Here is a 72089-nt window from a genome sequence, read left to right as displayed (position 1 = left end):
ACCTTTATCGATATTTGACATTTTGACAAATTTTTCATATAAGGCCTGCATTTTTTTTTCATAATCATATTCTTTATCGAGCTAAAGTATACAGCATATATAAAGTATTTCACTGCTATTTTAGTATAATACTTTTACTTTTGAAATTTATTTAAATTTATCTAGAAAGCTAGCTTCAGGCTTAATTGTTTTCCTTCATTCCTCAAAATAAAAACATATTTCCACCATCCTCTTGCATATTGGCATCAGCAAAAGGTAAAAGTGAAAAAGAGTGCAGGGCAAAAAACTAAAAGACGTAATTAAGTATTTCAAAAGGTGGAGGGATAATTTTCCATTGGACTCGCAAAAGCACGTTTAATAAAAGCTCTTCAATCACTTTGCATTAAAAATGTGAATGTTTTTCCACTACAAGAACATGGTGAAAAGACATCATGATGAGTGGATCACTCATGCATCTCAATAAAACCTAGTCATCGATGAGATTTTTTAAAAGGGGTTATATAAGATAAGATTGGACAATGTTAAATGTTGTTAACTGAAGAGTGAATATTTATGGTCTTATTTTATATATATAGAGCTAAATGCACTTCTAGTTTTCACTTATATACTATCCTTTTCCACACACAAAATCTGTTCTACACCCCTAATTTCTCTATTCACACCCTTTCTACTAGTCACAAAATCAAATTTAACCAAATGCTACCATGTGTTCATAATCTACCACTAACAAAACAAGCCAATGAGATGCAGACATGTGGCATGATCCTTGCACTCAAAAGCAAACCAACAAGATTGTGCCACATCATCATTTTCTCTATGAGAAACCCTAGTACCATCATCTCTCAAGTGACACTCACCACGAATCACCATGGTGCAACCTCCAATCTTGCACCGTTATTGTCATCTTTGCCATCTTTAGCCATCATCAACCACCACTCAATCGCGAACAATCACTACAACACCCAACCTACAAAGTGAAACTCAATTCACACCATCATAGGAACAAATTCAAACCTAATCTCATTAAAAGTTCAACTTTTTGGAAGAGTTCTTGGTCGCTCTTTTAACTCTTGGCAAACTTTATTACTTTCTTTAAATTTGACATAGCATAAACAGTGAGTGTCTTGTTAGCCAAAACTATAAATCTCACCATAAAAATAAAATTTATAACACTTTATTCTTTCTCTTTCCTTATTCATATTCATATAGCTCAACCTTTGACAAATATATATATATATATATATATATATATATATATATTTTGCTTCAGTTAGTTATTGAGACTTTGAATTAAAGCTTGTAATATGGAATGTTTTGATCAATTCTTTAACTTGATTCTTCAATTAAAATCCTCAACGTTATTTTTCAATACTTCAGTTTTGAACTAACTGATGCTTTTTCAAAATATTTCTTTTTTTTTATCGTGTTCTGACTTCGTTTTGAATTATACTCTTTTCAATGTTCACAAATTGTCATTCTAAAGAAACTACATATAACATGATTCTGCATTTAAATCATTAAAAGAGTAATATCTTTGATTTAATTAAACATATCATTCATCAAATATCTCTTAATATTAATTTCATTCGAACATTTTAGTCAAAAGCTTTCTTCTTCCAAAATGATAATTTGGTAACATTTTTGGACAGATATCCACTTTGTGTTGTACAACGCATCCTTTTAGTCCTCTCTTAAAGCTTGTTGCAGCGATATTTTTGTATTTCATACTTCAACATCTCAAGATTCTCATTTTATAATTTATTGTTACTGTTCATATAATGCACACCGCTATACCATGACCGTAAGGTTGAGTTTTATTTTCGGGCCACCTCTTGTATATCTTTTGCACCTAAAAGAAAAACTGCCACTATATATGCAAAATATAAAAAATTTTATTTTTCTGTGCTCTGTTGTTGTTTTCTTTTTCTCCTTTTAACTTGTGAAATCCTATAACCTTTTCTCCAATTTCCCAACTTTTCTTAGAATATCTCGTATATAATCATTGTAATCTTCTCAAAGTTATTCTTAGTTCGGTACACAAAAATTTACTTTAGTATATTCTGTTCTCCTTTCCATATTTAACTACCTTTCTTCTTCATTATTACATAAATTTTATTAGAAATAAATACCATTTTGAATATGAAATTTTCATCTTAAAATTTGTATTTAATTACTATAAATAATGTCTATTATTATAAATAATGTCTATTATTATCAAAATTTTTGACATTCACCTTATTCTCTTAATATATTTTATTTTGTGTATCATGGGTCTGCCTTGGAGATAAGGAACAATTAAACAACTTAAATATAATTTTGGACAGTTTTGAAAGATACGGAATAATTAAACAACTTAAAGACTAATAAATATTTGGATTTTGACAAACAAGACCGGACAACATCAGCTGCACCGGGCGACTCAACTCGATAATTAGTCTTCGAGAAGTTCTCCCTGCACCTCACCTCCTTCTCCCTGCACCTTCCATTTTACACTTTTGCCCTCGTTTACTTAATGATTTCTCAACCACCAACAATCTTTCTAACCTTCAACAACCCTAAATGGTATAAACCCTAAATATCATTGTTATTGTACATGCACCCCCTTCACTGTTATTTTTCTGACTTTCATTTTTCACTCCTTCAATTCTTCAGTGCACTGTTATATTGTTTTCTTCAGTTCTTCATTTAACATTAAAACCTAACAAAAATAAAATCAAATTTTACAAACAAAACAAAAAATTCTTAAAATAAAATATACTAACTTAATAACAAAATAACAGAATCCAGGACCCTGTAGAGACCCTAAATCGAAAAATACAGTTGCAAATCGAACTGTGGTTGGCCTTAGCCGCAATTCGAACTGCGGAAAACCCAAATCCGCACTTCCAAGTGCGCCGGCGGGCATGCACCTCCAAAAACTAACCGCAAATCCACTTGCGGTTATTGTCTCAGGCAGATCCAACTGTGGCGCAACCATATCCGCACTTCTAAGTTCGGCGGCCATTAACCGTAGTTCCATGTGCGGTTTGCCCTGCAAACTAACCTGGACGTTGATGTACAAGAAGAAGACACCCTACAACCACGGCACCAACAATTAAAGAAACAAAGGACAAGAGCTAAAGCACCAACACAAAAAATAGTGAGCAAAAAACTTAACAGAGGGGAAGGAAGAGCACTCACGTTTAAAAAATTGTGAAAAAGGAGGGAGGAGGGCGTAGAGAGGAGAAAGAAGAAAGACTCAAGGGTAGGGTTTCACATGAGATGCGGTAGAGAGGAGAAAGAAAGAAGCAGTGGTGGTTTAAAGTGAGATGGGGCTAAGGAAAAGTTTCAATTTTATGAGTGGATGAGTCAACATTTTTAGAAAATCAATGCTCACTGACATAACAGAAGTAGAGTTAGGAGTAGGGGTACAGTTGGAATTAAAACAAAATTAGGAGGTGGTGCAAGATGAAGTTGGTGAGGTGCAGAGAGAATTACTCTTAGTCTTCTCACCAAAGATTAAGGTAATTAGTGATTAAAAGTATGTAAGAAGTAGGACATCGCATTTATTATACATTTAATACTATTACTGATTATTTGTTGAATTGAAGAAAAGATAATATGAAGACTTAAATACCTAAACAGCTTCGAAAAGGAAATTGTAAAGGTGATAGAAATTATATCCAAAACATTTTGAATTAAGAAAAAGATTATAACAATTTAAATCCATCAAGAAAGAGAAGTTGTTACTTATTGTATTAAAAAGTTATTATGTTTTGATGAGAAGAAAGGTACGTGCTTGGCTATGCACGTTTTCATCCTTGTTTTCAACCTGGTTTGTGTATGTGATTGACGTGATCGAAGGTGGGGTTATGAAAATATATATTTAATAGAAGAAAGAGAAAATTAAGGATAATAACTTGTATTTGGACACGAGTGGAGGCACAAAGAGCGTAATAGTTAGGTAAGGTTGAAGAAGGAAAACCAATTTAGAAAAGCATTGGGAGTAGGAACATAAATTGATGTGACATTTGGCCACTCTCTAGACAACACTTAAGTTGCATCCCCTTCTAAATTGCGACCCCCTTATTAAATCATGGAGCTAATGTCTTCCAACTTTAACAAGGCCAAGTTTTTTTTTTTCATGTTCTTTTCAATAGAGACCATCTTATATTCAAATTAAAGTTATGATGACTTTAAAATATATATAAATCTTTCCTTTCCATATAGCTTTTGTAAAACTGAAAATATATCATTAAAACATAGGTAAAGAGCATCTATTTTGGATTTACTATATTTATGTATGGTATTTACATTGATTAAAATCATTTTTTATGTAGTTTGGTAAGAACCTATAGTAAGGAAAATTGTGTATGTTTTTTTCTTCTTTCTAAATATAGAATTTATATCGTTGTGTGGTCTTTTTGTTAATGATCTCTACAAGAATCAAAATTAATTGCAAACAAATAGTAGACTAAATTTTGTCCGAACTTTTTTTTATATTCATATAATATTGTGGATAGCTAATATGGAGAACAAAAATCTATGGTAAGAATTGTTGAGCTGAATGGAGACATTTCTCTTTATGACAAATTTATCATTTTTATATTTTTTGTGGTATATGAGTTGTCTCAATCCTGTTACCCCTTTTACAAAATTTGTAATAAAAAAATGTTAATTAATAGTTTATAATATAAAACTAGTTGAACTATTACAAATATCCAAATATTGTGCTATTAGCATAAACTTTGGTTGTTTTAAAAATAGTTAATATAATTGTTTATCTATTGATTTCAAAGTTAAAAAACAAATGAGTCATTTTATGTTTTATGTATTCTTTTTAAATTTTTCTCTTATTTTTTCTTTCATTGTTATGTTATTATAAAGTTGAAATTGTTATGTTATTATAAAGTTGTGAAAATAGTTGAAGAAGTATTTTAGGATTTGTACTCTTTAGATTTGGTTTTTCAATTTATGAAATATCATTATAGTCTTTTGTTTAATGTCATAAAGTGATTGTCATTACTATGATTATTTATATATAATTTGGAAGATGTGAAATCATAATAGATTTTAGGTTTCAATTGTTTTTTTTTTTGTTATTTTTCAAATTAAGGAGTTGGTGTGTATGACTAGAAATAAATCTAAAAACCATGAATAATACTACCTTTTATTTTCTAGTGTTGATGGTGCAATTAGGGGTTGTCTTGACATTTTAGAAGTTGAGTGAATATATGGGTAATTTTGTAGCTTTGTTTAGGAGTGCAAACTTAGAGTCGTTTTACTTTCAAATGAAGGACTTTATGATATTTTGGTTGGAGAGTGATTCTACTTTAGTCTGTCATCAATTTTTGGATTAATGAGTAGTTCATTAGACACTTAAAGAAAGATGACTGTGCTTCTTGTATTGTTTTAAGCATAATAGTTCAAGTTTCTTATATTTTTTAGGAGGAAAATATTGTACTAATAAATTAGTTAATTTAGCTTTATTTTATAGAAAACAATACAAGAGGTTTAAATTACCTTCATGTATTTATTTAATTTTTTTAATAAGATAGTTTATCTATGTTTCGTGAATTATACTTATCAAGAATTTGGTGTGATCTTTTATGGTTTTGTATTATTTTATTTTATGTTCTTTAATAAATTTTCATATAATAATAACAAATGATGGATAGACTTTTTATGTAAATATAATTGAGATATCAAAATTTAAGACCTAATATAATTTTAATTAATTGAAATAACCTTCTAACATAAATTTGAAGTTAGAATTCAAGAGAGGTTTTCAGTTTACAATTTGTTTTGATAAAAATTAAATATTGATACTAAAAAAATGGTGTTAGTGTTAGAAATTCAAGTAAAATAAGTGACATGGATGAGATTGAAAAAAAGAAAGGCAAAAGGAGATGTTAAATATATAAGAATGCTGTTTCTAGGTAACCAATTACAGCCTTTTACATATGGTGAAACTTGAAGATAGTCAGAAAAAATTATCCTTCAATATTGGGTTCCACCAATCTGAACATATATGCTACGAACCATGAGAATAGTCAAAGAGGCTTCTCTCCCTACATCTCCAAACTTTCTGTTAATGTTTAAACTATCTTTTCTGATAAAAGTAATTTTTTTTCTCTCGCATAAAAAAGTATCATTTTATTATACTTTTTTAAATTAGTTAATTGTTTTAAAATGTGAAACATCACAGTAAATTTTTATTTCTATTTTTTAAATTTCTTTGTTTTGAATTTTTCTAACGTGTTTTACTTGTCTTAATTTAATAAATAATATTTTAAAATATTAAAATAGTAACATATGTTAAATTATATTAAATATTAATTAAACTGAATATTTTTAAATTTTAAATTTACAAACAAATTTTTTAGAAAACATGTTAACCAATCTTAAAACCTATTAAATCTTATTTATCATTATTATTATTTTATTATAATAATAATAATAATAATAATAATAATAATAAAAAATCAATTTTGATATAAGATAACATATGCCAATATAAATATATATATATATATATATATATATATATATATATATATATATATATATATATATTATGTAACATCCCAGAAATATAGCACACAACTATATACAAGTGTCAACATTTAATAATATGATAGAACAATTACTACAATATTAAAGTCAAACTTACAGTTATTACAAAAATAACCATAAAATTTTTCTCAACTTTACAAGAGCTTCCTATACTACTATCGAACGTTCATTATATAATCGAACAATTATATTTACAGAACAAAATAGTGAACGGTCGTTTCACTAAAACTATCTATACTATATGACCGAACGGTCATCTCCTATTCAGCAAGAGTCTCACCGTCCAGCTCCTGTTCCAACGTAAACCCTTCCCCTTCTGCTTACATCCAACAAGGATGATCATTGCAATAGAAAACCGAACGGCAACATGGATAAAACATAAAATAAGGGTAAGCTACTATAATTCAATTAAGCATGCATTCGTACATGAAATAAAACTACAAATCATTACAGACCAAACGCTATAGCATACAAGAGCCAACGAAGATATCACACATAACTTGAATATCATAATTCACGTACGACTGACACTTAACTTGACCATCCGGATTGTATGAATATGTAGCTTGAGGCCGTTCGTGCACTCGGGTGGTGTAGTAATTGGAAAACCATCAGCTGCCACCCGAGGTTAGTCCGTTATAACTCACCCAAGAACCTATGGGCTAGGACCTCTCGCCATTCTCACACAATGACTTACCCATCTCTACTTGAGAACTGGTAATCATCAGAATATCAGGATGAACTCCGTGAATTTCACTATCCGTATTCATACTTTACTACAACATTATCCTTACACTGAGACATTCCTCCCCGGAATTCTCTTTCACATTACTTGAAACATAAACTTTTACTTGAATACCAATAATACTTCCCATACATAATAGATCATTGTTATAAATAAGCAACCAGCACCAATCCATAACATCAGCACTGAAAGATCAAACCACATTTCATATAAGAAGATCGAATGCTCAAATAACACCACCCTTAATTACAAACGAACGGAAAGGATCTAAGCAACAAACGAATATAACCTAACGTTTATTTAATAGATAAGACTTTAACATGAGCTGAACACAGCTTAAGAATAGAACACTCGAATTAAACCAAATACTTAATATAAGACCGAACCATATTTAACTATCCTCAATACTAGAACGAACAGTATTTCACTATCCTCAAAGTAATAACTAACGATATTCTACTATTCTCAAAACAAGAACGAACACTATTTCACTATCCTCAAATTAGTAACGAACGATATTCTACTATTCTCAAAACAAGAACGAACGCTATTTCACTATCCTCAAAGTAATAACGAACGATATTCTACTATTCTCAAAATAAGAACGAACGTTATTTCACTATCTGACAAAACCGAACGCTTAAAGCTTATACTGAACACTTATAATTACTCTTACAAACTATTCATCAAACCTAATACTTTTAAGGAAACCGAACGTTAATACCTTTTAGCTGAAATACACCTAAACTGGTATCCGATCATAAACGAACGTATTTTAAGCCTAGTCCTATTACGAAGTCTACTAATAATAATATATGAGCTATCACAAACTAAAATACCTAATCCAATAAGACTGATTATAAATATATATAACCATCAAAACTTAGTATATTTATCACTCCCTATAAACCGAACTATTATACCCTGGTAAGGCTAGACTACTAACTCTATTGATAACTTATTCCCCGACCATAACCGAACGATTGAGACTGAACACCCAACTATTTTACATAATTTTTGCAGAATCCTTATAGACTTATACAAAACCACCAAAAACCCAGAAACATGCATTTCATACACTCATATACAATTCATCAATCAACTCATTCCATATATACACAAAATCATCACATGCATAATTAAATTTAATAGCTTCCCTTACCTCTTAACAGACCGATCGCTCACAAGACATAATTTGTACCACGACCAAACACTCAACCTCCCAGATTCACTGTTTGAGGAAAACAAACCACCCAAAAGACCAGAAACATGATCAGAACCTTAGAAGAAGAAGAAGATAAACACATGCAACAGAAACTTGGTTTGCATGTGCCCCAAACTAGACTTTATTAGAATTAGGAAGACCTACCAATTCAAACCATTAAACGATCGGTTGAAAGGAGGATCCTTGCCACCAGCAACCTTACATACACTCTGATGGATGATCAGATGGAAGAAAACGTGAGATTTAATGGAGGAAAAGATGATAAATTTTAGAGAGAAGTTAGAGAGAAGGAGGAGAAACGAGTTTAAAAGGTTTGAAGGAGAAAATTGCATGCAGAAAGTGAAACCAACTTTTGAAATTTTAGCTTATATACTCCCTCAGAAAATTGATCGTCCACTCTCCTGCAGCCACTTGTCTTCCACTTCCTGAGTCTCGTTCCCCTCTTGCAGACACACGTTTCCCATTAAGATGGAGAATTTAATGGTTCTGACATATAATATGTTAACCGGATTTCCAAATTTTTAAATTTTTTTATTTAAGTTATAATTTAAAAATTAATTAGTTTAGAATAATATTATAATATAATTTAATATTAATATTTTAAAATATAATTTATTAAACTATAAAAAGTAAATAATAATAATAATTCAGATTTATTAGGTTTTAAAATACCCCAAAATTAACATATGGTAACTGGATTTCCAAATCCGATTACATATTGTTTTAAATTTTGTTTTTTGGTTAAAATCTAAATTTTTTTAGTTTAATCTAGTATTTTAATATAATTTAATATATTAATATTTTAATATTTTAAAATATTATTTGTCAAAACAAAAAAAAAAAATCAAGAAATATAAATAAAAAATTATTGTTATGTGTTTGATGTCAAAACAGAAAACGGATTTATAAAAAATATGATAACAAATTCAAAATCTATTAAATTTCTTAATTAAATTTCGAAATTTATTAAAGTTTTTTAATCGCATTTTGAAATCTGTTATGTTTTTTAATTGGATTGTGAAATTCAATAACTTATTTAATGAAATTTTGGAATCTTTAATTTTCTTAATTAAATTTTAAACTTTATGACTTTTTAATCAGATTTTAAAATTTAGTAACTATTTTAATAAGTTACAAAATTTAATGAATTTTTTGAACTAAATTTTGAGATTTAATAAATTTTTAAATCAGATTTCAAAAATAAATTTTGAAATTTGATGAATATTTAAATTGAACTGTGAAATTTAGTAATTTTCTAAATTGGATTAAATGTAGTTACAGAGGATAAGAAAAAGTGGGTGGTAGAAGATGGGATATTTATGGGAGAGAAATGAAGTTTTCAAATACTTTAAGCATTAACAACCTTGAAATACAGGAAAAAAGCTTGAAGGTATATGAAAAGGCTGTAGTTGAATATTATAAGGATGCCCTTTGCGTTAGATGCCGCACGGGTGGTACTATTCTTTAATTTTGACCATGTCCTGAACCACCAGGCCTACCCAATCCCACGTCACCAACAACAATGTAGTGTTTCGTGCTGTACTAAATTACGCCATATATTATCATTTTCGTTAAACAAATCCCTTCATTAAAATAATTTCAAATGGATGGATGCAGATAAGTATTTATATATATAAACAAATGAGATCAGAAGGTAGAATTGTCGCAAAACGATAAAATAAGGGTCTGCCTTTTCTTACAACCTCTTCAATTGTGGAAGACAAACCCAACCAAATATCACAAAAGTCACAATTTATATATTAAACACTCCAATGGAGGGAAGAATTCAACATTTTCAGGCCGTCTTCTTTTCAATATACACAAATATACAATTCTCTTGTTATTTGCGCCCATATCAATTTACAACTTGTACATTTTTAGTTATTCGTCATAATCATGTCTTTTATTACAAGGAAACATTTTCAATTTAATTATCTTTTTCAATAATGAAGTAAACAATAATTTCAATTCTTAGGTAACATACTAACATATCAATTATTTTTATTCAGCATATGTAACAATGTTAATGGTTAATTTTCTCCTCGACAAATGATTAAAACGATTTACTCTATGATCTAAAGATATATATAATTGATCATATAAGTCCAAAGATTTCTTAATAAGTAAATTTATCAATTAGTTATCTTTGATTTTGATCTCACATATAACTATTAGAGTCAAAGATGTTTAAATTGAACAATGACAAAACAAAATCTTATTTCTCAAGTCATGGATGAATGATAGGACAACTTAAGATATATAATGCACCGGCAATTGCATACAGTGTGCATGATGTGCATATATAAAAGACAAAAGGTGCACGTGTTGGTTGAAAATCAAAGCAAAAATGTCATATATGGAATGGCTATAGTATAGGGTCTAGTTATAGGAAGCTATATGTGTGTATCTATAGGAGTTGAACAAGATTACAAGATACTCATTGAGGTTATGAAAGTTGGTGTCTGGTTTGATTTGTACTCTGCGGGAAGAGAGGGAGAAGGAATGGACATGATTGTTGTTTTGGACAAGTAGTGCTGGAAATCATGCGAACAAGTGTCTTAGTAAGACCAGTCAAGCCAACATTTAGAGTTCATCATGGGGCCACTGCACGTGCATCTTATGAATGATTGCCAGATATCTAGGGTTTCTATGTTTCTTTTATTCTACTCAATCTACAAAATAGACTACAAGTAATTCCATTCCGTGTATTACTTGCTTTTCATCTATACCATTATGTGTAAATTATTGTTTTTTAAACACAAATCAATACTTTCATGTTCAATCTTAATGCAGTAGTGACATGTCCCGTGACACAATAAATGAGAGAAACTCTTGGACTGTTTGTTAAGAAACTCAGAAAAAACGAGTAATTTAATTCTGAAGCATGGGTAATGACACTTTGAGCTAGACAATCGTATCTAAAAGATAATCCATGATGATGCAGCTCAAAAGCGACAACCTCTGTGGATGTTCAACCTAAAGGGCATTGAGAAATAAATACCAATTAATAGTAACTGCAAAAGAACATGGTATTGCTTAATGATTGAGAAACATCTGAAGAAAGCTTCGTTTTCAAGAGGGTATATACAAACAAGTGTTGGAAATACAATATAGCTAGTGTCCGGTACTTTCCGCACACTAGTTTATTCAGAAGAGACTTTCGAATTTAAAATAAAATGTGATGTAGTTTGAACAGGGGGCAATCGTTCAAAGCATGAAATATGGACCTGCTTAATTAATCCTCACTAATTGGAATAAATTAGAAGAAGAAGGAGAGTTAGCTAGGTTGTCATTTCAAAAGGGTTAACAGTAATATATAGAGAAATCTGGTGAGAGAGATGGGAGTTTGTCATGGTTGATTATATTCTTTGTTCTTGCTTGTAAAGAATGCAATGAAGAAAAAGGTTTGTAGCTGATCACAGGTGGAGACAACCTGGAAAAAGCTTAAAGACATAGGAAACTAAGCATACATATATATTCTCAGTTCAACGCTAAAGTAGGTCAATTGACTGAAACAAATGACATTTTTAAGACTACATATATATGTGATGTTAATGAGAGGGCTGGTCCTACAAATTTTGTACTTGTATCCACAGAATAGAAAGTCTAGAAATTAATAAAACAATGCCTTTCCCTCGTTTAGGCTTTGTTTCAAACAAGTTACCTAAAATTTTGGTGCCTACCCACTTACAAATAAAATTATTACCGCACTGTTTGCCAACATATACAAAGCCATCTTCTATACCAACTATACCTATTGATGAATAATTTTGGGACACTAAAATAATATAGTCTTGATTAAGTGTAGTTTTAATGTTTGTAACCACTATGCAAAATCACTATTATCTATTCTTTACATGTCTAATATCTATTCTTTACATGTTGTAAGGTAGTGTGAGGGAGCATCATCCTCACATTACTTGCACGTAGAAATTTTTATGTTAGATGTACGGGACTATTTATGACAAATATTTTGGTATTATAGTTGAATTGATATAGAAAATGCATTTTTTTCTATGATATCGTGAAAGATTAACGTAATAAGTCCAACTTACTATGCCAAATCACCATAACTTTCTTTGACTTTTTCACTTCTAACTGAATGAAAGATTCTTCTAGAACCTTCGCTGGAATTCCCACCACTCTCTGTCTTTGTGTACACACCACATGTGGCTCTCACCAGCGAACCTACCCGCAATGACTCTGCCATCACAACTTCCATATGGTCAACCTTACCACCTCTTCCTCAATCTGACCTTCAACTCTTCTTTTCAATGATGTTTGTTTCGACAAAAACTTGTGGTGGCCATCGTATAAGCAATATTAACAACACACAACTGTGCAAGGAATTTAAATATAACATTCTAGGTTCAACAACTTACCTCTTTGCCATAATGCAATAACGGAGGAAGACAACCACAATGGAAGCTGCGAGAATGCAAGACGTGACAATGGAGTTGGTGAGAATTCAAGTTGAGAGAGGAGACTTGGTTTATGAACTGCTTGAGAGATAATGCGAAGAGAAGTGAAATGCTTGAGAGAAAATGTGACTAAAGAACCAAACATACTATGATGAGTGTAAAATTAATGAACATAGTAAACACATACTATGATAGGTCACTCATTATCATTATAACGTTTTCCTCTAAATACAATTGTGTCATCGTGCCCACTTATTATCATAAGTCCACATAAACCAATCATTATAAGTTTAACCTTTATTACAAAAATATTATTGATTAACTTATTATGATAGATAAACCTACACTCATCATAATAAGTTTAACATTTTATTACAAAATTACTATCGATTGATGCATTACCCCTGCCATAAGTTGTCATTGATTTATATTTTTCCATTAGTGTCATCTTATAAATAAATGAAAAAAGGATACACCCTCTTTAATTGCCAACATCTATTAAGAAATCGAGACTCCATTTGTCCCTATTAAGATTCAACATTGTTATATATATATATATATATATATATATATATATATATATATATATATATATATCACTTTAAGCTTCAATAACTAGTTTTTGGATGTATTAATGAAGTTGTATCAATTTAGTTAGCTCAATTATATAAAGTCTTTTTGTAACATAAAATTGTTGATCACTTATGTTATTTTCATCAAGATTAAATAATAGATAAAATATAGAACAATTGAGGTGATCCAACTCTTTTACAAAAAGAAGTTCCTATGTTCGGCTTAGAAGGATGAGAGAAAAAACAAAAAAAGAAGAGAACAACAAAAGAAACTAAAACATTAAGAAGACATAGTAGCCTTCAAACTGTAATGATTTTCTTTTCCTTCTTTTGGCATTCCATGCCTAAACCAAACTTTCAATAGAATGTAAAAGATTTCTCACAACTAGTTTCTCTGCACGCGAAATTAATCCTTGTTGTTGAAATATCTCGCGAGCTCTCTTTTTACTAGTAATATATAAATAAATTAAATTATATCTTGAAAGAATAAATTTTTCGCTTTAAAATTTATTAGCTTATGTCTTGACTAACCTTTTATGATGACATTAAAATTTATTTTATGATAGTTGAGTCAACCATTATCAACTTAATATCATATCTATTCATAATTCTTAATAATTTTAGTTTGAAATGGTCCAATTATGAACATGAAAACATTAGAGATTCTATACTAAGTAAAGATAAAATTAAAACAATAGTAGCTATGTGTAAGAAGAGGGAACATGAACAGGAAAAAAAAAAGAAAAATAACAGTTTATGTTTGAATATTGGTAGTATGTTTTTTTCCATCCAAAGAAGATACAAGAGGTGACACGATACTATAAAACTCAACCTTGTAGTCATGTTAATTATAACAGTATGTACTATATGAACAACAAGAAAATTATACAATAAAAATATTGTGATACTGAAAAATGAAATGCAAAAATGACTGCCACAACAAGCTATTCATATTAAATATTATTAATAAATTTTTTAATAAAAATTATTAAAAATATTATTAATAATAATTTTATTATTTTAAAAATAAAAATATTATTCATATTAAATTATTTATTACGATTAGTATAGCTAATATATAATTAATGTTTTAAAATAATATATTTGAAATTTTTAATATTTTTAATTTTAAAAGATACTAATAAATAAAGGGATTAACTATGTTTTTGTTTCTGAACACAAAATTAAGATTCATCCTTATCATAAATTTTAATATATTTTGGTTGTGAAACTCAAAAAAAATTAATAGATACAGTCCTTTTAATCTAATTAAGTTAATTTTTTGTGCATTAAACATATTTTTTAATAAATATTAAATCCAGGACATATTAAACAATAAACAACTTAAATATTATCATAAAATATATTTGATATATTAAAATAATTTAACATAATTAATTAAAAAAATTATATTAATTTAATTTTAAAAGTTTGAGAATAAAATATTAATATTTCAGAGGACAAATTCTAATTTTTTATCAAAATTTAAGGAAAAAAAAGACATATGTAAATAATAATAAAAAATTACTATAAAAGAGATAAAAGATTTAAAACAGATATAAAAAAAAAACAACGATAAAAAGTGCATATTAGACTGGTCGTATTATAAGGTGTATATTTATTGCTTCAAAAACCCACCAATAACTTAATCTAACGAATTAATTCAAATTCTGTTGTTCCGTTTTATTTGTGTATAAATTAATCCAAACCAAGTTTTCTTTATCTAAGAATTTTTCTTCTTCTTAAATGAGGTTCATTGCAATGTAAGCTAGCTAGTAGTGGGAGAAATTATATTTGTAGAGTGGCAAGGGAAGAAAGAGGGGACGAAGATAGACTATATTTAAAATTATAATATTATTTATTTTAAAACCATATTTTTTTTATGGTTAAGAGAGAGTATTTTGAAATAATAATATAAAACTATTTCCTTTTTGAAAAATAGTGGATAGATTACAGGTCCAAACAAAACATTCCTAATAGATGTCTGATTTTATTAAATAGACGACAGCCCAATTAACTTTCAATATAAATAATAAATTAGTAAATTATTTTTTATTTATTCACTATTATTTGATAAAAAATAAAATTTTCCAGTTCATCATCAATTAATTTACAACATATTATTAGTTCAAGATATTTTTCTCTTATTATCCCTTTAAAATATAGAATGTTTTATTCTAGTCCTCTTACATTTTATTTTAGTTTAGTCCTTGGTTTTGTTTACTACTCTTCTCCTTCCACCTTGGCCCTCTCTGTTCTGTTTTACTTTAGTGCCCTCTACTTGTAGTTTTTATAATTACAATTTTTTTATATATATTTGATTTTGTATATAAATACGTACAAATCTTATTTTATAAACCGGTTTTGTTGGATTGCATTAGGTTTGAAGTTTACTTCTTAACATGTTATCAGAGTTATGATTAGAGTCTATCTTACCGATATTTGTAATTTGTTAGATATATTATTCCACTCGTTATCGGACTATTATCATACTATTATCAGACCATCCATTAATGTCTAGTCTCGCTGAAGATGTATATACTTCAGCATGAGGAAATATGTTGGAAGTCCTACATTGACTAGAGACAAAATCAATTTAGAGTATATAAATGGATACAAACTTCACCTTTCAAACCGATTTTGTAAAGTTAAATTAGACTTAAAATTTACTTCTTAAGAAATACTTTCTCTGAACAAATACTTTCTCTGAACATGACCTAGTCATAAAGGAAATGCTGATCAGCCCGCCAATACCTTATTTTTAGCATTAACTGTTGTAGTTTTTACGATTCAGAATGCTGTTTGGTATAGTATTTGGCATCAAGCATCTAAAATAAAAGTAATATTAAGGTTTTGGCAAGACATTATTTTAAAGTTTGATTGTTATAAAAAAGGAGTAAACCAACATATGTTTTGTTCTTGAGAGATATGTACAGAAATTAAGAAGTATATTATCTTAAGGAGAGAAAGACAGGAAAAAGAAGAAAGAAGAAACAGAGGATGTGGATGCCTCTCTGGACACTAGAAAAGAGTTTGATCTTTTCCAATTATTATTCCAAGAACATTAAGTGAAGCACATTTTCACCTGTAAAGTGTATCCATTTTCTTCCTTTCCAGTATATGCTAACCCAAATAAACACAAACAGAATCCAGCTTTACTCATGTGCTCAAAATTATGCAGTTTTCCGTACCTTGTGTTTATTTATTTTTTATGGAAGTGAAGAGGGGAACATGCATTGCACTTTGTCTAAGTTTCGCATCCAAAGAAAAACATGCTGGTGGTGGGACACCTTCTATCGACTAAAAAACATACCAATACGTGTGCCATCATGTTTTATATCTTCGTAAATCCAAGAATAACTAAATTAATAATGTTTTCTTTCTTTTAAGCTTTTCTTTTCTCAAACAGTACCGACAAATTCGTACAGGAACAAGTAGATGATTGGATTCTGAAACCTGCTCGCCATTTTATATATTGCAATTGCATGTTAAGATGTTTCTCTGACAATTAGTTTCTCTTCAACTATAAACGCAATTATTAATTCTTGTTTTTTGAAAATAAATAAATAAATAAATATATATCCTTTTCTCTTTCTCCTTTCTGGGTGTTTCCCATTACTATAATGAAGTAATAGATTAAACCTACTTCCATGAACTTCGATAAGTGCTTTCCTGGATTCGTAAATGGTTCTTTGTTAATGTGATGTGGAGGTACAAGAAATAGAAATTAAAATTAAAATGAACTAAAAAGAATAGTACACTGAATCAATCATTTTGAATCCACGTGTGCCCTTAGATTAGGAATACCTGATCAATTCAGTTGCCTATTTTTTTTATTAGACATGTTAATTCTTAATATTTATTAATAAAGCAATTCAACTCCCACTCTCTCAATTATTATTGATTATTGATAACTATTATATCATAATTTCGTGACTATACAAAATTTCAATAATCGATAGGATAATTATCTATTAATGTTCTGATAGTAATATTAATATATTTTTTTGTGCTAGCTTTATTTTGGATAATGCCTCCTCTTATTAGTCGTTAATTAAATCACCATCAGTTGACCCATAATTTTAACGCATATTTTTTTTCGAACTTAAGCATGTCTTTTCTTAACCGATTAATAAAAGAGAGAAGCAAATTAAAGTTGATCATACCTATATAAAAGAGTTAAATCAAGTTTGGTCTTATATTTCAATTTTGTTACTATAAATTTTAATTATATATTTGATTCTTTATTTTTTTAAATTAAATAATTTATTTGCAATTATTAATATAACATCTACTTCCTAAAACAATTATACATATGTAATTGATAAGAATCTCAATTACTCATTTATGGAAAATATCATGTTTGATAAACTTTAATACATATTATTCTAATAGATATATTAATATTTTTTGTTAATAATTGAATGATATATTAATATTGAATGAAACATTTAATTTAGAAAAAAAAATTAAAGAAATAAATCAGCAATTAAAATTTAGGAACCAAAATTGCACATGACAAAATTATAAGAAATAAAAATGGACTTAAGTCTATATATAAAATGAAATATGTTATAAACCCTTCAATGAGAGGAAGAGACTCTTATTTTAAAATCATAGTGGAGAGGTTTAGAAAGTTCTGGCTTTCAAAAATGGAAAGCACTAATGCCATTTTCATGACAGAAATAATGTGTCCTTCATTTTCTTTTTCTTGCAATAAAAATTGCCAATTTGTTTGCTTGCATTCTCAAGTTGAAGAAACACATAACATTAGGACCGTTTAATTTGTCCAACTCCCACTCCCTCATATTCCAAAAAACAATTTTTTTTTTTGGAAATTTTTTTATTCTATTTGGTGGGTTTTTATTGGGGTGTTATAATTAGCTAGGGTTGAGTGTGGGGTCTGAATTTTTGATTTTGCATTTGAGTGAGGTCTACATGTTGGTGCCTATACTAGACAGAAGAAAGTGATTGAAAGTTACGAAGATTTGTTAAATGTCAATCATACGGTATTGCTAGACAAACCGTGACCTCCATGCTTAAACTATTCCATGTAAAGAAAAAAAATTTCTTCTCTCTTTTAATTACCTTCATTTCTGCTCTAAACTTGTGTCACTATCTTTTGTTTCACTCATTGTTGGAATCTTCTTCTCTTTTATGTCTTTTTTAAGCTGCTTTTGTGCTTAGATTACCTGTACTACAGGATAGTTTTTATTCTACTAACAACAACAATCCACCACCAAATATTCATCACTCGGTATATACTTGCTTTTAGGTTGAAAGTTTCACATCTCTAAAGATCATTTATAATATAATATATAAGTAAGTGTAAACTACACTTTATAATAACGTGTTTAATCTACTCAACAATCTCATTAATTGCAATTGACAACATCAACAATAATGGCTTATTTTGAAAAGTCAAATTGTTCGGGGTGCTTGGATAGTTATTAGTTTAAACTAGTAGCATTGAACTGAAATCTATGTGCCATTAATCATAGTTAACTCGTGTACTCTATTTAATGCCATCAAAACTAGTACTACATGCATAGTAATTTGTGTCATCATGGATGAATTAACCTAGCTAAGCGCCCATTTCAAAGTTGGAAACACGTATATCATGTTAGTTTCATCTTCTACCAATTGAGTCATATACAATAACTTGTGACTTTCATGAATTCTATAAACTGTTAAATTGAGTTTATTATGTATTAACTTTTCTCTACTGTAATCGAAACAAATATACATAAACCCTTTCTTCTTGGAATGAAATACTTATGACAATTAGGGTTTAAACATCAACTTATAAGCAATGATATGACATTTTGAAGTCTTCCAACAAAGGTAGAAAAAGTACATGATGCAGGGCGAAATAAGGAAGGAAAGATGCACCTGTACATCCAAGAATTAGTAATAAGGTAGCTCAAGTATATGGACTCAATAAGAAAGTTGAATAAAATATAAAAATTCATAGTTAAGCCTTATGGTTTTATGTTAAAAGTAATGTCAAATCTCTTATATAGATAATTTGTGATATCAGAGTTAATTTATCTTGATGTCTTATTCAAATAGAAAACATTTAGAGACCCATAAAAATTAAATATTAAAATGAGTCGCCCCCTATGAACATTGGTCTAATCAGAGGGATACAAAGAATGTATTTCTAATCTTTCTCTTTATTTTATAACATATAGATAAGCTTAACTAAAATGCCTTCCGGATTTCAATAAGAAGTTTTGAAGAAATCATAAACTGCAGGAATTAATAATTATAAACTACGTAGAGTAAAGCTGTAAGTTAGTAGTAAACAACTATTAACCAGGTTCCAATTCTATATTCTGAAATATTGGAGGGTAAAAAATAACACTACATAAGTAGTCCAATAAATATGCACTTGCGGCTATCACTTAATTATAAAGCAAAAATGAATATTAATATTATAGAGAAAAAGGACAAGAGAAGATAGATCCAATGATGAATTAGACAAAATGGGTTTGGTTAACGCTAGCTCATTTGTCGTATAAGGATGCTGAATGGAATCTCATTTTGGGGATAAAAATAACAATTTAGAATAGGGGATTGCAGCGTTTTGTACAGGAAAAAAAATAATGAACAGTGTAGGCCATTAAGGGAACATAAATTTATTATTTAATTATTAATCTAATATATCCTTTCCTCTTCCTCCGGTGTATATAAAGATGTTGATAAATGATCATGTTCATAAGTACGAAGCTGAAGAGATAAAGAGCCAGAAATAATTCCAAATAGGAATTCTCAAACTCCAATTAAAAAGTCCAAGATGACTGGTTCAGGATCTCCTTGTGGAGCCTGCAAATTCTTGAGAAGAAAATGCGTGAGAGGTTGTGTTTTTGCACCTTACTTTTGCCATGAACAAGGTGCTACTCATTTTGCAGCCATTCATAAGGTCTTTGGTGCAAGCAATGTTTCAAAGCTCCTTGCTCACCTCCCTGTGACTGATCGTTGTGAAGCTGCAGTCACAATCTCATATGAAGCTCAAGCCAGACTTCAGGATCCTATTTATGGCTGTGTCTCCCATATTTTTGCACTCCAACAACAGGTTCATTTCCCTCTCTCTCTCTCTCTCTCTCTCTCTCTCTCTCTATATATATATATATATATATATATATATATATATATATATATATGTCACAGTTTACATATAATTGAAAGCCCTAACCAGCCAATATGTGTGCTTAATTTGATATTCTGTGTATAGGTGGTCAATTTACAAGCACAACTGGCTTATCTCAAGGAACAAGCTGCCCAGAGTTGTCTCAACGCCTCTGTCAGTGAAAACCCTAGTGAAAAATTATTTGAAAAATCTTCAGGTGCTTTACCGCAAGATCTTCAAAGTTGGTTTCAGGTGGAAAATTCCAACCTGGGGCCAGAGTTTCTTCCTAACATGTGTACTAATTTTTCAACACAAAAACATTATGGGAATAATGCTCTCATTGAAGATCTAAACCCTACCGGGATCAATTATGAAAATTCAGGTGCCATGGAAGAAAACAGCTCCTTTTCTAGCTTTGACGAGAGTTCCAATAGCTATTCCATGTCCTATGACATGCACACAAACAGGAGGACGTGGGGTTTTCATGAAGTGGAGGACCTACATTCAGTGGCTTTTGGGTACAGTACTCGAACACATTCATGAAAGAACTGGTGAAGACAAGTTTATCAATTTTGAATTGCTGCTGCTGCATATTGTGAAGCAAGCACTATATATACTCTGTTGCCGTAAATAAGCTAGGAAGGCATAGAAATGTTGATATTATTATATAATTGGAATGGAAGCCCACTCTCTTATTGTCTTTAATCTATTTTAATCATGTTAAGTAGAAAAATCATGGCGTAATTGTGTCAGAAAAACTCTCGGGTTTTGTATGAGACTATGAGAGCTATAAATTTGTTTCTTCCTAGAACGTATCCTATATTTTGATCTAATAAACACTGTCCCTAGATACCTTAATCATAGTTTTATCTCCTTTTCTTAAATACAGCATATTTGGCGTGGAATATATGGAACACTACTAGGGGTATGCTTGCATTTTCCCCATACATATTCGTCAGAAGTTATCCCAAATATTAAATGTGAATATCTTTTTCTACAGAAATTTAATCACTGATTTACTACGTTTTGATGACTAATCCCCTCTTTCAAACTCAAGGTCTGTTCATTTGGAAACCCTAGTCCGTTCGTATTCTAGTTCATCCATGTTGACTGAATCCAACAAGATTGATTCTCAACCAGTCTCAGAAAGTTATTCAGCTGACAAAGACTCTTTCAAGTCAATGGGAAACCTTGTACTTGAGACATTCCAACATAATAGATTAATTAAGTTAAGAAACAATGTAGGGATAAATCTCTTATATATTCCTCTGAAATACTTCCCCCAGAGGATCTCTTTTGTTTTGGAGGCTGAGCTTAGGCTGTTATTTTCTCAATTGAACAAGCTAATCGGTTGAATAAATTTATGGTTAGAATGTGCTTCTAAGATTGTCCAGATGCTTTTACTAAGATTGTTTTCTGTCTTTGAAGATTAGAGGATGATGACTTGTGTATTATAAGATTTGTTCTACTTCGCATTTTAAAGGTTGCACATATAAATGTGTGATAACTTGGCTAATTTAAACATACTTTTACTTTTCAATTTCATGTTATACCTCCTTGTATGACACTTAAATATATTAACATGAGTTGTATTTCATTTCTCATGTTTTGTATGTTTTTCTTAATATATATCCTTTCTTTAACATGCTGCTGCATTCTACGTGTCAAAAGGACCAAAACTAGAGAGAGAGAGACTTCTTCCTCAGATATTTGGTAAGTGGAAAAGCCAATTTGGTCTTTTTCTACACACTGCAGAGGTTCATTTCCATTGTCATTAGCTTATGTGTGTTAAATGTTTTTTTTTTATCCGCAAGAATAATTTTGTATAAAAGTAATTACTTACATAATTGCATAGAAATAGTCTTTAGAATCCCTCTATCAGCTAGATTCGCATGTATTACAAGGAAAACAATTAACTTGTGTATGTTAACTATCAGCTAGAATGCCTATCAGCTTATGTATGTTAACGTGTGTGTTCACATATTTTAATTTGAATACTCTAAATGAAAACATCTTGAAGCTTATATAACTACCCAGATTCCAAACTTAGAGACATGGTGGATCTTAGCATATGTATTGTAACATTAAAAAGGACAGCCTTAGGGCTACTCTTGACTTAACAATTAACGTTTAAGGTAGTCTTGGGATAGGGCTACTTTAATAAAATGAACTCGTCTTTAGGTAAACAAAAATATATTCATTACCCTTTAATTCAAATCATTTCATGAAAAGTTCAATGAAAGTTTTAGAATATTATTAATTAATTAATTTAAAAGTTTTTTCTTTCAAACAACAATGAATTCCAGGAGCTCCTTCAATCAGTGCGAGTCATATGCTGTCGTGTGCTTCTTCGTTGGCATATTTCTTCATGTTGCAGTATAAAAATGAGTATGGGTTTCTTATATTCCTCTTACTAAATTCCGTGAGATCAAGAAAATATATAGTTTGACAAATACATTCTGTTTAACATTGTACAATAACTGTTAATTTGTCCTTTGTTCTGTCCCAGCTATATAAATTTTACCGGATTTCAACTATTAATAAAGATATTATGGGTCTAGTACATACGTAGACACGTTGTATTGGCAATAATATGATCCATTTATCACATTAATTTCATATATTCACATAATTATCTTTATACACATTGTGATAGGATATAATGTGTATGATAGGAGGAAACAAATTAAAAAGTAGTTATTAGTTAGGTTGTTAGGGTGAGTGAGATTTTCTTTATATAGTTGGAGTCTTGATATGCAAAGGACTTTGGGGGATAATTTTGTAGATTGAGTTTTAGTTCTTTCTAAAGGAGAAACCCTTGGAAGAAAGAGTACTCTCCTATTTCGTGTTCTTTTCTGTTTATGCAATAAAAAATATTACTCTTCTTTCTCTTTTCAATTTTGGGTTCCTAACAAATTGGTCCAACTTGTTGGATATTAGAAAAAAAGGGAAAATATGGAGGGAAGAATCAGCACAATTGAGATGTTGGTCAATGAGCAGGGGAAGGTGATTGAGGAGCTAAGAGATAGGCAACAAGAACTCAAGGAAATGATTGGAGTTTGCTGGAAGTCCCACCTCGACTAGAGATAAGGCCAATTTATAATATATAAGTGAGGTGCAAACCTCACCTTACAAGCCAGTTTTGTGGGGTTGAATTAGGCTTTAAATCCACTTTCATAACATGGTATCAGAAGAAAATTAATTCTTGATCACGTTCTTCCGCAACCAATTCTGTTACCGCCAAGAACTTCATCTTCTACCTTTCGTTCTTGGCTTTCCTACAATTTCTTCTCCTTCTATGGCTACTCCATCTGGTACTCTCGCATCGTTATGTTTTATGTTTTGACTTTGCTTTCTAGGGTTTTCAATGAGAAACAATTGGGTGCTTTAATCACTCATAGCCCTGGATTGATTTTTGAGGAATCTGAAGGAGTTTTCGGAGATTCGAGTTCTGACATTTTTGTCCAATTTGAGGTTGTGAAATTCAATGGCTTCTGCAGTTGTTCCTTCTTCTAATAATTCTCAGGCGCAGTCACATTTCTCAATTATGGGACTTTCTCAAGAGCAAATTCATGGTCTATTGGCACTTCTTCCTCAATCTAATCCCACAATCACGCATTCTATCGGTCTAGTGAGTTCTCATAATGTTTCCACTTCTTCTCAAGATCAAGGTAATATTTATTCCCAATGGATTCTAGACATAAGTGCTACTGATCATATATCCAGTTCTTTGTCTCATTTTATTTCTTATCATAGAATCTCACCAATTACAATATCTCTACCCAATAAGAACTCTTCATTTTCTCATTTCTTGGGCACAGTTTCTCTTGGCCCACACCTTACTTTACATAATGTCTTGTTTGTTCCTAATTTTTCAGTTAAACTTATTTCGGTCACAAAGTTAACTGAATCTCTCTCTTGTAAAATTACCATTTCTGAATTTTCATGTGAAATACAGGACAAGTCAACCCTGCAGATGATTGGGAAAGCTGAAGAAAGAGATGGCTTGTATGTCATGATAGTTCCTGCATCCACACCCCTTGGTTCACCAGCTGCTATTACTCCTGAGAATTCTATTGCTTGTTCTACAATAAGACCTAACTCTATAGATATTTGGCACTCTAAATTAGGGCATCCTTCTTCTTCTTGTTATATCAAATTACGCATTATGTATGTCACTTTACCTGATACAAAATACACTCATTGTGATACTTGTCACTACTCTAAGCAAAGAAAATTGTCTTTTCAATTAAGTACTACTGTTTCAAACGCTCTTTTTGATTTAATTCATGTTGATATTTGGGGGCCCTATTGTACTTCTTCGATTGATGGTTTCAAATATTTTTTAACTATAGTGGATGATAGGTCTAGATTCACATGGATTAAATTGATGGCAAGTAAGTCACATACAAGATCACAACTTATTGGCTTTGTTTCTTATATCAAAACACAATTTAGCATTGATGTAAAAGATGTTAGATCAGATAATGGTAATGAGTTTGCAATGACAGATTTTTATAGACAAAAAGGGATACAACATCAATTATCTTGTGTTGAAACACCTCAACAAAATGGAGTTGTTGAGCGAAAACATCAACACATTCTCAATGTTGCTAGATCTTTAATGTTTCAATCCCATTTGCCCATAACTTTTTGGTCTTTTGTTGTTCGTTATGCTGTGCAACTCATTAATATTCTACCTTCCAAAGTTTTAGCATATTTTTCTCCATCTCAACTGTTACACAATGTTAAACCTGACATTACTTACTTACGAGTTTTTGGTTCACTTTGCTATGCTTAACCTTTTCAAGCTCATAGAACAAAATTTCAACCTCGTGCAAAAAAAAAAATGTGTTTTACTTGGTTTTAAAAAAGGAGTGAAAGGCTACCTTTTGTTAGATTTAAACTCTAGGAAAAATTTTCTATCACGGAATGTAGTATTTTATGAAAACATATTTCCTTTTGTTACTAGTGACAAACACTCACCTATTGATACACAAAATTCCTTGGATTTTGTCACCAAAATCATTTCCTCTTCATCACCTATTTTCTCAAAAGTTACTGATCAACCCTCTTTACCACCTACATCCCCCTTCTTCTATTGTTCCAGACCCTGTTATTTTTTCTTCTCAACCTGTTTCTGTTGAATCTGCCACTGCTACTCCACAAAGAAAATCAACTAGACCAAAACATAAATCATCTTATCTGCAGGACTATCATTGCAACATGTTATCTACTTCTTCCGCCACTCAGTCATCCACAGGTACCTTATATCCTATCTCTTCATATCTCTCTTATGATGCATTATCATCTCTTCATAAATCATATGTCCTTAATCTTTCCCAAGTTAGTGAACCTAAAACCTATAACCAAGCCATCAAACATGATTGTTGGAGAAATGACATGGATCAAGAAATTGCAGCTTTAGAAAATTCCAAAACTTGGGCTTTGACTGATCTACCTTATGGAAAGCAACCTATCGGATGTAAGTGGGTATACAAAATAAAGAGGCATGTTGATGGGAGTATTGAACGATACAAGTCAAGGTTAGTAGTCAAAGGCTACACACAACAAGAAGGCTTAGATTACTTTGAGACTTTCTCACCTGTTGTCAAACTCACAACAGTAAGATTGGTTTTGGCTTTAGCAGCCTCCAAACATTGGTATTTACATCAACTAGATGTAAATAATGCTTTTTTACATGGGGATCTAGATGAAGAAGTATACATGTCTCTTCCTCTTGGCTACAAAACAGAAAAATCAGGGCAAGTTTGCAAGTTGTTGAAGTCTTTATATGGAATCAAGCAGGCATCTAGACAATGGAATTACAAGTTGACAACTACTTTACTTTCTTTGGGCTACATACAATCAAAATTGAATTATTCAATTTTGTCAAAAGTGATTCTGCTCATATCACCATCTTACTTGTTTATGTAGATGATATAGTCTTGGCAGGTGATGACATCCAGGAAATCCAAAATGTGAAGGCTCTATTGAATGCAAAGTTGAAGATTAAAGACCTAGGCCAACTCAAGTATTTTTTGGGCTTAGAAATTGCAAGATCTCAGCAGGGCATTAATTTGTCACAAAGGAAGTATGCTCTAGAGTTACTAGAAGATGCAGGATTGTTGGGATGTCAACCTATTTCTACTCCAATACAGTCAGGCACAAAATTTTCCAAGACAGAAGGGAAACCCTATTCAGATGTGCATGCCTATAGAATACTTCTTGGCTGGTTATTATATCTAACCAACACAAGACCAGATTTATGTTTTGATGTTAGTACTCTGAGTCAATTTCTTTCCAATCCTTTGGGAAATCACTATGCAGCAGCAATAAGGATCCTGAGATATATCAAGAACAATCCACAACAAGGATTATTCTTTCCCTCCAACACAAAACATGCTCTCAAGGCTTTTAGTGATTCTGATTGGGCTGCTTTCCCTGACACTAGAAGGTCTGTGACTGGTTTTAATGTGTTCTATGGTGCATCCTTAATCAACTGGAAATCCAAGAATATAGAGCCTTAGCTTCCACAACATGTGAAATTCAATGGCTTTTGTATTTGCTCCATGATTTGAAACAACCTCTATCACAACCAGTTCCTCTGTTTTGTGACAATCAATCTACTATACAAATTGCACAAAATCCAGTCATGCATGAGAGGACAAAAAATATTGAAATTAATTGTCATCTCATAAGGGATAAAGTTCAAGCTTGTGTAATTAAGCTTCTGCCCATTTCTACTTCAGCCCAACTTGTAGACATTCATACTAAAGCTTTGCATCCAGCACAATTTCAATCTTTGTTTTCCAAGCTGAGCATTAAGGATATATATGTTGTAGCTTGAGGGGGGATATTGGATTTAATTTATTTTTCGTTCATATATGTGCATTTATGTTCATATATTTATATTCTATTTTTATATTTATATTCCATTTTTATATTGTTTTAAACAGTTATATATATCAATTGTACTCTCTCCTTATATGATGGAATAAGATACACAATTTTCATCATTTCTTTTCTCATAATATGGTATTAGAGTCATGGTTAGAGCCTGTCCTAGCAAGTTCTAAGTGGGCATTCTATTCTTCTATTCCACCCGCTATCGGACCGTTAGCGGACCACCCAATTTCTACTATCACCCACGAGATGTCTATACCTCGATGTGAATGGGGTGTGTTGGAAGTCTCACATCAACTAGAGATAAGGCCAATTTATAATATATAAGTGAGGTGCAAACCTCACCTTACAAGCCGGTTTTGTGGGGTTGAGTTAGGCTTTAAACCCACTTTCTAATAGAGTTCTTATGAAAAACTCCAAGAAGTCAAACAGAAGTTCGGAGGGTAGCCAAGGGTCTTTGAATGAGGTAAAGATGGGTATGGATGTGAGAAAAATAGTCTGCAAGACATCAAGAAAGCAAATAAACCATAAGATGGAGAAGAAAATTCAATCAATTGGGAGGAGAAAAGAAAAGAGGATACCATTGATAATAATGGAACTAGGAAGGGTGAGGAACCACTTTTCCCATGGGTTGAAGAAGTGAAGTTGTCTACATTTGAAGGGAATGACACCCAAGGTCAAACAACAAGGGCAATAAATGTTTTTGAATTTCAGAACATCAAAGGATCAACAAAGGTACACCCAACAATCAATAACATAGAAGAAAATGCAGTTCAAGGGTTCAAGACCTAGCAAAAAAATCATAGAACCTTTCTTGGGAAGATCTTTCTAAAGCCCTCTATAGGAGTTGTTGGGGCAGTGAATGCAACACAATTTTTGAAACGTGTGGGGGTAGAAAACAGAGTGCCATTATTGGAAAATAGGCAATAATTAAACAACAAAAAAGGGTGGAAGATTACATTCAAGAATTTGAAATGGGAAACAACAATAGGAGGGAATTTGGTTATGCTATTGGTGTGCCGCCTAGTAATAATACGCAATAGGATGATTTATGGGACATGGATATTCTTTAAATTCATAATGATATTGGCATTCTTGAGGAGTGTGAGTTTGATTTCTTGGCGCCTACAATTGGTGGAAATGCACGAAGAGTTTTACTTGAGAGTTTGGCAGCAGTAACATGAACTAGAGGTGTGGAAAAATTCATCCAAGAATTCAAGATATTGGTGTCACAAGCAAATAAAACACTAGAAATGGTCAAAATACTTGCAAACCAAAAGTGGTGAAACTTGATTAGGCAGCATATCAGGAAGATAACAGAATTTTCTAGGGAACCAAGAGTGGTGAGAATACTCATTGTAAACCAGAAGTGTTGAGAATACTTGAGTAATCTTCGAAAATATTAATGGAACTTCTCAAGAGTTCTTGATGGAGAATTGGACGTAGTTCAATTGGAGTAAACCATTATAAAAATACTCCTTTTCATTGTTTTATTTTACAAATATCTTCTTGAAAAGTTTCTCATAAAACCTAATGTCTACACAACTCTTCTAAAAGATCTTCATAAATTATTTTCTAGACCATGAATCAGTAAACACATTTCTTTGTGTTCACTACACTGCTTTATTGAATATATATTATTCACAAGCTTTGCAAAACAACAATGTCTAAGTAAACCCTATTGATAAACTTATTTATAATACTCATCAGACACTATATTGCAAAAATAGTTTTAAAACATTATTCAACCCCTCCTTCTAATGTTTTTCTATGGTTTCAATATCAAGGAGAAAGTCAAAAAGAGATCCTTTCACAAACATAGATCAACAACTCTCATTTCCCAAGTTGAACCATCTAACGTCAACGAAGCTTTGGAAGATGACTCTTGGATCAAAGCTATGCAAGATGAGCTTGACTGATTCCAAAAGAACGAAGTCTGGGAGCTTGTGAAGCTACCTTAAGGCAAACACGTTGTTGGAGCTAAATAGGTTTTTCGCAACAAGTTAGATGAAGATGGTAAGATAATACACAACAAGGCAAGGCTTATAACAAAAGACTATTCTCAACCGAAAAGTATTGATTATAATGAAATTTATGCTCCTATTGCAAGGTTAGAAGCAATTAGAATATTATTGTCTTTTTGCTGTGTTTAGTAAAATCAAACTTTATTAAAAATCGCCATCAAAGGCCAAGAGGAACCAAAGTTGCTCTGTTGAACTATTTTTTTTATATATATGGAGAATGATAGTTCATCTTTTTAACGTCTTCTCCATTTTCACTAACAATGTTAATGTCTCAACCTTAACTTCTTATGATATTAGTATTTTGATTTATATATTTCAATATTTGGGTGATGTGTTTTTTCATTATCTTAGCTTTCTTTTTATCTTTGATATATTTTTTTATTTATCATTTCTATACTTAGAAAATTGAGGATTATTTGTGATTACATAAAGATCAAATTTAAGTTTGGTAACAATTGAAAAATCAAGTGTGCTTGATTAATTTTAATTTGAGATTATTGTTTTTAATAATTCTACATAATTTCTAAAGGAATGTGGATTTAAGATTAAAAGAAAAATTTTACCATCTAAGGAAAGAATAGACAACTCTTAAATAACTTAAAATACTTAAAAATACTTCGGAGATCAACTAAAAATTATAAGAATATATATAAAAAAAATACAAAAATAAATTATTTAACGCTTATATTTCAAATGGATTTTTTTTTTCATTGTGGTTTGTTTATCTTTAAAATTTGTTAGTTAATTTTATAGTTAATAAATTTCTGTAAATAATATTTTTATTACAAGCAATAATTAATACCCTTATGAATGAGCCAACTAGTGAGCATATGTAACTAATAATGTTTTAAAAGTTATTTTCTTGTATTGTGTAGGTTCCTTTTGTCCTATAACTTTGCGGAGTAGGGGAGGCAAATTATCAACAAATAGGTATTATTAGTATTTAAGAATCTCTGGGGATAGTGGTTTATGCAACTTGAGGAAGCTAGGTACACTAGAACAGAGGTGAATTCAAGAACTTAGAGCGTAAAGGAGTTGCTAGTGCTCTGTTTTGTTTCTTTGGTACAAGTGCTTATAAAATAATCTCGGGTTGATCGAGTTGCATAAGAATAACATTCACCCATAATATTTAGAGGCACAAACTACGTGGAGTAACTTCAACCATGAAGGAAATGCATAATATAAGTTGGTCCATCACTCCTAAACCAAAAGACAAAAAAAGAAGCCATTTCTATCCAACTACAGCAAAGTTATTATGCAACAGCATATCAAATTGCTGAACAACACTGTTACTGCAAAATGCAACAGGTTGAGGCACTGTCATAAAGTGAGCGTTTAAATATAATTTGTCCTCGTAAATTCAGTTTTGTACTGTGAGAATTATTCCTATTTCTACTTTGTAAATTAGTTTTATTTCAAGTTGGGATCTTCAATGATGCATCCCTTTTCTGCATATTCGTTTAAATAAAACTGATATTCCTAAATTTTTGGTACAAGGGAGATGGGATCAAGGTGATTAGTACAAATTTGAGGCAAATTCTTCGGCGCTTCCTGCAATGATTAGAGAATAGCATCCCTTATACCATGTAAATTATCAAGTTTTAAAACCACACGTGTTGGAAATCTAAGCGTGAGTAGAAATCTCTCATTATATAGAATCCAAGTGTGAGTTGAAGTCTTATATTATTGGAAATCTAAGTGTGACTCCAAGTCGTACATTGGATACATGAGAAAATAAAAAATTATATAAAGGTGAAAGACTCATTAACCTATTGTCTTAAAGTTTTGAGTAGAAAATAATATCAATCCTTTATGTGATTAAACTCATATCTCATTTAATATTGTTTGTATTGCAATTAAAATTGATTTAAAAATCACAATATGATTCTTTTGGTTTTGTAGCTGTTGTTGATTATTTATTTAGTACCTATAAAAGATATTGTCTTTAAATTACAACCTCTATATATATATATATATATATATATATATATATATATATATATATATATATATATATATATAATAAGACAAGAGAGAGGGGAGAGAGTATGTAGGTTAATTTGAAATTTCTGAAGTGAAATAAGTTCATAAAGTTATTATAAACTGTTAGGTTGGAGTTTGACCAAGTCGAGGAAGTCCACGTGATATTATCATTAGATTTAGGCGCAGGTCTATATTAAATTGTTCAATATCTATGTATCTTGAAAATAGCTTATTTATGAAAAATGTAACTGATGCAAGAAACTAAAATGATTTATAGTATTTCAAATAGATACTTCAATTCTTAAAAGGCTTAATCTAGTATATAAGGCTTGGTGGTGATCTAAATGGGTCAAAGCCAAAAAAGTCGAGTCAACCTAGGTTGAAGGCTGACCAAAGTCTTCTCAGACCAAAGGTCAACTATATTCAACTCAAGTCGAAGGTTGATTATTAGCGGCCTGGGTTGAAAGTCTATTAGAGTTAGCCCAAATTGAAGGTTGACCTAAGTCGATGTGAACCAAAGATTAAGCAGGATCAATTTGGTTCAAAGGATGAGCCTATTCAACCTACACCAAAGATCTAATTCAGTCGGCCTAGGTCAAAGGTTGAGTTTAGTCAACCCTGTTGCGTACAAACAAAGTTCCACATCGGATAAAATAAGAGATGGACATGAGTTTATATACACATAAGATACCTCCATTGGTAAGAGGCCTTTTGGAGTGGTACCAAAAGCAAATCCGTGAGGGCTTAGCCCAAAACGGACAATATCTTACCAGTGTGGAGATCTATGTGTATGTATGTGTGGTGAACCTCCCTACAAATGGTATCAGAGCCAGGTTCAGGTCTGGTGACCGGGCTCAGACGAGTACGTCCCTCCATGATCAGGTGAAGCCTTGGCAGGTGGCCGGCAGATAGCCTGGAAGTGAATCATGAGAGGTGGAGAGCAAGAGATGCTCAGTGTTTGACCATGGATTGTGAAAGAGAAGGGATGACCATGGTGTACTCGAGGATAAGAAAAAGACTTCCGTTGTAGGGGAGGTGGAGGTAGGAGAACCATAGTTCTTTGTTTGAGGGGAGGATGTTGGGTACAAACAAAGTCCAACATCGGATAAAATAAGAGATGGACATGGGTTTATATACACATAAGATACCTCCATTAGTAAGAACCCTTTTGGAGTGGTACCAAAAGCAAATTCGTGAGGGCTTAGCCCAAAGCGGACAATATCTTACCAGTGTGGAGATCTATGTGTGTGTGTGTGTGTTGAACCTCCCTACAAATGGTATTAGAGCCCATGGTTCAGGTCTGGTAACCGGGCTCAGACAAGTACATGTCCCTCCATGATCAGGTGGAGCCCTTTGTTTGAGGGGAGGATGTTGGGTACAAACAAAGTCCCACATCGGATAAAATAAGAGATGAACATGAGTTCATATACGCATAAGATACCTCCATTGGTTAGAGGCCTTTAAGTGTGAGTCCAAGTCCCACATTGGATAGAAATGCGAAAGTAGAGCAGTATATAAAGATGAAAGACCCATTAACCCATTGCCTTAAGGTTTTGGATAAAGAGTGGTGTCGATCCCTTATATAGTTGGCTCGAATGTTATTGGTGTTTGTGTAACCCACACGGTAATCTCCTCCTCGATAGACCCAACAGTGGTATCAAAGCCGATGGTTTGTCTTGGTGATCGGCTCAAACGAGTATAATGTTCCCTATAGGGGGAGTGTACCTATGTGGAAGGGACTCACCCTTGAGGGGGAGATGTTGGGTATCCAAGTGTGAGTCCAAGTCTCACATTGGATAAAAATGAGAAAGTAGAGCAATAGATAAAGATGAAAGACTCATTAACCCATTGCCTTAAGGTTTTGGGTAAAGAGTGGTGTCGATCCCTTATATAGTTGGCTCAGATGTTATTGGTGTTTGTGTAACCCATAGGGTAACCTCCTTCTCGATAGATCCAACAAACTCATACCAAAGGTCGACCAAAGTTTGCATGGGCCTAAGGTTGACCTGGGTCGATTCAAGTGAAATGGGTTGAACTGTGTTATAGGTCGAACAGAGTTAACCTAATCGGAAAATCAAATTGAGACACTGGTGTTGAAAAATAGGGTCGGACCAAAGGTCGCCTCAAATCGACCTGGATCGAAAGTTAACCTGATTCTACTCAGGTCTGTGGTTGACTCGAATTCGCTCATATCGAAGGTCAACCTAAGTTCGTTCAAATCGATGGTTAACCCGAGTCAGTCTAGATCGACAATTGAATAAGACTTAAAAAAAATATTTTAATTTGACAAATAGATAAATATGGTTTAAGTACATATTTAAATTATTATGATCACTATGGCAGCTAATTTAGTCAGTGAGAGGGATGAATTCAATTCTCTCTTTGCACACTTGTTAATTATATTTTATAAAATTTTGTGAAGAAGATTTCTTCGGTTTAATTCTTTAAGTCAAGCTTTTTTTTTCATTTTCATTAAAATTTAATATGTTAATGAATCCATTATATTTTATAAAATTTTGTGATGAAGATTTATTGGGTTCCATTCTTAATTCAATCATTTTTTCATATTAGTTAAGATTTAATATGATGGTGAAAGTTTAAATATATGGTATCGGTATTATTAAGTTAGTATAAGATTATCTATGATGTTGAAGGTTAGTTGGTCAAAGTGTTTGTTTTAAATCTATGGTTCAACTGTCATTTAGTTCATTTATCAAGTATTTTTATAAAAATAATGATTTTTTTCTGTTGTTGATAATTTTGGAATGTGGGCTAATATTATATCAGAAAAGACTTTTTATAATGATTAAGAAAAACTTTTTCATGTTAGTTTTTGAATAGATAAATAAACATAGATATAGAAAATGTTCAACTTTGTATACCAATTAGTTTATGATAGGTATGAAAACTTTCACTTTTATACTTGTTATTAACATAACAGTATAGAAATCTTTTATATATGTTATTATTATAATATTTTAAAAATCTCCATTCTTCATACTTATTATTGTTAGAACAGTTATAAGAAGTTTCACTTTTATATATTTTATATATATGTTATTGTCTCCAACTAGTATAAAAGTTTCAATTACGGCAATTTTAATTTAAATGTCCTTTCTCTCTATTTTCATATTTTTCAAACATCATTATCATATCACAATATAAAGAGAAAAGAGAAAATGGTTGGGAACAAATGTAAAAAAAGACATCATTGTGTTTCTTAAGATCATACGTAGCTCGTACAACATATCCAGTGTTTTAGACAAAAAAATTATCCCCTGACAATAGAAAACTTCTAAAAATACAAATTATGACCCATAACGGTGACGTTGTTATAAGAGCAATCGCATTTTAATTCAATTTCATTCCCTTTTCACCTGTACTGCAGATGTTCAATTTCTTTCTCGACTGCATGGATGTGTATGCTAAAATCCCCGTCCTTCTTACCAAGTGTTTTACCTATATCTCTCAGAAATTCCATTGTCCTTGTCTCTGCTAACAGCACCAAACTCATCTCTCCTGGGATGTGGTAGACTTAATTCAATAGCCAAAGGCTTCAATGTGCCACATCTTTCAAGAAAAGAATCATCCTTGTGGCGTAAGACTTCGCAGTGGGAAGGTCATTGATCTTGCTTAGACATGGGAAAAATGCATCATGGTGATCTAATATGAACAATCGGTTACCATTCAAATCCTGTTGAACAAATATCATTATAATCATTTGGTGTCAGGGTTAAATGGATATTCAGGCGCAATTTTGTCATAGCGTCATTCATCAAATAACATTGTGAGTAAATTCAGATGATATAATTCAACAACCAAATCATGCTAAGTTACTAAACAATAAAGCATTATATACTTGAAGGCGTTGAATTAGGCAAGGATTAACACCAGCAAGCATCTCTCTGCCAAATTCATCATCAGTCATCCTTGCAGATTTACTAACTGCTCCAAATAATATGGAAAACACATAAATGTTAAATATGATAAATATTATACGGAATGCTCGCAGTTGAGTGAGATATATATGTGACACAAAAACAAGCAATACCTCTGATGACATAGGGTGGTGGAAACTTGAGGACTTGTTCACCAACAGTGCGGAAAATTTCCTTTATCACTGGTATGGGGCTAATTTTGCTGATCACATCTGTAGGAAGATAAAGTCCACCTTCAAAAAGAGTCCACGAACATCATCAAACTTATCATACTCCGCATTTAAACCAAGTGCAGATTGAAATTGAGGTAAGACATTCTGAACCCAGGACTCTATTCCATAGGTAAGAAAGTCTCTTGCAATGTAAGTGTCGCTGGTTGGTGTCTCACTCTTAGGGTCAGTTCATAATCAGATAAAAGTGAAATCAATGTTGTATCCTCGGTAATTTCACTTTCAAAAAGAAAATAAATTTCTGAGTTATAATGTATAACACATGATTAAATAAGAAAAACTTTAGTAACACAAGCACATGCAGACATTGATACAAGTTACTTGATCACCATGCATTGTAATTGATTATTTAAGACAGAAAATTAAATCTTAACATCTTTTTGTTGCTTCTCTGCCAGTTCTTCCTCTGCGAGGGTATGGATAGGCACTGGAACCTCCAAGAACAGGACAAGCTAGATCTGCACTCTTGTCTGGGTTGCTTATACACATCATAATCATATATCCTATCAGATTCCCTACACTGCCCGGTCCATCCCCTCTTAGGTTTTCCAATTCTTCTTTTCTGTACTTAACTAGTGGAGTTGGAGTTTCACTTGGAACATAAGTCTACAACATATCTATAATGAACTTCTTCATTAAAATGGGCTAAATTATGTGAAAGTTGAACTGGTTTTAGGAATGAATTATCAAAGAATAGTTGCTATGATAATATTATGAATATTATCAATAAGTTATAGCCACGTGTTGCAGACTCTGCTGTCCTCAAAAACCATGTATGATTCAATAGTATTATGATGAAGCATTATTATTTTAAACCTGTACCTTAATCTGGATTTGTTGGTTTGGGGGATTCAATGAAAATTGTAGTATTATAGTATTATGCTTTGTCTGCTGCATTTTAGATTACATATCTGTTAGCAATAACCATTTTCTGTTTTTAATTTCCACATTTGATAGCAGATTGAGGCTGATTATGACAGTGAGAACTTTATTATGATTGGTAGTGTTCCAGTCCAGCTGCCTAGAAAGAAAGTGAAGTTTTCACTCCCTTGGTCACCTATTGCTGGTTTTAAACCAAAAAAATTCAGCAGGAGAACTCGTGCTGATTTAGAATCGGCCATTCCTAGTATACAAATGTAGTGTACCAAGCTCTAATTTTGAAAACTTTAAGTCACCTCTTACAAAGGAAGTTGCAGAAGATTCTAACTTGTCAAATCCCCATGATGAATCGCCTCATAGCAATCAATGTTGGGGAAGAAACCTGATTCTGTCAATAGACCTCATAATAGTGGCACCAATTCAAACCATGCTGCAGTTGGTGGTCCCATGTTTTATTCTTCGGTTAACAAACCAGAGTTCAGAGCATTTGACATTTGCTTTCGTGGAAGAAGACATCATGCTTTAACAAAATCTGCTTTGCATGGAGAAAACAAGGAAAGTAGAATTGAGATGCATGATGAAAGATCAGAAGGGTGGGTGTTAAGTCCTGGGATGGTTCTCTTGAAAAATTTCATAAGCCAGGATGGACATGTATACATCATTTTCACTTGCTTCTGTAATTAGGGTACTGTTTACCGTTGAGATGCAAATATCAGTTTTGTCAATCTCCTTGTTGGGTTCCTTTTGACATTTATATGGAGAATGCTATGGATTGTAGATCTTTTAGCTTGTCGATGTGTACTTTTATGCATTGTCCCCTTGGCAATTGCAAATGTTCTAAGGGATGCCTCTGAATTCATGCTAATGCCAGGTTAATATTTTGGAACTAGATCTTTTACTTCCATGATTCCATCTTGCAATATACGTATTCAACATTCTTCATGTGTTTTTTCTGTGATAGTTGTGAATTATCTTTCAGCTAGGAACTTGAGGCATCTCATAGTGGAGGCTTGCATAGCTAGGAATTTAATGGATACGTTAGTATACTTCTGTCCTGGTTATGTCTCTATTTTTTTTGTCTTTGTCAGATTCATCACCTCCAAAAAAATCTCCATGATCAATGTTTATGGAAGGAACACCATTAAACAATACTCTTATAAGTTCTCTAATGATGACCCCTGTCTCAAGGTTTATTTTATTTGTCAAACTTGATCTAATTTTGGTGTTATCTTAACTACTAATAATTCACCTTCATAATCTTCTTCTGTCCTAGCCTAATAATATTGTAAATTGGTAGTCCTCCTGCAACAAAGTTAATATGTGAAAAGGCTAATAATAATTTTAAACTAAATAATGCATAGTATATGATATATAAAAAATAAAATTTAATAAACTAGATAATACATTGGTTTTGTTCGTTCAAATTTTGAATGTAATGTATTTGTTACTGTTTTTCTTTATTGAAATTAAAATGTTTAAATGTTATATTATTTATTAATATTTTAATATGTTTTTATTAAGTAAACTCAAAAAGGAGTTTATGGAGCATTCATAAGTTTAGATATACTTTTAATGTGTATATGATCAATTGTCAATATTCATCTAAAGTCTTTGGATGCTCGTTTTCATAGTGCCTATCAACTTGAACAAACTTAGGTTAATATATATTTTATTAATATTTAATTGGTTTTACTTTTATGATTAATTTGTTAGGTATTATTTTTCTTACTTTTTAAATAATTTTTTTATTACAGTTATTTTTATTGACATCACATCTCAATAAAATGAAAGCAATGATGACACTTTTATTGCAAAATCATCAGGGTTTATTGCCTTCATAGTTTATTATGTTTCAACCATCACCAGTAATAATTGCTAAATTCATTTGTATGATTCTTTTTATTAAATATATTATCGACTAATTATTATGTTATATTGTAGATATATGATCAAGTGAGCATGTTAAACAATGAAAAGTAACCAAGAAGAACAAAATTAAATATTGTTTCTTTTTTAGTAATGTAATCAACATCTTAGTCATATTTTTAGTATTTTAATTTAGTATTGAACATTTTTCTTTTTAATATATGAACAATTAGTTGTATGAACATATTAATATGTTAAACAATGCAGTTTATTGTATCTATAATATTCATTTTTAGTTCATATTATTTATGTTTCATTAATTAAACTAATTTTATCATAATCCAATTTTATTACAATTAAAAACTAAAAACAAATGTACACATTTCTGGCGATTTTAGAACCCTAATTAGGTAAACCCTACAAATAGGAGCAGTTTTAGAAACCTCCTTTAGTATCGACACTTTTAACAAACTCTAGTTAGTTTTTACTGACGATTTTATCAAACCCCGGTTAGTTGCGATGGTTCCAGCAAAACCCTCTGCTAATTTTGACGGTTTTCTCAAAATCCTTGAAAATTGTGACGGTTTCTTAAAAAATCACCAGTAATTACTTAACAATGTAGTTTTTCCCAATAATAATCGTGAGTAACGTACTTTCCGGAAATTAAAACGAAATATAATCTCCGAAGAAAATCTAAATTTTTGTATGGCTTCACATGCTCTCCTTGTAAGAGTTTGAACATATTTCTAGTAATAAGATCCTTAGTTAAGAGTTTGTCATCTTGTTATCCTATTTTATTTTCTCGCATAATAATTTTCAAGAATTGATTGTCCTTAAACTTTCATTATTTAACTAATATTATTCTACCACCCGTTAATTATGAGATGAAGTTGATTTTTTTTTTTCATGTGGTATTCACTTACATACTGAGTGGAGAAGAAATTGAATAACACATGCCTCAACACCAATAATTTATTGTACAGTGTAAAAAACGTTAAGTTTAGTTGCAACTTTTGCATATAGGTGTCCACAATTCCATGTAATACTCTAGTGAGGCGAAACAAATTTGCGAGTTGACTTTATATTAAATTCTACAAAAGAGTAATCATGTAGATACTATCTTATTTAAGAAATATTTTTGCTCTATGGATATACTACAAAGGGAATAGGAATAGAAAAAGGTTAGTGAGTATATCTATGTAAGAGATGTATTATGGTTATATTTATTTTATGTTTTCTTTTTTTCTGAATATGGGTTGAGACAATTCAATTATCTCTTTTAATATATTTGTCATTGTGGATATAAAAAATATACATTTGTCTAGGTAAGGTAATTGTATAACTCAAGTAGTTAATATTGTAATCTTTTCAAAGAGTAGAACACTCCAAGTGTTCTATCATTATTTACTTTTCTTCTGATAAAAAAATATCTTGATCTTTATTGTTTTATCATATAATTTATAAATTTTTATTTTTATTTTCTTTATAAATATATATTAAATATTAATAAACGTTTTTGGTATACACGAATATTTTTCTTCTAAGAAACACTCTGTCTACTTATATGTATACAAAATCATGAGTGTTAAGGTACGTTTGGAAAAGCACACTCAATGTTAGGTGAACCTGTTTGTTAAAATTTACAAAAAGAACGAAAGTGGGGTCCAATAACAGACCTGTTATGTTTGGTTTCTTGGCTTTAACCGAGTGATAGAATATTTACACATCTTAAGAGATAAAATTTTAATTCTAATTAGAAAATACACATGATTCTCTAGACATATTTAAATATTTTTTAATTAAAATAAAAATAAGTTAAAATCAACTTGTAAGTTAGACAAAATAAGTTTTAGAAATTTTCAAAAATTTTCTTTTGCACATTAGTTTATACTAAACTAATTTTAATATTTAAATAAATTCATTTCATTTATTATATATTTATTTCCTGAAAGTATTTATGAAAAACTTGTATATATGCTGGTAATAGAGTTTCGTCTTATGAATAAGTATTTGATGAGATATTTTATTATGTGAATTATTAAGAAGAAATTGTAATTTTAATTGAAAAATAATATTTATTATTATGTGTTTAAGTTTTCTTCATAAGTAAGGTGACTGGAAAGGTTGAGAGAGTAATAAAAAAACGCTGAAAAGGGATATATATATATATATATATATATATATATATATATATATATATATATATATATATATATATATATATATATTAAAGAAAAATGTTAAAAAGAAGTCTCATCAATACAGCCAAGGAAACATTGCATTTGGATCGAAACATAGCACTTTGATAACTTTTGACTTAGTTACTGATCATTTCCAACTTTAGGAAACATAAACATATAGAGAAGGTTTTACAGACAAACGCACTTCAATGTAATGATTATGGCTCGTGCGTGATCTCTTTTGGTTGCCTAAGTTGCTTTTTCGTTTCTTTTGTGAAGAAAAAGTAGTGTCAAACATTTTTATTCATTTTTTTTTTCCAAATTGCTTACAATTATTGCGAATATGACTACTTATACCAGCATGGAATATAAGGACAGACATGAGAGGTCTGTCTGTGTTTATCAGTCAAGAGAAACGGACTGAAATAAAATTATACGTAATATTCCATAAAGAAATTTTAAAAGAAAAAACTTTCATCTGGCTAGAATATTTGTAGCAGTAGATAGTAACAATAGTCTCCTTTGAATGTGTTGGATTTTCTATGGACAACATGGTGATACATGTAAAGCACTGTACATATATATAAACCTCAAATATATAATATAGAATAAAATATCTTAACTATTGTGGTCAAATAACATTATTTAATATTTTAATGTGTAAATAAGATAGAATTTTTGTTGGTTGTATCGAGAAGGAAGTTTATTGAAGAGATATAAACACTAATGAGATCTGAATCCAATCATATAAGGGATTCACACTTATCTTTATCTAGGATTGACACAATTAATGGATCTTTCACCTCCTTAAAGGTGAGTTCATTTCATATTGATATACTATATTTGTCTGAGCCGGTCACCAAAATAAATTATTGGCTCTGATACCACTGCTTGTTCTATCGAAAAGAAAGATCACTAGAGAGTTACAAATACCAATGAGATCTGAATTCAACCATATAAAGAATTGACATTACTCTTTACTCAAAACCTTAAGGTAATGAATTAACGGGTCTTTCACCTTTATATAATGTTCTATTTTTCATTTCTATTCAATGTAAAACTTGGACTGATACTTAGATTGTCAATCATTCGAAATATAATGACATGAATAATTTTTTTGTCTAATTTAATCTTAGGTTGTGTGATCGTCAAGAGTGCATAGTTAGACTTTCTGGACAGGAAAATGGTGGAGAAAAAAGGAACATAATTCAAAGGCAGATCAATGAATTATAGTAAGCTTTCTGATTGTTCAAGGGTGTGTCTTTATTATTGCACACATTTCAAATAAAAGTACACATTTAAAATAACACAATATAGCAAGTGAGAGAGCAAGAGAAGGAAAGACTTAGCTAGTCTTCAAAAATGGGATTTCTTCTGCAATGAATCCACAAATAGAAAAGCCTGTAATGCTATCTCTCGTGAGTATATACAACACTAGGCAAAAATTCATCACCCCAAAGTAATATCTCTCTTAAAGAAAACAAAGACAATTTTCTGTGTTAGCAAGCCTAATCACACTTTCTCATTATTCTGAGTGCCAATTCTTGTAGCTCACCCAAGTCATTGCTGTGTGATCTTTTCCAAGAACAAGCTTGGAATGAGAAATCATCTCCGTTTTGTGCATCTTGCATGCTCATTCCATCATTTATATTGCTGCTGTAATCAATTGAGTCAAGTGAGCTCTGAGGAGAAATAGGGTTATTCATGGAAGTGGGACGAAACGGATTGAATGCTTGTCCAACATTCTCTGACCAATGATTCTCCATGTTTCTGTAAACCATCTGGTTCTGATCCAGCAGTGCCTTCATTTCCACTAGTTGTGCCTGCAAGCTTGCTACCTACACAAAAACTAATTGTCTAAATTGAACCAAAAACATCCAAGATAACTGGGAAATTTGTTTATATCCACATCCCCATTTGCATACATTTTTCATAATGCTGAAAACAAAAATCATGTAACATTTCTAAAACATGAAAACGTAGAGAGAAACAATGTAATCTGTATAATGTATAACTGTACCTGTTGTTGCAAGGCGAATATATGGGAGACACAACCGTAAACAGGGTCTCTGATGCGAGCTTGGGCTTCGTAAGCGATTGTCAGCATTGCCTCAAAACGATCGTTTTCTGGTATACGCAAGAGCAACTTGGAAACGTTGCTAGCCCCGAAAACCTTATGAATGGTTGCGAATCTAGCAGCTCCTTGTTCGGAGCAAAAGTAGGGTGCAAAGATGCAGTCTGCGGCACATTTTCTTCGCAGGAACTTGCATGCCCCACAGGGAGATCCAAAGGAAGAAGAAGAAGAAGCAGAAGCAGTGTCGTTTGCAGTTGTTGCAGAAGCCATAGCGCACGTGCGTGTGGATGGTTTAGAATAATGGAAGTGTAATAATATTGTTATTATTGTGTGTAGTGTGCGTGTGAGGTGAAAGAAGTGAAGGAAATTTTTGAGGCACACACACGGGTAGACTAGGAAATGGTGCAGAAATGTGGGGATTTATTTATGGTGAAGAGAGGAGAAGGAAATGGAAATGGCTATGGTTGTGGGACATGAGTGGGAATAAGAGACAGAAAGGAGGGAAATTGTCTTGTAACAGATGTGAATGGTCGACATGGGAGGCACATGTGTAGGGTTCTAAGGGAACATTTCTCAATCATACACCCAACAAGAGACTAGTTTTTCAAATCATCTTTAGCTGAGTTATTTTGACTCTAAATTAACCCTAATGCTTCTTACTACACAGCGTCAAGGCTATCTCTTTAGGTCAAATCTATATATCTTACACGTTCAACTTCGTTTTTTTAGTATTACTTTTTATAGTATTAAGTTTAATACTATATAAACTAAATTATCAATTTCTTTAATCCTGATAAATAGGCAGTTATCTTAGAATTGCTATGGAGATAATAATGAGAAAAAGATCCGTATACTAATCATTTGATATCCCATTCAACGTTTAATAATACCATACGGACTGGCGCCGATATCGACCAACCATTGACGTTTCTTTAATCTTTTTTATCGATAGCATTGTTGGACAGCTTGGATAAACATCATTACACACCATTCTACTCGACCATTCATCCTTTCACTCGGGTGAGTAATAACTATGTACCGAACGGATAGGGCGGTCCAAAGAGTAGCACCGACATCCACCTAACCGGACAGTTGCACAAGATCGACCGATAGGTAAGCTGGGTCATTAAGACTAGGATTAAGGTAAATAGTGATTAGAGTCATTGGGTTAGAATTGGGTCGTGATTAACTTTTCACTAATCCCAAGCCTATGTCGAAAACTATAAATACAGGTAAGAGGTAAGTGGTAGATAAGTTGCATTCACTACACATTTATTACTAATCTATTGAATTGCCGAACGGTTTTAATACTGACTTTGGCATCGAACAATCTTTGATAGGTTTTCTCCGGACGAAAGAGCGAGAGAACGAAGCTTGGAGACGACAAGAAAACAAGTTGTGAAGGAGTTTGGTGACTCAGTCCCAATAATCGAAACAAATAATATAATATAATATTAGGTAAAAAAGTAATTTAAAATCAAAATTCACTTGGTTAAAAAGAAAAAGACATTTATGTATCTTATTTATTTAGTTAGTTATAGTTCTTCAGATGTGATGTTATTTGTTGATAACTGGCGTGTGCTTAAATTGAATTTCATGATTAACTATTACGCGGTTAGTTGAATTTCAGAATTGGTCATGCCTTGTAAATTTTTGTTTATTTTTCCGCCGAACGCCGCACCTAGATGCTGCCACCTGCCGGTAAAGTCTTCCGACAACGTCCTACTTACTCCGTCATTCAATGTTTTTTAATGTCTTATGTCGGTTCAAGATAACATTTAAATAACAACATGAAAACAAAGTTACCTAATAAGATCTACAGATTTATTTTAGTTAGACTAAACAATATCCATTAATCGTGTAAAATCAATAAAATTGCCAATTCCATAGAAGTATATGCACAAAACAATATAGCTGTTTTAAACTAACACACCACGTTATTTTTTAACCACTTTTTTTATTGAGTATTTTTCATGATTATAACATGACTTTATTGAGTTTAGTTTTATTTCAGCTAGCTTAAGTACCAAAATTTGTTTACAAATAGGATGGTTTAACTGGCGCACTCATTTCACTCTTATGACTTTCTGTCTGGAAAACTAGATTCTTTAAAAGGTTTCTAACTAAAATCAAGAACTAGTTCCTGTTTTAACTGTGTCATAATTAGAATATTATGAAATAATATTCTTAATGAATCAAATTCGTATATGAAATAATATTTAATTTATTTAAATTTAAAGGTAATAGTAATTTTAAAAGTAATAAAAGTCTGTACTAGTTTAGAATGAAAAAATAAATAAAAATCTTACTTTAAAAAAGTGAGTATCCAAAATTTATAATATATGAATAAATTTAAATTAAAGTATTATTAAATAATTCTTTTTCTTAAAAGTTGCTTTAAAGTTAAAACTTAAAATAATATATTATTGAGAATACCACCGTCCAATAACCCAACTTTATATGAACATAAATGGTCGTTGGGTTTCGTATTTATTGTCCTTAATCCAAATCAAGGATAATTAATGATTACAAAAAGTTATAACCCTACACTATATTGCTAAGAGAGATCAAGTTGTAAGTGCACTAATTAATTAATTATTTGAGGCATGTGAAGAACATAAACGGAAAAGTAGTGTTAGTATTTCTTGCTGAAATTTCATTTCATTTGACATTTGAGGCATTTCAATGGCTTCAAAAGTAAAATTGCATGCTTCTCTATTCACGAGACAGGGTAAACAGAGAAATATAGTTTAAATTTGAAAAGTAAGTTAGCTATCACGTACCACTTTAGATTAAAATCACGTATACCTGTAATCAAAGTTGAAGTTGAGGTTTTAATGATTTCATGTGATTTGATTACTTAGGTGAAGTTTCCAGAATATGGTAAGGCATTGAATGCGGAAGCAAGAGAGGCTCACAACCTTAGATAGTAATACGGAGGTGGTGCAGTGGCTCAAAGAAAGGTTATGTCAATTTTAAGAGAAAGTAGAAAGGTTTCATGAGTTGTTCTAGTTTTGATCTTAAGATGAGCAGTATGGACAACTTAATATTATTTATAGAAGATTTGGAAGGATTAGCTGGTTACGCAAACTACCACGATATCAGAAATGTTTTTCTACTCCAAATCCATATATAATAATATTAAAATGGTTAACTAGAGTGAAAGTTAGAATCATTTTAAGATCTCCCATCCAAAATTTTTAAACTTCAGATTCACCCAAATTAAGGGCTCATGGGATTTTTCTCCTGAAATAGGAGTTTAAAAGAGTGGTCAAAATTAGTTTCGTCAAAATGGGTTGAAACGCGTGAGCCAACACAACTCACCACGAGTTTGAGCCGGGTTGGGTTGGAAAAAAATGCAAAAATTTTTATGCGAACTAATTTTGACCCGACTCACTAAGAACTCGGCTCACACGGGTTGAACTCGTGGTGGGTCGGGTTGGCTCACCAACCCACTTATTTTTTTTAATTAAATCAAATTAATTAAATTAATTATTTAAATCCTATTTTTTTTATTGAAATCAAATTAATTAAATTAATTATTCAAAATGCATAACATTTACTTAGCAATAGAGCCTTTCGCGTTGTTGTCTTTCCAAAAGTTCCCCTCTACAAATAAAACACTAAGATTATAGATTGGATAATATTATATAGAGCTGTCAAAACGGGCCACCCGGCCTGACCTTGTTGGGTCCACCACGGGTTCATCACCTAGTGAGCCAACCCAACCCGGCTCATTTATTAGCGAGCCAGAAAAATTCGAACCCGGCCCAACCCACCACGGGTTAGTTGGTAAATGGGTTGGCTCACTGACTCACTTAATTACAATTTTTTTTAAATATAAAAAATTACGAACTTTCTATAATTCAAATCTAAACAAATTTCACTCCCAAATTTCACTCCCAACATGGGTGTTTAATTAATTTTGAAAATAAGGAACTTAAATAATTTTTTCAAGCAAAAACAAAATAATAAATATTTTTTTATAAAATTAAAATTAAATTTTAATAAAATAAAATTAGATAGGTGGGTTGGTAGGCCAACCCGGCCCACCACAGGTTCAACTCACATGAATCGGGTTTAAATGAGTCGGGTTTAAATCTGACCTGCATAAAAAAATGCAATTTTTTTAAACCCAACTCGGCTCAAACCCGTGGTGGGCCGGGTTGACCAGCGGGTTGTGCCCATTTTGACAGCTCTAATATTATAGATGGAGAAAAAGAATAAGATGCTTCAAGAGAGCATAATAATGTGGATTTATCCATTCAGGACTCGAATTTAATATATGGATAATATTATAAATTGGATAATTCAGGAATATATCATTTGTTTTATCTTGTTTTTAAACTTATCTACAACCATGAAAGTTTTATCTTGTGCTATATATTTTTGTTAACGACTATATGTAGTTTCACTAGTACAATAACGGGAAACGACAGCGGTTATTTTTGGCTATAGGCAGCGGTTTTTGAACCGAGGCATATTCAGGCGAGGTAAAAAGTCAGACACTTTTGGTCTCGGTTGTCAACCGAGGCATATAGTCCCACTCTACGGCCTCGGTTCAGCCCCAACCGAAGCATTAAGTTTTAGGTTTTTTTAATTTATTTTTTTCGTAGGAGATACTGCCTCGGGTCCCTTCAACCGAGGCATAAAGTTGCACTCTACTGCCTCGGTTCTGGCTACAACCGAGGCAGTAAGTGGGCTTTTGACTTCGGTTCTTACCAGAACCGAGGCATATAAGTGTGTTTTTTTTTTTAAAATGGTGTCTGTTTCTGCAACATTCCCAATCACAGAAACAGACCTGCATATATTTTTATAACCAGAACAGTCCAGAATATTACAGAAACGTATATTTTAAATGAAATTCATATTAAAACATAAAATATATTGAATGGAATCATAAATCAAATTCTTAGAAGCATAAATCAATCCAATGTAATCATAAATCAAGTTTCAAGCATAAATCAATGCAATGTACATGTTGAATTTATAGTAACGTAAAAAAGCATAAAACAACTTAGAAACATAAACTTAAAACTTAGTATATCCTAATATCTACTACATACTATTATATAAATGAATTACATATCTAGCAAGTGTTTTCCTCACAAGTTGGATTGACTTCTCTGGAATTGAAGCAGTCCTATTAAATCTCTGCATAAAGTACAATGATTTCAATTAGTGTATATGAAATCCAAATATAGAGAACATAAAATTCAAACCTAAATATTACCGTTTCCCATCCAGTGGTGTAATGTGCACGAATGATGGTCATCATCCAAAACATAATGTAGTAACCACATTCATATGACCCCATTTGTCTATTACACTACAATATATCATCATAATTATAACATGTTAAGTAACATCATTTGAATGGAACCAAATGTAACAAAGTATGGACTAAAATACCAAACCTTAAGAGAAACCCATGCAAGCTTTTTAGCTGTAGCAGTAGATCTCCCAGATAACATCATATGTGCTGCAAGGGAACTATCAAAAGAAATTCTTTTAGCATACATTTATATAAAAAAAAGGACCAGACATTGAGATTCTTACCAATCTACTGCATGTCTAAGAGGGTTGGGAGGAGACTTATGCAATGAACAAAACCAAACAGCCGTGTTCTCCGGTACGGAGATCACAAGTAGCTGCCAATGACACCTGAAATTGGTAATAACTTATGAATGATATAGCAAAATTAATAAATGAATGTGTTGAAGTTAACAAACTTCACTTACCCATGTATATAAGGGAGAAAATATATCTCCTTCCCCGTTCCAAAGCAGGTGGTGATGTATGTCTGGATATCATCAAATTTATTTCTCTCATGAGTCATAGAAGGGTCAATGAACCCATATACATCGTTGAACCCCTTCTTGTTACTAACATCAAACAGATACCTAAAATGAAGAAATAATATGATATAAGTAAGTTGATAAAATACATGTATATATAAAAGTTTTCATAAACTTACATCATCCCCAGCTGAATGAGTGTAATATTAATTTCATCTCTCCCCGACGCAAGCTCCCTAACATCTTGCTGATGCAAGTACAATGGGATAAGAGCTTCTCTTCCAAATGTAGTAGAATCCCAATGTACATTCATCGGCACCTCTGAAATGAGTTTAGCAAGGTCGTCTAACGCACCAAGAGGGTCATCCTCAGATAAATGAGTCTTCTTCGGTCTAGGACTTCCCTCTTGACCTATCTGCTGTTAAATGCAAAAATGGTTGTTATAACGTCAATTAGAAGTAAATATTAAAATTGAGAAGTATATAGTACGAGTGTTTACCGGGGGATTAGATACATGACCAACCAAATGTCTAGGCCAGGCGACAAAGGACCTAAATGCTTCTTCCACAATGAAGAACTCATTTGTAGGCACAGGAAGAACGGCATCCGCTATGACAACTTCATCGACCGTGACCTTGACCTCATCTTCTGCAAGCTGTACACCATGCACTACAGTGGCTGTCTCATACACTGTACCACGAGCCACTAGCATGGTCCCAGTATCAGAGAGAATATATAACTCACATGGACGAGTGTCATCCATGTCGTCCCCTGGGGCACCGGCAGCTGAGCAACTTCCTTTACCACTTCTACCTGTCAAATTAAATGTTAGTTTATGCAAAAAGTAAATTAGTAAGCAAAAATAAATAACCTTACCTGTAGGGGGCACAACATGTTCCGCTACAGGAGATGGTGGAGGACAATTGCCATAATCCTCATAATGCTGTTGGAACTGGCGCGCAACCATTTCAGCAACTTCATCATATAACTCTGCTCGAACCTTCTTTGTGATCTCCTGCGTCATCTCTTTTCTTATTTCCTCCTTCATCTTTTCGTATGAATATGGACGCGAGGAAGACCCAAAAAAATGTCGTATGCCTATGCCAGTCCCAGCAGCACGCACCCGTCCTGGGTGCTCAGGTCGTCCAATAGCTGTGGCAAGAATATCTTGACGACCTTCTTGTGTGAATTGACCTTGGGAGCTCTGCTCAACCAAGGAGTCCTGTCACATAACAAAAGTTCAAAGGATTTTTAATATATATGTTAGATATATAACAAAATTAATGTAATATAATAAGAAATGACATCTTACAATTCTTTCAGATATTTCTCTGGCAGACTCGGAAGTGTAGGAGCCCGATGGTCTCATACGGACATCTGAACTTGACTTCATCATCACCACTTGTACTCGCATTACGTTGCGCAAACTCTATAAAGTCTTCTATCCCTCTCTCGTACTCAGTGCTGATGCGTGATAAATTAATCCACCCTCTATCCGTATGCATGTTGACTGAAATTGTTTACACAATTTCAATAATCTTGAATGATCACTTTGATGGTGTTTGTATTCAAGGTGTGACCCTATCCCATTCAAGAAGATTCACTTTTTTTAGTTTATTAAACATATCAATTTTAAACAACATATCTTAAATTTCACGAAATTTCTCCAGCATTTCGCATTGGTCTTCAGGTTACACGAAATGAAAGTGATTATAAATCACAATCAAATATGCACCCGAAGATCAATACAAAACACAACTGCAAAATTTCATGAAATTTAAGACATGTATATTAAAATTGATATGTTATAATAAACTATGAAAAAAGTTATTACTCTTCTTAAACTGTCCAACCGGACAATTCAAGATTCAATACTTATAAATTATTATTACTATCTCCTTTCTATTCATTTTTAAAAAGTACATTTGTTCAGAAAAATCTGGAGATAGTTAATAATGTTTGTATTCAATCTCAAACGGGAATCTAAGGCTAATTCAAAACGACAATATATCCAAACAAACAAATATTTACATATGCAACATACATCAAGTAAAAGGAAGCAAAGGACCATTAAAACCACCACAGACAGATATCAATCAAATATATATATATATATATATATATATATATATATATATATATATATATATATATATATATATATATATATATATACGTGTTGGCCTAAAGTCAAGTGCTTCATGACTCAAAACACAAGTTATGGCCGACATCTAGGTCAAGTGAATCTAATAACTTGGGTTTCTCTACTATCTTTTGATTTTAAGTCTTCCAAAAGTAATTGATAGGTTTTTAGAATATTTTTTAGAATGGACTTTATTGTTCAATTAAAGAATTAAATAAGTAAATTTATTATTTCAATTTATTATTGTCTCAAGATTAAGTTTTTTTAGATGTTTTCAATTTTCGTGTTAGCTTTTTAGTTTAGAGATGTTTACTTTTTAACTCAATAACCATTATAGTTAAGATATTTTGGGTTATGAGTTGAATCTCAAGAATGGACTAAAAAATGTATACATTTTTTTCCATTAGAATTCCACTAAACTGGTATCATGTCAAATCATTACAATTCCATTACAATTCCACTAAACACCTTTTACAATTTGAGCAAAATCTAAGCTACCAAAGTCATGAATTTCTTCCAATTAACTTGTGCATTGGGACCTTTTCTTGTTTGTCTCGGATCACACACGCATACACATTGTTACAACATACACTTACATCATCGTTTCCTATTCATTCCAACACTGTTACAGCAGATAACAACAGTTTCAGAGTGGGAAGCTTATAAGGAATCCAAGCAAAAAGCAACAAGCAACAATGGCAGAAGCAACGCTTTTAAAAACTCTATGAAAACGCTTTAAAAAACTTACCGTCGCTGGAACAATGGCAGAAGCAGCGCTTGGAGACAATGGAGGCACGACGGCACGACGGCTGACGCACGGAGAAGAAAACAATCGCGCCTTGGTGGTGGAGGCTCGCCCAGAAACGCTGGTCGTCACTGAGAAGAGAAAGCACAGGGAGGTGTTGAAGAAGAAACCGTAAAGGAAATGGCCACCCGACTTGGACAAGGATTCGCCGGAAACAATGGAGGCACGGCGGCACGACGGTGGACGCACGGAGAAGACAACAATCGCGCCTTGGTGGTGGAGGCTCGCCCAGAAACGCTGGTCGTCACGGAGAAGAGAAAGCACAAGGAGCGTTGAAGAAGAAACCGTAAACCCTTCTGTTTTACGGTAAAAAAGAAACCAATATTGCCTCGGTTTTACGAATAACCGAGGCCTAAACAGCTTAAATTAGGGTTTCGGCATCGGTTTTACGAATAACCGAAGCAATATATGTGGACAAAATGCATTAACACAGACATTTGGCAGATGAAAAGTCTGAACGCACACGTTTACGCTTCGGTTCACTGCTGTAACCGAGGTCATATGGTCTTTCGGTCTCGGTTCTTTGTAGACCCGAGGCAATATCCTCTTCACCAAAAGCTGTCAGTCTGACTACTTGCAGAGGTGGTTGAGTGGCAGAGATGTTTATGCATCGGGTGGCGCAGTGAACCGAGGTAGTATCTGTTTTAGGCACCGGTTCCCCAGCAACCGAGGCATATAAGTTCCCGTTAATTACCAAAAAGCCACCGCGTTTTTATATGCTTCGGTTTTTGGACAACCGAGGCGTATTGGCCGCCTTTAAAAGTTGTTTTTTTACTAGTGTTTCTTGGTCAAACGGTTGTGTATGTCTCATTAAACTAAATTGGCAAAATTTTATGCTTAATAGCTTAGAATATATATAACAATATATTTCTTTTATTTCATTTTCTTTTATATCAATTGGTCCAATTATTATTGTTTCAATTTGATCGATCAAAGTAACATGTTATAAGAATCTCAGAAGAAGAGGGTGAAAAAAAATTAATTAAGTGAGCTAATGAGTCAACCCGTTTAACCTACCAACCTGTGGTGGGTCGGGTCGGGTTCGAATTTTTTCGGCTTGCTAATAAATGAGTCGGGTTGGGTTGGCTCACTAAGTGGCCAACCCGTGGTGGGTCGGGTCGGGTCGAGCCGGGTTACCCACTTTGACAACTCTGGTCAAAATTGAGAGTATGCTCCTATCATAGGTAATAGATAAAATTGAGAGTATGCTCAAATGAACTCCAAATGACTTGAAAATTTGTATGAAGGTTCAAAAAATCATGAAAACTCCTCACAAAAATGTTTAGCCCAAAACTCAAAGTCTAACTATTTTAAATATTTATGCAAAGTTTGAAACAAAAACAAAAATAAATTTCTAAAAAACAGAAAATAGCATTTTCTGGGAGATCTGAAAGGATTAGCTGGCAACGCGAGCTACCACAGTATCAAAAATGTTTTTCTACCCCAAATCCATATATAATATTAGAACAATGGCTAACCGGATCATTCTAAGATCTGCAATCCAAATAATTTTTAAATTTCAGATTCACTCAACTTAAAGGCTCTTGGGAGTTTTTTCTTGAAATAGGAGTTTAAAAGAGTGGACAAAAAATATTCGCTCAAAAATAATAACCATAGCTACGAAAACCAAAAATCACATTAAATAGTTTTTCTTCTGTGTTACAGGTTTGTTTTTGTGTTTCTAGAATGATTTTTATGATATGGAATGTTTAGAAAAATGTGCAATTTTTTATAAAAAAACATACTTTAAATAATGATTCTAATCAAAATCATAAATCTTTTAATTAATTAATTTTAATAATCCAATTTATTTATTGGATCTTATTTTTTACCTATCCAATTTTTTTATTGCGTCGTATTTTTTATTTTAAATTTTAAATCGATGCCAAAACTCTACCAAAACTTCATACTTTTTATTTCGCTTGAATATTTTTATTTCGCTTGAATATATATCAGTTCTAACCATTGTCATAGACCCAAATCACTAGTTGAGATTCTTGTTTCGTTATATTAAGTTAAATTATTTTCTCTTTGCGCCAAATTGTTACATTTCTATTGAATTACTGTAGCTCCTGTTATTTGTGAAGTATTTTACTACATCATTACCTACTCTAACAAATAATAATATACAATAAAACAACAAAAGTTACCCTTACTTTTGCATAACAAAAGTTAAAAGTAAGATCATATATAATATTGTGAAGTAAAGATATATATTTCAAATAAATAAAAAATTAAATATATATGTATAAGTAAATAATTTTATAAAATTTATTTTTATTATTAAATATTGTTAGAAAATTGCCCGTGACTAGTTAATATTGATATAAATAGGTAAATTTCTACCATGTATAAAATTTATAGACCGAGTAAATTGGACAGGAAGAGGAAGAATAATGTCAAAAGGGAAAAAAGGTAATCAACTTCCTATATTTTTACTTTTTGAGATAATAGGTAATATAATCATAGTATGACGTTTGTTACTTATTTAATCTATTATGAATTTTTTAAATATTAAAATTTTAAATTTAAATAGAAATTGGCTCAAACTATACATGTCTCTTACTGATTTAACTGTATTTTTTGCATATGCTTTTTGAAAGAAGTATATATATGAAAAATATTTCTAATAAGTATTGGGTACGTACTGAAGGTAGTATTATTGATTTATAATATAAGTTATACAATAATATAACAGGAGAACGTCATAGCCTATATCCTCTGAACCTCTCGTGAGGTAAGGAAATAGGAGGAAGCAATGAGGTGACAAAACTTGTCATCTATGTCAGATAAAGAATGTCAAAGATAGAAAGCATGGAACCACCACCTTTTCGAACTTATATGTAGACGTTGCAGCCAAATTACGAAATTCTGTTTTCATCTTCACTGTTTCCTCGTCAATTCTTGCAGTTGTTTGAACGAGGACTCAGAAGAAATGGGAGCAAACAAAAGTGTCCACGTTGGAAGATGTTCGATTTTCTTCAAACTTCCAGTTCTCTTATTTGTCATTTTCTTTTAGTATCTAGTTGGTTAACATTGCATATCATTAAATATTAATGTACCAAGTATGCATTTTGTTCATGGCAGCAAAGCTAGACGTTGGAGTTGATTTCACAAGAAGACTATGTAGTTCTGACATGCAGAGGTTTTTGTCGATTCTATAATGTTTTGACAGCAAGAATATACTTACTAGTTTTTTTTATGTTTTCTTTTTATCAGATCATATATTATGTTATTTTTTTTTCTAAGTGTATATTACGTGTTGATGAACTTTTTTGTGTATATATATGATATTTCTATCTTGTGATGGTGTTTTTCATGAACAGGCTGTCAAGATGTCTGTTTTCTATGGCTACTGGCAGGTACAAGTTTGGTTTGGTTTCTAAATTTGTACTCGCAGTGACATCAAATTGGGTATATATGTTTGTGTAGATATAACCAAAATTTCTTTGATGGCAGCCTTCGCTTGAAGCAGCCTGGTCTAATTTATTACAGTGATTTGCTAGATATGTCGTGGCACAAAGGGCTGCATGATTCAGACCTATTGGTCACGTATAGGTACCATAGACCTCGAGATATTGGTCCTCCCTCCCTCACCATTAAGGTTTTTTTCATAATTAACTAATCTTTCTATAAATTTTAGTAGCACAATAAGAAAGTGTCTATTTTACTTTGTAAAATGTTTATTTTTGTAACATAATATTTTCTTAGAGATGTATATTGTCGATTAAGCTTTTTTCATCATATGTTTGTGAGATACTTGCTAACCTTGAGGTGGTTTTTCTTTTCACCGTAACACAATGGCATTGATGTTTTTTCTTTATAGCATTCAGTTTCACCCGAGGTAAGAATCCATGGAATTCCCATGAACAGTTTTCGCCATTCCCAAAGTCAAGGTGTAAGATTGTCCGAGTTGTCGATTGGGTTTGATTATGTCGAGCCTTCTGAATCTGATTCGACCAAAGGCAAAGCAACAGGTGTATACTTTAAGGTTGGAGGAGTTAGTTAATACTGGTTTTCGTTCATTCCTATTCTTACCTTGCAATATTGTATCATGCATGCGTTTCTCTAACGTAGAGAATATTCTCTGTCATCTTTGTTGGGTTTGATCAATTGTGCAGCGTTTTCACTTTTCACACGATGGAGGCCGCTCTATAAGTACAGACCGAGATGGTTTTCAACTGACTCGAAGGTTGCTGAGATTTGTTGTTTCAGACCTCACAAAATTTACCTGTTTCAATAATTTTGACTTACCACGTCTTCTTGAATTCCTCGTAGTGGAAGTCCATCTGATAACGTGATAGCTGTTAGTCAAGAATCTCGATTTCAAGAGGAAAATGATAACAGTTTTACTAATGTAAGTAATTAATTTTATCCAAACTGAGAAATTAAATCTTCCTTATTCAATCTTGTGACCATTATTTGTGTGCAGTTTAGTGTCCAAATGGAACTAGGAACTGCAATTCCACCAACCTTGTTGACCTACTATCGGTTTGAAGTTACTGCAGCAAGAGGAATCAAACTTGGACCAGCATTGTTCTTCTCACGGTGAGTTCTTTGTCTTTGTTCAGTATATGCATTCCTTCCTTCGCACTAGGTAACCTGCATCAGTTTTGCAATATATTGTGACAGGATGAGTGGTGGAACAGTTAAGGGATCCTTTGCTCCATATCAAGCATTTGCAATCGGTGGTCCCAGTAGTGTGCGAGGCTATGGTGAAGGTGCCGTTGGTGTTGGACAATCGTGTCTGCTATCCACAACTGAATTGTCAATCCCATTGGTATAACATTCATTGCTCGGTTTCAGTCACAGATAAATTATACCTCTTCTATGTATTTGTCTATTTGCAAGAAGCATCTTTTCCTCAATACTAAGGCTCTATTATATAAACGGTAGTATTATAGTGTAATTAAAATTGTAGAAGAATATAGAAAATCCTAAAATAGAAGTATTAAAATGTAATAAAAGTTTTAAAATATAGTAAAAAAAACCTAAGATAGAAAGAAAAAATCAAGAACATTCTACATAGATAAAAATCTAGAACATTCCATACAAGTTATGGAAAACATGTTCTAGAATAATCTATGGGTCTATAAATACCCATGTACTAAGACAACATCTACCACAACTAAGACAACTAAAACACATTCTACTATCTCCACATTTTTTCTACATATCTCTATTTTTTCTTTATCTTATCAATTATTCCTTTCACAACCTCAAAATATTAATAATGTTATACCAAAGCTATGTTCAGTCATCTACTAGGCGAAGATAAAAATGTTCAAATATTTCAAAACAAAACTATAAATCCATTCTATACTACTTGCAAAATATTTTCTCAACTTATGGCTACTACCAATCAAACATCATCAATTTCAGTACCTATTTTCTCACAGGAGAAAATTATAATTTTTGGAGTGTCAAAATGAAGACATTCTTCCACTCTCAAGATTTATGGGACAATATAAAAGAGAAATACATTATTCCATAAGACACTTTCATTTTTACTGCAACTTAGAAGAATGAGTTGAAGGAAAACAAGCAAAAGGTTTCAAGGGCTTTATTTGCTCTTCAACAAGTAATTGATGACACAATTTTTCCAAGGATAATTGGTGCTACAAGTGCAGAGCAAACTTGGAACATAATACAATAGGAGTTTCAAGGAAGTGATAAAGTACGCAATGTTAAACTTCATCCTCTAAGACGAGAGTTTGAATTAATAAGAATAAAAGAATCTGAGACCATAAAGACTACTATTCTAAAATAAAAGAAATAGTCAGTAAGATGAGAGCCTATGGGAAAAATATTCTTCACAAAAAATATCGTTGAGAAAATTTTAATTCTATTCGCCAAAAATATGATGGAACCGCAACCGTGATTGAATAAACAAAAGATTTAGCTACGTTATAGTAACACAACTAATGGGCTCCCTTGAAACTTATGAACAAAGATTGAAAAGGCATAAAGAATACTCGGTCAAAAATGTCTTTCAATTAAAACTGAAATTACAGTCTTAGAATAAAGAATATGAAGGAAATAAAAGTAGAGTAGAAATTTCTAGAAAAAAAGAAAATTTTAGAAGCTTCTTTATATCGTAATTTTGTTTGTTCAATCGCGTTACTATTGCATCATATTTTTAAGGAATAGAAAATAAAATTTTCATAACTATTTTTTTGTCAAGAATATTTTCCCAATAGGCTCTCATCTAACTAACTATTTCTTTTATTCTAGAATAGTAGTCTTTAATAGTTTCATATTCTTTTATTCTTATTAATTCAAACTCTCATCTTAGAGAATGAAGTTTAACATTGTGTATACGTCGTCACTTCCTTTAAACTCCTTTTGTATTGTGTCCCAAGATTGTTTTGCACTTGTGACATCAATTATTCTTGAAAAATTGTGTCATCAACGGCTTGTTGAACAAAAAATAAAGCCTTTGAATTCATCTGCTTGTTTTCCTTCAACTCCTTCTTCTTAGTAGTAGTAAGAGTGGAAGTGTCTTCTGGAATAGTGAATCTCTCTTTTATATTAATGTCCTACAAAATTTTAAGAGCAAAAGAATGTCTTTATTTTGACATTCCAAAAATCATAATTTTTTACTGTGAAAATAGGTACTAGAATTTATGATATTTTAGGTAGTAGTCATACATTGGGAAAATATTTTGGAAGTAGTATAGAATGGAGATATGATTTTTATTTTTAATGTAGTTGAAATTTTTTATCTATGTCCAGTAAATCACTCAACTTAGCTTTGGTACAACTGTTAGTATTTTGAGGTTATGAAATAAATAGTTGATGAGGTAGAAAAAAATATGGAGATAGTGAAATGTGAAAATAGTAGTTGGAAGAAATATATTTTATTGTTGTCTTAAGGACAATTTATGTGAAATTATCTAAATTTTTACCAACAATGTTTTTTTTTTATCTTAAACGTTTCTACAATATTTTAGAATTTACATTAATTTCAATACTTTTAAGATTTTTTGTATTCTTTTAAAGTTTGCATCAGAATTTAATATACATATTTAGTTTATTAGATCCCCATGACTCATTTTTAAACATTTCTACCGATTATTGTTTGCATATTAATCACCTTTTTCTACACTATTTGCAGAGCAAGAAACTAACAGGTGTTATCTTCCTGGACTGTGGGTCTGACCTGTGGAGTAGTGATAAAGTTCCAAGTGAGTTTCCTTAATCATTCAGAAATCCAGCCTCCAAGTTTATCAACGCAAAAGTTTGGCCACAATAAGCCATGTTAGCATTCTTAGTAGCCTTTCGTTCTGTTTTGACCATTTAAAATTCTATCTCCAAACAACACAAGATTGTATTCCTATCTCTATTGGATATTAATTAAGTTAATCTTTTTCTTGTCCCTCACCTTTGCCATTACCATGACTTGTTTAACTCTTGAGATGTGTAACCGGTGTATAGCAGGCACGTAGCAGGTGTAGCAGTGGTATAGACCTCAGATTTTAGATTAACTGATACAATATCGCTATTCTACCTCGGATCTTAGATTAATCGATATATATAACGTTATACGCTTCAGTTCCCACGTAACCGAAACTTATATAGTGAGTTAAAAATCACATTTTTTACTAGTGGTTGTTACTTTTAATTGCAGATAATCCGGGAGAGAGACATGGTAAGCCAGGATTTGGGTATGGAATTGGGGTTGGCATTCGATTCAAAACCCCCTTGGCTCAGATACAAGTTGATTATGCTATTAATGCCTTTCAAGAAGGAACTGCATATTTCGGAATTAGCGATTTGCTACTATAAAAGCTGACACTGCTTAATTTGGCAGTTTTTGTATAGGCTTCTTCAATTTTCAATTTCATCATAAAAGGTGATACAAATAGACATGTCAAAATCCCTCTACACACCATTCCTATGGATTTTTAATCTAGTTAGGTGAAAAAATATATTTCAATTTTTTAAATATAGATCAAAGTTTATTTAAAACCTAAAAGTTAATCGATCTGGTTCAAGATTGTTTGATAATCTTGTTCAAAATTAGTTGATTGGTATATACTGCGGACAATTTTTTATAATTTTTTTATTAGTGTTTCATCACTTATTTATCAATTATGTAGATTGATATTTTTTTTTTAAATTATAATGTTATTCATGAATGACTTTTTCTAATGATGTAAGCTGACACTTTACATTTTAATTAGTATTTTTATGATAGTGTTTGATAAAATAAGTATTATATTTGTACTATTAGAACTAAATAAATCCAATCAATTCATTTATATTATAATAAATATGTAAAATAAATTAAAAAAATTAAAATATATTTTAGTTATAAGAATCTATATAGAGTATTAAACAAGAATATAATACTTAGAAGTAAAATTTGTTTAAATACAAATAACATTTTGATATAATGAAAATATAATCCACGTAAATTTTGAGTTAAATATTAATGTTTAAGATTGAATATCCAAACATGTTTAGTCACTTAAGTCTTTTACATAATAAATAATCTAAGATATTAATATCACGCTCTAAATGTCATGAAATAATATATAATTATCTAATATGTGAAACGTTTAATGCATAAACATACAAGGTGTCACATGATGATTTAAAAATATGAAACAAACAAGACAGTACAAAAGTTTTGTAAACTGCCACTAAATTGTGCTATTCCAGGAGTTACTAAAAACTCCAGGTAATCTAGCTACATTGACTCTTCCAAGAAAATAACAAACCGCATAAAACACTGTTAAGAAGGTTAAACCCCATAGATGCAAAATATAACCCTAACAAAAACATTTATTTTTATAATGATTATTTCGTTTTCAACATGTTTTTTAGCGTTTAAATAGAATACTTAGTTTCAAACATGTGTTTCTTTGGTGATTATAAGACTCGCCATATATAAGAAATTTCTGATCTTTTATAATTTTATTTTTTATAATTTTCATATTAAATATTAAGAATATTTGAGCAGAGAACATTAAAAATTATTCATAAGGTATATTGGTAAAATGCGTGATTATGTTAGAAGTATATATATGAAAAAAGAGTAGAAGTTAAATAGTCTATTATATGAATATATATATATATATATATATATATATATATATATATATATATATAATTTGGACATCTAGTTTTAAATTTATAAAAACATATTAAATTTAAGTGCACCAAGTTTTAATGGATAGTGAGAATTTCAACTTTTTTATTGTGAAACTGTTTTTGGAACCAAGATTAGGAGAAAAAACAAGATCCACCTTCCATTTTCTGAGCCTGGAAACAAGGGGAAAAAATGAACTGTAGTTGTCTACAGTATTTATGGTAGAAACTGTGTGTTTTCAAAACACTAGTTGTACATTGACACCTCAATGGTCTCAGTCTTACTGATAACAAAAGCGTAATTAATTACATTACAGTGTTTACAGTAACAGACCTCGCATCGTATATAAACCTCTCATTCACTCTTTTCTTTCTACCTCACTTTTTCTCCGCTTAATATCGAGTTTTTGTTTGAAGACACAGAGGTTCTCGAATCTTCTTCTTCTTCGTCATCTTCCTCCTAATCCTCTTCCCTTCGTTTTCAGATCTGAATTTTCCTCTGTCTTTTCTTATCGCTTTCCTTTAATTAATTATTGTTTTTATTTATTATACTTATTTCCGCCAGGAAACGGATTGGGAGAACTTGCGACGGTTTTAGAAATTTGTGATCTGCTGAGCCATGAATGCTAGAAGGTTAGTGTGAACTAAATTCATGTTCTCTCTCTTTTATATGTTCTGGAAAAAGTGTCGGTCGTTACTCGATTCGGTTACGATGGGAAATTGTTGTTAGATCCGTGAATACGACGTCGTAGGAGGCTTTGGATTTTCTATCTCGCGCTGGTTTGAATCGATCGATGAGTCTGGTTTATCGGTGAATTGCTGTTTGTAGCTTTGGTTCTTGTTACATATTGGAGTAGTTTTTCTTTTGTGAATTGGTTTTGCGTTGGAGGAGGATGGAGGACTGGGGAATTTTGGATGCGTTTTAGTGTGGGTTCTTTCATTGATCTCAAAATACACTTTTGTTATGATTCCTTCACCTTCCAATTGGAATAAGAATTGCTTTGATCCTGAGATCAGTGATGACTGAGTTATCTCTGGCGTGTAGATTCCTGTAACAAATATGAGGGGAGATGCTTTCCTAGTTTCGCATCTCGGCATATACTTCCTCGAACGAGTTACCAATCCTTTGCAGTATTTTATTCGTGTTAGATGAACAATCTTTTATTTTTCTTGTCTATGTAAGTCATTATATGTGTTGGAGCCTTCGTGTGGACATTTTTGTTTGAGTCCAATTGAATGTGAGAGAAAAGATAGATTGGGTAACATATCTGTTTCCATGGATACTGGAATGGCGAATGTGGTTGCTGCTAACTGGGAATCGAATTTTATGCATGTATTCATGTGTATTCAATAAGTTATGCTGAAGTTGTGGTGGAATAATGGATATGAGTGTGCAACATAATAGAGAAAGATATTCTGCTGTTATATTTGTTTAGAAAATATCGAGTACTATTTACTTCCGAGGATAAGGGAAGTTAATAAAAGATTTTATCCCTCATTATTTGTAGAAAATTATTTCTGCTGCACTAGTCCTATCTTTTATTTGATCAGTTCTTAGGGTTATTTGGTCGCTGTTTATAATTTCATTTTTTTAGAAATGCTTTAAGTGTATGATATATCTTTCCCCCTGATACAAGCAATGCAGAGACAGCCTTTATTTCAAACTTCCTTATGATTTAATTCAATTTATGTATCTAGAATCCTTGATGCTTTATGCGCTTATGGAAACGTCATATAAGTGAAAACAATCTTGCTTGTGTATTATCTGACCATCTGGCTCATATCACCATATTGTATATTATTTTTTTTTTCTGTTTCAGAGATGGCCGTAATAACAGAGTTGCACTTTTTGATGGTATTGAGGAGGGTGGCATCAGAGCATCGTCTATTTACTCAACTTCTTCCCATGAAATTGATGAACATGATAACGAACAAGCATTGGATGGATTGCAAGATAGAGTCAGTCTGCTGAAAAGAGTAAGTTTACTACTGCTTGACTGTCATGTTATCTTTTCTGTTCGAACTGAAAGGTAAATGCACGAATTGCAATCTGCCGGAAGGAATTGGAACTTTTTTTTTGGAATATATATTATGCATTAAAGCTCAGAGCTCTTCCTTCGTTCGTTGCTTTAATTAATTTCATTTTTCAAGTTTTGTTATCTTTCATTCTTACACCGAATCATTGTTTGACCCATATTATTCATTACTTCTTATTCTATTACGGTGTAAATGTGCCGTTCCATTTGTGGAGTATTATAATATCTATTTGGCTCTTGTCTTCTTGAAACCCTTCATAAGAGTATTTAAAGACCTTGAATCCATATCCTGTAAATTTATTAACAATGTGCAATTTTGTGATAGTTTTAAAATCTTTTTCTTTATCAACTATAACTATAACTATAAAGTTTTAACGAGCATAGTTTCTACAGTTGTCAGGTGACATAAATGAGGAAGTGGATAGTCATAACCGGATGTTGGATCGTATGGTACGTACTAGCAATTATTGAAAATATTTGCGTTTTCTCTGCTATATCACGTTATCCGCTGGTAACCTGTTGGCATTTTATATAGGGAAACGATATGGATTCTTCGAGAGGAGTCCTCTCAGGCACTATGGATAAATTCAAAATGGTATGTGAACTGTCTTGTTTACTTTTTGTTCAATACATTTGTTGTCTTTTCCATTTCTTCTGATTCGGGATGGTGTCAGTAGATGTGGTAGGGGTATAGTGTTTTCTTCCCCTATCAGGATCCAGTATTTATTTGTGTCTTTTTTTTTATGTTGTGTCATCTTTCAGGTATTTGAAACAAAATCCAGCCGAAGAATGTTTTCTCTTGTAGCATCCTTTGTTGTGCTTTTTCTTATAATATATTATCTTACTAGGTAATTGATCTTTCCCTCAGTGTCAGCAATATGTTAGATCGGAAAAGAAGCTATTTGCTCTATTCCTCTAATTAGCTATACTGCGTGTAAGATGTTCCTTTGTGTTTGTATAAAGATTTTTGCGTTTCATTTTATCCACCCGGTAATGTCAATATCGCGTTTGTATACCAAAAAATATCCCTTCCTCTTTGATTTAGATTATGTACAATTCACCTATTTTATAGAAGATTCGTACTTTATTGGATGAACGTAAATATTTCCATAATTGTTGACGAAATCGGTCTAACAGGGAACTAGGCATTTGTTTGCTTATGGTATAGTCTCCTCCTAATTGACGTGTGGGCCACTCTGAATGAACTAAAACTCAGTTGAATGAGTTGAACGAACTGACCATATATTGATAACGTTCATATTTATTTAGTTTTTATATTTATACTGTTTTATGTTGAATTAGTTTCATCACTTTTTAGCTTTGATTAATGTATTCAAGTGGTTGAATCTGAACTGGAAATCTAGCAGTTCAAGATCACCGTTTGTTTTTTGGCTCATGTATAGTTGTATATTGTGCTAAAGTCACTTTTGTCGTTGCCGTATTAAATTTTAAGCGTCTTGATCAATTGTAAATTTACGCGTCTCTAATTCTTTTAAATTATATTACTTTACGAATGTTTTTCAACTTTTTTTTTATGGCAGAAAGGGTAATCTTTTGAAACCCTAAACTCCCAGTTATCTTCACACCGTCCACGGTACTTGACCAAAATACTAAAGATTACCCAAACATTGCATGAAATGGATTAATGGTATTGCTGATAGATGTGAAACTGTGTACGCTCCCTATAAAAACAATTAAACCAACCTTATTAGTGCAAACTTTTATGACTGCCTAGTCTTTTATGTTTGACACATGTGTGACCAATAACATATAAAAGTTATTATTTAATAATGTATTAGAATTTGTAAAATTCTACTTATGAATCAACTTCTTGTATCACCAAACACACTTGGAGATGCAATTTGAACAAGGTCATCAAAACTGTAACTGCCTTGGGGCATTGAGAGTTCGAGATACGAAACTTGATTGAAAATACTATATGGAGCGTGGGAGAATAGAGGTGGCTTGGAATTTACCCAAGATTTTTGTATCCAGGGAGTCCTTCGAAGGGAGTTGCACCTGTATAAAAAACAATATTTCTTTACTTTAACAAAAATAGTACATATTAAATAATAGGGTAAATAAATATTGATATATTTTATTTTTTAGTATAGTATAAATATTACAGTTTTAGTATAATAAATTTAGTTTTGGTAGTTTTATTAGAACTCTATTATTAATTATTAATATGTGTTTGGTCTTCAATAATCATTACGCGTGTTTATTAAAAAAAATCAAATTAATATATAATTAGCTTTGAGAAAACCACTAAGTATTTTAAATTTACAAACTAAAAAGCAAATGAAAAAGTCTTACGCTTTATGTTGTGTATCTCATCTTGAAATATGAAATCAAAAGTAAACAAGTAAAAAACTCTGCCTCATAACGAGAATCACATAAAATGTCCGTTGCTCCAAATCAATTGTAAATTGTGCCGAAAAATACTACACTTCATATTTTAATCATCTTAACCACATTGCAATTCATTTTACTTGTATTTCTGCACAACCTTTACCTCTTTAGCAAATTGTGTGAAATCGTAAGCAAATGCTTCTAAACATGAAAATTATGAGTAGTCCTTGTTTCAATAGTAGGAACCTTATGAGATCTATTCCCTTAGACTATCCTTAGTTTTTTTTTTTCTAAATAGAGTAAATATCACTTTTTCATAATTGCTATGCATGCCCGTTTTATGATCAAACCCCTCTAACAACTCATAAAGTTTAGGCAGTAATATATTATCAATAAAGAAAAAAAAAACATATTAGCTAACATGTTCACATGTTTAAAAATGATCAGAGAAAAGAAAAAAAAAATCCTTGTAATAGGAAATAAAGACTAACCTTTTATTACTCATATGTAATCTAATAGATTAGCTAAGAAACACGTATATGACTATAATTCGTTCGAAACTAGGACTCTTACTCGTGCAACCAAGATGAAAGTTCTTACTCTTATGACTAATTGATATTAATTGACAAATCAAATTTTCAATCATTGGAAACTTGACAAACACTATATTTTCGTCATCATTTTGCCTCTCAACAATATTAACAAGGATTGAACTTCAATTAGTTCGAGTAAATAATGAAATTTAAGTTATTATAATTTTTGTATATAAGTTTTATTTTTACAGGAATTTGAATGTGGACTTTTGGATAGGTGGCGTGATTTGAATCACTCAAAAGTTTCTGATGTATGTTCTTAAGGGTTGGGACATAAAAGAATATCCATTTGCAAAAGACTTTCGATGCTCAAGTGTGTAAACAAGTTGAGATCTTGTGAATAAGAGAAAATGAGTAGGAGGGTGAGTAGGTATTCTTTGGGAAACACCAATTGTATTTCTAGGATTTTTTGGGTCTTTGATAAGGTTTGTGTTATACGGGAGTAGACGCAGACACTTCTGGAGTTGTGTAGATGACAAGAGAGGGGACTACCAATGAGTGTTTTTTTAAAGTTTAATTAGTTTACTTTGTTTGTGATTAATAAATTTGAATTTGACATTGCATATTTCATTTCAATTATGAATATTGATAATTTCGAAATTGTAATAAGTTAATTTTTTCGGAAATTTTAATTATGTTTGAAAAAAATTTAGTCTTTGATGTACTTAAGTGACTCCCATAATTGAGATGTTACAACAACAATCAACAGAATCATACATTATAATTACACAACAAAAACTAGACGAGCTCACTCTCTAATACCCCAATTTTTTTTCGAAAACCTGGCTAATACCAAAATATAACACTCAATTTCAGGATGTCACGAGTGGTGATAAAAGTTTAAAATATTTGAAACTTTACTCATGCGAATTAACAATATTAAATAAAATATTTATTAATTAAACATGCAGAATTAAAATAAACACATAAACTATTCAAATAGAATATTCGTTTGAATTGTTTTCAAATTGTATTAAATAAAAGACATTAATAAAACCTAAGTTTTCCCCATCCACTCATGTCTTTATACTGCATCAGGGACACTTGCAATATCATATGCTCCCGTATAACTAAAGAGTGATATAATCATCGCACAATCACAAACACAACAAACATGGGTAAGTTACAACTAAAATAATCCAGCTCAAAAATGAGAGCAGTAATAAACATAACATATCAAACCAAACATCCAAACAACATCACCATCACCAATCACATAGGACAATTGTGTATCTCTTGTACTTTACCATAAACACTTGTTCTTCCAAACAGGATGGTTCGAGTTGTCTTTCCCTCCTGACTAAAGGACCTATTTCCTTTCTTCTCAAGGACTCACGATTAAGAACATCGGCGCATCGCACACTAGGAATTATACTTAGCAACAAGATGAAGTCAAGGCGAAATATCATCCCCCTCTCCACTATCTTGCATAGGCGAGAGGATCCAACACTCAAACCCATCATCTTCCCAACTCAAGATTTACTACCAGGGTGTCCCAAATTTCCTTTACTCCTTGATAAGAGTGAACTTTTCGATATTCTTCCAACGAGATAACACACATCAGCGAGTTGCGAGCCTTGAAGTTTAGTAGGTATCATTGTTTCTACTCGTTTTTCCATTTGCTCATTGCAAGTGAAGTACCTAAAAACACTAGAAGGAGTTGAATAGTGTTAATGAAAAAATTATTTTTGCAACCCTTCTGTATACCACGTTTGTCGAGTTTTGGATTTGTTAAATGAATGCTTAAACTCTGACTTGTAAAGGATAATAAAAGATAGTTACTTTCAACGTACTATTCACTATAATATTCTTGCATTTAGAAATAAAAATGAAGTTGTAGGTTTTATAAGAGAAGCGTTTAGATAACAAAAAATAAAAATTGCACAGATATTTTATACTGGTTTATTCCAACTAAGTTACGTTCAGCCTCATCTGTAGAGGGTTCCACTATAATCTTTAACAAGATTACAACTGAGTATTCGCACCACTCATGGTCTTCTTAGTCAGCGAATAACCTTCTGTTACCTTAGACTATATGAGTATTCTTACCACTCTTGGTCTCTTCAATCAGCCAATAACCTCCTGTTACTCGAGACTGGATGAGTATTCTGGTACTAAGCAACATGGCCTAGATTTCCTTAACTCAACTGAGTTCAACAAGTGTTTTAATTCTCTTCAAAATTGTAATCAACGATTTCTTACAAGTTGTTCAGACTATTACTCTTGTAGAGAGGATTTGATTACAACTTAAGCTAGGGTTAGGAGATTGGAAGAGGAAGAAAAACTTTAAGGACTTCCACTCTTGTGAAAGATGGTGTTTTCAATATTGTTCTTGCTTTCTCTTCTTTGTTTTTGGGTCTTGTATTTTGGTCAAGTTATCTTGCTTTTCTAGAGTTGCTTTCATGTCAACGTTTTTCCATAATTCAACTATACCAACTTATAGGTCCAAAAGATATGTGTTTATATTCAATGGAAAACTCATTGAGTCTAGTTTCCAACAAAAAAATAATCATCTCATTTGGAGCTCTATGAAGAAAGTTATGGGTAAAACACTCAACAAAGGTCATAATTGACAAGATGATGTCTTGAATGAGTTTTAGGCTTGTTTCTTGAGTTAGGCTTGCATTAGACATGATCATTGGGCCTTAATTAGGATATTATCACCTAAATGGGTTTGGAAGGAGTCAACATCAAGGGAGGCTCCTCATTTAATGCTTTGACTAGTTAGTTACAAGCATAGGCTCCTCATTTAATGATGGAGAATGCTTTGACTAGTTAGTTACAAGCTAGGCACCTCATTTAATACTTTTATGCTCCTTAAGACTACTTGGACTCTAGATTTCTCCTTCAATTATAAAAGGATAGACACCCCTTTGTATAATTCTTAGAACTTGATTGAATATAGTGAAACCTTTGCCAAAATTACAAGCCTCGCTTTTCTTGAGTTTTCATTGGAGTTGTCTTCAACTATAGACTTCTTCTACCTTTACCATTCAAGGTTGGCCCAATCTCCTTCAAGGAAATCTCATTGAATCCGCCACATCCAAGCACCTTTGTCTCTTCTTCAATTGCTTTCATAACATCATGTCATCTTCATAGAGCTTCATCACTTGTTGAAGGAACATTCTCCATCAATTCTCCATTATGATCCAAGTATTCTATACAATTTATCTCTATCTCATTCAAACATCACATCAAAAGCTTAATAGTTCTAATTTCTTAGGAGTAAGTTATTATAAATCTATATGCTAAATTACTAATTTCTTAGTCAATTTAAAATACAATTTGCATTAAATCCAGATGTTTATAATGACCAAGAGAGATTGGAACCATTAAGTCTCTTGGGTGTTTTATCAATTTCTATGTTCCAATTCACTTCCCAATAATTAGATAAATTTAGATGCATGATATTTACAAACCTACACATTAAAGTTAAGATAAAACATATGAATGAATAAAGATTCTATTACACAAGAAATTTATATTAGTTTGAGTACATTACATCCAATCCTAATGAAAATGGAGTTTAACTATTCCTAGTCACCTAAAACATACAAGTTTGATGAAGATTAATGAACGAATGAAATCTTGATGCCCTATAGTAGATAATCATAAGGAACCCAAAGAAATAATATATGAACAATAGAAGAAGATGAAGGTCTTCAAGGTAGCCCCAATAGACCAAAACCTTAAGGAATGTGTTCCATTCTTCTCGATCACCCAAAAGTCTCACAAAGAAACAAGAAAAAAAAAAGCCAAGAGTGTTACATCAGCAAAAGCATTATTTAGCGGAAAACATTCTATGTTGGACACGTGCATTTAGAGGTAAAAAACTAAGCTCTCTAGACAAATGGGTGCTCAACGCAAGTCAAATGGTGCTTAGCATAATTCATCAATGGGAGGTGGCACCCATTATTGAGTAAGTGGTGCCCAACCTAGTAAAAATTTCCTCTTAGCCTTCATGGCACTAAAGTTGATTCAAATGGTGCTAAACACGTGTGATATTTTGAAAATCCTAATTTTTATCTTTTTTATCTTTCTTAAATTTCAATCTTGTTTCACTTAATCTATGTTTTTATTGTTTAATATTGTTAGGGAAAAAAATAATGGAGATAAGTGATATAATTAGATAAAAGTAACCAATATCTAATTACTACAAAAATAACTATCAAAATGGACATTAAGTAAGTTAAAAGGTAAGGAAAAATTTATTTGGTTAATGTTAAAATCACTAATAATAATTGTGAAAATTAACATATTAATTGTATGAAACACAATTAGTCATTTACATTACATTGTGGTTGTAATGATCATTAGTGTGACTCGCATAATGAGTTCTTAAACATTGATAATCGATTTAGGAAAAAACATTAAAAGAATTTTGAAACAGAGAAATTGAATATGATGCATCACCTCCTTGATTGACACCTTCACAAGTTCGGAGAAAAGTGAATGATTTACCAAAAATAATCGAAAGTGGTGCCACAATGATAAATGAATATGAAAAAGGAGATCATGTTTAAAAAAACATATTTTGGAATCTTCCATAGTACCAAGATAATTTCACTAATGTGATATATTCACAAGTAAAAATTTGGATTTAATTTCATACTTTATTTTTATATTTTTTAATAATATATTATTAATTATTAAAAAAGTAAATATATAAATAAACAAAAAGGGTTATTTTTTTAATTTTTGTCATTCAATTAATTTCTATTTAACTTCCCAACATAAAACAAATCTTCTCATTCATCTCTAAACATTCACATAAAAACAATAGAAAAGTAAGACCAGAAAGAAGGTGTAGCATACTGGCATATAATATCTGAAAGGGAGCAAACTGAAGCAGAAGAAACATAACAGGAAAGTAAAATTAGGAAAATAGAACTAAAGAGTAGATTCAATTGGTGTAGTTGTCTGGTCTAATAAGGTAGACTTAAGACAGCAAAGGAATTAGATTTTGTGCTATATTATTATGTATATATTTTGTACAATGTTTGAGACATTCCAAATACTCTTTTAATATAGCATTGAGTTTAAAACTTTATGGGAATTAAGTTACGTCATTTGGTTGTAATACAGTAGTGGTACTGGTATACTAACCCTACATCAATTCTCTTATCCTTCAAAAATAAATTATATTTCTCTTCTTAATCCACCCACTTCTGTGGGTCCCTTTCATTGCCTTCTTCCAAGGAAGAAACAAAAAGCCAAAAATAGTTGCACCAGCCGGGAATCGAACCCGGGTCTGTACCGTGGCAGGGTACTATTCTACCACTAGACCACTGGTGCTTACTATTTTATCATTCTAACATAGCCTCTCTAGGCTTTGAAGTTTTCTTTTATTTCACAAATATATGAAAAAATTTCACTAGCGTATTAAAATTTCTTATGGTGTAAAGTTACTCGGTATCCACTAATACTAAGGCTAAAAGTAAAAGTAATCATCACACGTCGGATTCACCACGAATAGTATCTATTTACAATCTGATTTGAAAAAATAATTTATCCATTTCACATAAATATTCATTTAAAAAATATATATGAATATTTTAAAATCCATAGATACCATGAATACTTAAAAATATTTATAAAAATATTTTTATAAATTATTAAAATAAAATTAAAAAAAGTATAAAATATAATATAAATTAAATTAAATATAAATTAAAATTTAATTTTAATTAAATTTAACCTTATAAAATATAAATTAAATTTAATTAAATTTAACTTAATAAAATATAAATTAAATTTTCATTTTTATTTTTGTGGGTAGCGGATATTCATAGGTATGATAATATAATATCCGCACCTAATCCATTTATAAACAAATATTAAAATATCTACTACCGGCAACTCGCTGAGAAGTAAATATCTGCAGATACCAAATATCCGTCATGGATATCTATCGCGAATTTTTTTGTGATCCCTAAATGTAATATATAAGTTTTAAACTCAAAAAAAAATATTTTTATTACCTATATTTCACATTTTTAATTTTGAGAAAAAAAATGCAGAGAAGAAGGAACATATAGATATATTTGGATTTGATCGATAAGTATGACATTATATAAAAATATTGTTGAAAGGAAACGAGAAAAAGGAAAAGGAAAAGGAAAAGGAAAAGGAAAAGGAGTAAGGATTTGTTTAGGGCAGAGAGGGGGTAATGATGAATGAAAAGATGCGAAAATGATAGATAAAAGGTTGATTGAGAAATATGGGAGAATATATCTTTGATATAAGAAACGAGGCATGTGCAGGAGCATGAGCAAAGCGAGTATGACATGCATTTAAAAACAACTTACTTACTAACAAACGTTGAAGTCCAAGTCAAAGCCTTATATTTTCAAACCTACATTCACATTCACATTCACATTCACATGCAATGCATTTCCTCCCTTTTCTTCTCTTCAAACTTCTTTTCTTTTCTTTGTTCTTTTCCATCTTCCTTATTCTTTTCAACTTTCCCTCCTCACCACACAACTTTTTTACTCTCATCTTCTTTATTTACATTTCAAAGCTTTACTCATAAG

General features: G+C 31.6%; 4 protein-coding genes, 1 non-coding gene and 1 pseudogene across 5 annotated transcripts; 3 read left to right on the top strand and 3 right to left on the bottom strand.

Annotated features, from left to right (window-relative positions):
* The first annotated feature begins 20240 nt into the window (after positions 1 to 20240).
* On the top strand, positions 20241 to 21462 carry LOC108323357 (LOB domain-containing protein 29). Its single transcript, XM_017555787.2, has 2 exons — positions 20241 to 20596; positions 20756 to 21462. The coding sequence occupies exons 1-2, from the start codon at positions 20318 to 20320 to the stop codon at positions 21191 to 21193; spliced, it is 717 nt and encodes a 238-aa protein (XP_017411276.1). The 5' UTR covers positions 20241 to 20317; the 3' UTR covers positions 21194 to 21462.
* A 13657-nt stretch (positions 21463 to 35119) lies between these two features.
* LOC108323359 (linoleate 9S-lipoxygenase 1-like) lies at positions 35120 to 36220 on the bottom strand (annotated as a pseudogene).
* A 5766-nt stretch (positions 36221 to 41986) lies between these two features.
* LOC108323360 (LOB domain-containing protein 16) lies at positions 41987 to 43114 on the bottom strand. The gene is made up of 2 exons (XM_017555789.2): positions 42677 to 43114; positions 41987 to 42494 (listed from the first exon to the last, which is right to left on the bottom strand). The coding sequence occupies exons 1-2, from the start codon at positions 42998 to 43000 to the stop codon at positions 42165 to 42167; spliced, it is 654 nt and encodes a 217-aa protein (XP_017411278.1). The 5' UTR covers positions 43001 to 43114; the 3' UTR covers positions 41987 to 42164.
* Positions 43115 to 54372: 11258 nt separating this feature from the next.
* On the top strand, positions 54373 to 59366 carry LOC108323361 (outer envelope protein 39, chloroplastic). The gene is made up of 11 exons (XM_052875163.1): positions 54373 to 54445; positions 54564 to 54621; positions 54803 to 54838; positions 54936 to 55080; positions 55303 to 55467; positions 55598 to 55668; positions 55755 to 55833; positions 55909 to 56024; positions 56109 to 56256; positions 58594 to 58663; positions 59107 to 59366. The coding sequence occupies exons 1-11, from the start codon at positions 54412 to 54414 to the stop codon at positions 59262 to 59264; spliced, it is 1080 nt and encodes a 359-aa protein (XP_052731123.1). The 5' UTR covers positions 54373 to 54411; the 3' UTR covers positions 59265 to 59366.
* Positions 59367 to 60852: 1486 nt separating this feature from the next.
* LOC108323365 (bet1-like SNARE 1-1) lies at positions 60853 to 63710 on the top strand. The gene is made up of 6 exons (XM_017555795.2): positions 60853 to 60997; positions 61138 to 61205; positions 62393 to 62549; positions 63002 to 63058; positions 63144 to 63203; positions 63371 to 63710. Exons 2-6 carry the CDS (start codon positions 61192 to 61194, stop codon positions 63458 to 63460), a joined length of 378 nt encoding a protein of 125 aa, XP_017411284.1. The 5' UTR covers positions 60853 to 60997; positions 61138 to 61191; the 3' UTR covers positions 63461 to 63710.
* A 7067-nt stretch (positions 63711 to 70777) lies between these two features.
* Positions 70778 to 70848, bottom strand: TRNAG-GCC (transfer RNA glycine (anticodon GCC)). The gene has a single exon. It is a non-coding gene; the product is annotated as a tRNA-Gly (tRNA).
* Between the last annotated feature and the right edge of the window lie 1241 nt (positions 70849 to 72089).

Source organism: Vigna angularis, chromosome 3 (genome assembly GCF_016808095.1).
Source record: "Vigna angularis cultivar LongXiaoDou No.4 chromosome 3, ASM1680809v1, whole genome shotgun sequence".
In the NCBI taxonomy this organism is placed as follows: Eukaryota; Viridiplantae; Streptophyta; class Magnoliopsida; order Fabales; family Fabaceae; genus Vigna; species Vigna angularis.
The sequence above is the reverse complement of the archived record's forward strand: the minus strand, read 5'-3'. Positions and strand labels throughout refer to the sequence as shown.

Excerpts from the sequence above, each read along its gene's own strand:
- LOC108323361 (XM_052875163.1), top strand. The coding sequence starts at position 54,412 with ATGGGAGCAAACAAAAGTGTCCACGTTGGAAGAT. Across the intron at positions 54,622-54,802 it reads TGTAGTTCTGACATGCAGAG|GCTGTCAAGATGTCTGTTTT; the intron begins GTTTTTGTCGAT and ends TTTCATGAACAG. Across the intron at positions 56,025-56,108 it reads CCAGCATTGTTCTTCTCACG|GATGAGTGGTGGAACAGTTA; the intron begins GTGAGTTCTTTG and ends ATATTGTGACAG.
- LOC108323365 (XM_017555795.2), top strand. Across the intron at positions 62,550-63,001 it reads GAGTCAGTCTGCTGAAAAGA|TTGTCAGGTGACATAAATGA; the intron begins GTAAGTTTACTA and ends TAGTTTCTACAG. Across the intron at positions 63,204-63,370 it reads CTATGGATAAATTCAAAATG|GTATTTGAAACAAAATCCAG; the intron begins GTATGTGAACTG and ends GTCATCTTTCAG.
- LOC108323360 (XM_017555789.2), bottom strand. The coding sequence starts at position 43,000 with ATGGCTTCTGCAACAACTGCAAACGACACTGCTTCTGCTTCTTCTTCT. Across the intron at positions 42,495-42,676 it reads TATTCGCCTTGCAACAACAG|GTAGCAAGCTTGCAGGCACA; the intron begins GTACAGTTATAC and ends GTTTTTGTGTAG.
- LOC108323357 (XM_017555787.2), top strand. The coding sequence starts at position 20,318 with ATGACTGGTTCAGGATCTCCTTGTGGAGCCTGCAAATTCTTGAGAAGA. Across the intron at positions 20,597-20,755 it reads TTTTTGCACTCCAACAACAG|GTGGTCAATTTACAAGCACA; the intron begins GTTCATTTCCCT and ends TTCTGTGTATAG.